This window comes from Carya illinoinensis, chromosome 16 (assembly GCF_018687715.1).
Source record: "Carya illinoinensis cultivar Pawnee chromosome 16, C.illinoinensisPawnee_v1, whole genome shotgun sequence".
Classification (NCBI taxonomy): Eukaryota; Viridiplantae; Streptophyta; class Magnoliopsida; order Fagales; family Juglandaceae; genus Carya; species Carya illinoinensis.
Window position 1 is genome coordinate 27778358 of NC_056767.1, and position 63198 is coordinate 27841555.

At 34.8% G+C, this 63198-nt stretch overlaps 3 protein-coding genes, 1 long non-coding RNA gene, 1 other non-coding gene and 1 pseudogene across 14 annotated transcripts in view; 3 read left to right on the forward strand and 3 right to left on the reverse strand.

Annotated features, from left to right (window-relative positions):
- The window catches only part of LOC122299463 (methyl-CpG-binding domain-containing protein 2-like), an 8929-nt gene extending 53 nt beyond the window's left edge, over positions 1 to 8876 (forward strand). Inside the window, exons 1-7 of one of the 7 annotated variants that reach the window (XM_043109784.1) lie at positions 1 to 141; positions 760 to 881; positions 5712 to 5955; positions 6058 to 6334; positions 7665 to 7718; positions 7878 to 8032; positions 8420 to 8876. The exon at positions 1 to 141 is cut by the window's left edge and continues 52 nt beyond it. In XM_043109784.1, coding sequence (XP_042965718.1) covers positions 5730 to 5955; positions 6058 to 6334; positions 7665 to 7718; positions 7878 to 8032; positions 8420 to 8589 — 882 coding nt within the window. In that variant the 5' untranslated portion in view covers positions 1 to 141; positions 760 to 881; positions 5712 to 5729 and the 3' untranslated portion in view covers positions 8590 to 8876. The other 6 variants (XM_043109783.1, XM_043109781.1, XM_043109778.1 and 3 more) reach the window with 6 other exon arrangements.
- A 10451-nt stretch (positions 8877 to 19327) lies between these two features.
- On the forward strand, positions 19328 to 30247 carry LOC122298691 (auxin response factor 19-like). 4 transcript variants are annotated; one of them, XR_006239514.1, is made up of 15 exons: positions 19328 to 19990; positions 20354 to 20469; positions 21723 to 21821; positions 21908 to 21964; positions 22191 to 22346; positions 22423 to 22507; positions 22780 to 22870; positions 24678 to 24845; positions 25011 to 25133; positions 25545 to 25620; positions 25716 to 25854; positions 26450 to 28272; positions 28375 to 28565; positions 29257 to 29822; positions 29926 to 30247. XR_006239514.1 is itself a non-coding variant. In XM_043108547.1 (14 exons), exons 1-14 carry the CDS (start codon positions 19930 to 19932, stop codon positions 29390 to 29392), a joined length of 3321 nt encoding a protein of 1106 aa, XP_042964481.1. In that variant the 5' UTR covers positions 19328 to 19929; the 3' UTR covers positions 29393 to 30247. The 4 variants fall into 4 exon arrangements, 3 of the variants coding, with proteins under 3 accessions (XP_042964481.1, XP_042964484.1, XP_042964483.1); XM_043108547.1 differs by having other exon boundaries at positions 29257 to 30247; XM_043108549.1 differs by having other exon boundaries at positions 19329 to 19990; positions 24681 to 24845; positions 29257 to 30247.
- A 1005-nt stretch (positions 30248 to 31252) lies between these two features.
- LOC122298692 (cytochrome P450 CYP73A100-like) lies at positions 31253 to 33284 on the reverse strand. Its single transcript, XM_043108551.1, has 2 exons — positions 32335 to 33284; positions 31253 to 32239 (listed from the first exon to the last, which is right to left on the reverse strand). Exons 1-2 carry the CDS (start codon positions 33201 to 33203, stop codon positions 31504 to 31506), a joined length of 1605 nt encoding a protein of 534 aa, XP_042964485.1. The 5' UTR covers positions 33204 to 33284; the 3' UTR covers positions 31253 to 31503.
- Positions 33285 to 36895: 3611 nt separating this feature from the next.
- LOC122298476 lies at positions 36896 to 39156 on the reverse strand. The gene is made up of 3 exons (XR_006239422.1): positions 38799 to 39156; positions 37632 to 37862; positions 36896 to 37513 (listed from the first exon to the last, which is right to left on the reverse strand). It is a non-coding gene; the product is annotated as an uncharacterized LOC122298476 (long non-coding RNA).
- LOC122300003 lies at positions 38418 to 38497 on the reverse strand. Its single transcript, XR_006239852.1, has one exon. It is a non-coding gene; the product is annotated as a small nucleolar RNA R21 (small nucleolar RNA).
- A 12100-nt stretch (positions 39157 to 51256) lies between the features above and the next one.
- LOC122298489 lies at positions 51257 to 59887 on the forward strand (annotated as a pseudogene).
- Positions 59888 to 63198: the final 3311 nt, after the last annotated feature.

Here is a 63198-nt window from a genome sequence, read left to right on the forward strand (position 1 = left end):
GGTGAAGATCCTGCTGAGAAGATTTTTTTTTTTTTGTGTTTTTGTTTTTTGGCCAACTCGCTCGCGACAATCGTCGTATGATCTGCTCATTTCGTCGTCTTCTACAGCCCTACGGCCTGATTCTCTGATCCTGATCTCTCTGTAATACCTCTCTCTGTCTCTCCAGGAGTCTGTTTCCTCGTGCATTTGTTTGTTTTGGGTTTCTGCGTTTGTTTTTTTGAAGTGGTAGATCGGGACTTATTCTTTCTGTTTGGTTTTATGTACTTTGTCTCGTGTCCGTGTTTTATGTATGTGTACGATATCTTTGTTTTTTTGAGGCATTTTGATCTGGAAGAGCGAGCTTTAGTTCTTCTGGGAATTTGGTAGGCTCTGTTTGCTTGTCTGAGATTCGTATTGCAAGTGAAGGAAAATGCTGTTTGATGAGAAAGTTGATGGAGAGCTTGAGTCATTGCATGTTTTTGTTTCTCATGTGATATATATAGATGCTATTTCTGATTCTATTTTGCTACATGTTTCTCTTATTTTTCTTATGGTTCGAAGTAATTTTTTTATTCTCTCTTTATTAAAAATGGTATCTAGTTGTATGGTTGGTGGTTGGAAAATGGATAAAAAAAATATTCAGATTCGGTGTTGTAGTGTGAAGTATCTCTGTTCTAGCTTTGTTTTTCCTCGGAAGATCTTTTCGAAATATTATATTCTATGTAGGTATTTTTATTTTATGATGCTTTAATTCATCTAATTATTCTCTTTTATTTGCAGCACTTACTATGGGATGATACTCGCTTTATCATGTAGTGTATTGCTCAAGAGGTAGTGAGAAAGTCTGAATCTCTGGATTTATGAGAAGATATAAACTTGATTGGTGTAAGCTATTGCAACAGGTTAGTTTTGATTTTGGAGGTGAATCAGTTGTGGTGGCAATTCTTGCTACCCTGCAGCTTATGAGGTTGTAAGAATACAAACAAAGTAGGCTTGTAAGAATACAAACAAAGTAGGTTGTAAGATTATGAAGTTACTTTTATTGTAAAGTAGATGCCGGTAGAATGCAAACATAAATACAAGAGTGCAGAAGTTCGAAATATTACATGATAAGAGTGATAATGACTAAGAATGCTCACTCACAAGGTCATCAAATTACTCAGCTTTTGAAAAATATTTATTCTGATTCATCAATGACACTGGGTTTGGTGTTTCATCAGCTCTCCAACATTATTTGGACAAGCATAGGATCCTTTTTGTCCATATATCTCCTAATTCATCTTCATAATGGGTTACTTCCTTAAAAATTTCTTTGGTACATAATGGACATGCTAGAGATATTTAGTAGACAATGACATACTACACGTTCACACACACATATATGTATATATATAGTGTGTGTGTGTGTGTGTGTGTGTGTTTATCTATAGATCACGATAATTTGTCACTAAGTCGCTGACTTCTCCTGAGATCTATTATATGTGATATATGCATTGTGTCCTGTCTCCCATCTAGTCATGTGGCATATGTAGATGTGATTGTTATGCTCGCATTACATGGTTATCATGTCCTAAGTCCTTGTTTCTGCTTCGGTATGATAGATGGCCTGAATTAGTTGATGGGAGAAAAAAAGCTTTAGTTTTGGCAAATCTCGGTTATGAAGTTGCAAATATTATGTTGTAGGATGGATATATTTTATGTGATTAGATCATCTTGTTTCAACAGTTTATTCATGCGCTAATAGAATTTGATTTTTGAAGAGACTCATCACGGTCTTACACTGCTGAAATTTGTTTGAGGATGAATCCATTGACACTTTTTTTAATCTTTCAATTACTTAATTGCTTACTGAGTATATGTTCTTGTTCTGTTACAACCTGTAATTGTGTTTTGTTCATTTGGAATCTATCTGATTTTTGGGTATACTCTGTTACAAGTTTGGGAACTCTGTTATTGAAAAAAGAAACGTGATTCATGTGTTGTTTGCTTACAAGAGACCAAGATGAAGCTGATTGATAGGCAAATTGTGAGAAGCTTGTGGAGTGGTGTCCATGTAGATTGGGTTTACTTGACCTCTAACGGGGCGTCAGGTGGAGTGGTAGTCATGTGGGATAGGCGGGTGGTGGAAAAAATGAAAGAGTTCATAGGGAGGTACACGGTAGCATGCTCGTTTAAGAGCGTGTCAGACAACTTTTTATGGGCTTTTGCAGGTGTTTACGGGCCTAATTTGGATAATAACAGAGTACTTTTGTGGGAAGAACTAGCCGGTCTGCATAGTTGGTGGAATTTTCCTTGGTGTATCAGGGGCGACTTTAACGTTACTAGATTCCCAAGTGAGTCTTTTGGTAATAGAAGGGAGCGGCCAGCTATGATTGACTTTTCCGAGTGCATCTCTGATTTGAATTTGGTAGACTTGCCCTGAGCTGGGGGACCCGCCACGTGGGCTAACAATCAAACGTGGTCTCGTCTTGATCGTTTCCTCATATCCCCGGAATGGGAAAACCATTTTCCTGATGTCTGGCAAAGGCGCTTGCCTCGCATTAGTTTAGATCACTGGCCTATCTTGCTTGATTGTGTAGGGTTGAGAAGTGGGCGAAGATATTTTAAATTTGAGAACATTTGGTTAAAGTCGGAAGGTTTCGTGGAACGAGTAAGACAGTGGTGGGTGTTGTATCATTTTCAGGGTACTCCTAGTTTTATCCTTGCTAGCAAGTTGAAAGCATTAAAAAGAGATTTGAAGCTTTGGAATACACAGTCTTTCGGTGATCTGAGGGAAAACAAAGAAGGAAAGATGAGGGAGATTAAGGAAATTGAGCAGATCCAAGAGGTTAGACCCCTTACCCAAGTAGAAGTAGAACGGAGGAAATTGTTGGGGGAGGAGCTGGAGAGAATTATCCTGATGGAAAAGATTTCATGGCGGCAAAAATCAAGAGCTTTGTGGCTTAGGGAAGGAGATCGTTGCACCAAATTCTTTCATCGGGTTGCAAACTCTCATAGGAGAAACAATAATATTGAGATGCTGAATATTGAGGGTACAGAGTGCAGGGAAGAAAGTGTTATTAAGGCCCGTTTAGTTGGCTTTTATGAACAACTCCTTACCGAACCGATGAGTTGGCGACCACTTCCTGATGGTTTGGTCTTTGACTCCATTGGGGAGAGTGATGTTTGTCGAATGGAACGGGCTTTTGAGGAAGAGGAAGTGGCGGAGGTTGTGCGAAAATTGGCTAAGGATAAGGCTCCGGGGCCGGATGGGTTCTCTATGGGTTTTTTTTCAAGAATGCTGGGATGTGGTTAAGGAAGACATTATGAAGGTGTTCCAAGAACTCTACGTGGCTGGAAAATTTGAAAAAAGTCTAAATACAACTTTCATAGCTTTAATCCCAAAGAAGGTGGGTGCTAATGAGGTAAATGCATATCGTCCCATTAGCTTAGTCAGTAGTGTTTACAAGATCATCTCTAAAGTGTTAGCAAACTGGCTTAGTGAAGTAGTAGGGAAGCTTATCTCTAAGCCTCAAAATGCCTTTGTTAAAGGTAGACAAATCCTTGATGCGGCACTTATTGCAAATGAGTGTGTGGATAGTAGAATGAAGAATGGTCGTAATGGAATCATTTGCAAGCTGGATATGGAGAAGGCATACGATCATGTAAACTGGAATTTTTTACTATATATTCTTGGGAGATGTGGTTTTGGGGAGAAGTGGAGATCATGGATCCGATGGTGTGTGTCAACGGCTAAGTTCTCTGTATTGTTAAATGGGAGCCTAGCTGGCTTCTTCCATAGCTCACGAGGCTTGAGACAAGGTGATCCATTGTCGCCTTTACTGTTTGTTGTTGTGATGGAGGGACTAGGCAGGATGATGTCGGCTTTAAGTCGGAATGGCATGGTGGGCGGCTTTTCGGTTGGATCCAGGAGAGGGGCATTATTAATATATCTCATATACTTTTTGCAGATGATACCCTTATCCTTTGTGATGCAGATCTGAGTCAGGTGCGGACGTTGAAGGCAATGCTTCTGTGTTTTGAAGCAGTGTCTGGATTAAAAGTGAATTTTGACAAGTCCGAGATAGTACCAATTGGAGGAGTGCCACATTTACGACAACTGGCGTGATCGCTAGGATGTAAGATAGCTTCATTCCCGCTGACATATCTGGGTCTTCCATTGGGGATAGGGGCAAGATCGCCTCTCTTGTGGGAAGCAGTTATTGAACAAATAGAGAGAAGGTTGGCGAGTTGGAAGAGAATGTATTTGTCGAAAGGAGGAAGACTCACTTTGATTAAGAGTACTCTATCTAATTTGCCTACATATTTCCTATCTCTTTTTCCTATTCCAGCAAGAGTAGCAAGCCGTATTGAGAAATTAGAACGAGACTTCTTGTGGGGCGGTTTGGGGGAAGAGTTCAAGTACCATCTGGTTAAGTGGGGAACGGTGTGTAGTCCTTTTTCTAAGGGTGGTCTGGGTATAAAAAATGTGAAGACTTTCAATTAGGCACTTTTGGATAAATGGTTGTGGAGATATAGTCGGGAACCGGATGCTTTATGGCGAGGGGTGATTGGGTGCAAATATGGAGATATATGGGGGGGATGGTGTACTAAAGAAGTTAGAGGAGCTGATGGAGTGGGGTTGTGGAAACATATCAGGAAAGGTTGGATAGTCTTATGTCGGCACGCCCGTTTTCAGATGGGGAATGGTACCAGGATCAAATTCTGGAAAGATATTTGGTGTGGTGATACGACGTTACATGAGTTGTTTCCCTCTCTTTATCAAATTGCCAGCAATAAAGAGGCTTCAGTGGCGGAGGTTATGGGTTTGTCGGGGGGACATTTTCATTGGAACATAAGTTTTAGCAGGGCGGCGCAAGATTGGGAGATGAATAGCTTAGTGGATTTTTATAGTCTCTTGTACTCTATGAGGCCGGGCAATCAACAAGAAGACTGGTTATGGTGGGTCCCACACAAGAAAGGTTGGTTCTCAGTTCGCTCCTTCTATATTGCTCTCGAGCAAAACCCCAACTGTCAGATCCCTTGGAGAAGGATATGGAAACATAAGGCGCCCCCTTAAGGTGGCTTTCTTTGTGTGGACTGCTGCTTTGGGTAAGATCCTCACAACTGATAATTTGAGAAAAAGGAGGATTATTGTGGCAGATTGGTGTTGTATGTGTAAGGGAGGGGGCGAGTCAGTAGATCATCTTTTACTACACCGCAAGATTGCGAGGGTTTTGTGGGACGAGGTGCTAAGTAGAGTGGAGTTGGGCTGGGCTATGCCGGGGACAGTGGCGGCAGCTTTGGCCTGCTGGCCCAACATAGGAGGCCAGCCCCAGATTTCAGCGGTTTGGAGGATGATACCACTTTGTATCATGTGGTCTTTATGGCAGGAGATGAATGCAAGGACTTTCGAAGACATGGAGTGAACAGTAGAGGAGCTGCTGACTTTGTTTTTTAGTACGCTTTGTAATTGGGCCATTGCTGTTGATTTCAATGGAATGGTCCTCCATGATTTTCTTGTCTCTCTTGCCCCCGCCTAAAGGGGTAGTTTCTTGTACATACTGGGCTAGGCCTTTTCTTTAATTAATACAATTTTGATTACTTATCAAAAAAAAAAAAAAGAGCACTGTAGAAACAGGTGCTTCTGTTAGGCAGCATCATATCTTGACAGCTGTAGAAATACTTTGATTTTTTATATGCTTTGCTCTATGGTGCTTCTATGACAGTTTTTTTTATCAATACCATGACAGGTTTTTGGGATTTTTTAGATGTGCTCATCCCCTGAAAAGTTTTCCCTTAATGTTGAAAAGGAAGAGAAAGATATTACTGGTTCAAGTTTCCTAGCTAACTATGATAGCACCCTTAAGGAACTTGAAGACCTCTCTTCTTCATCCTCTTCTTCAGAGGATGAGTCTCTTGAGACAGAGGATGATGATGAACAATCTAATGAGAATGCCTCAAAACAGTTGGTGCTCTATGACCCTTTAACTAATGGTACAGGTGAAATTGAACCTGTTCCTGACTCCATTCAGTCCCAGACTCCTTTTCGGAGATACTCAGCTCTGAATTCATCACCCAGAGTTTTGCCATCTGTAGGGGCTTTCACTGTCCAGTGTGCCAGCTGTTTTAAATGGAGGCTCATCCCAACTAAGGAAAAGTATGAAGCAATACGTGAACATATTCTGGAGCAGCCTTTTTACTGTGAAACAGCTCGTGAGTGGCGGCCTGATATATCGTGTGATGATCCAACAGACATTTCCCAGGATGACAGTAGGCTCTGGGCAATTGATAAGCCTAATATTGCACAGCCCCCTCCTGGGTGGCAAAGGCTGCTGCGGATCAGAGGTGAAGGAAGCAGCAGGTTTGCAGACATGTAGGTGTTAATTTGTATTTGACTACTGTTATATGGAACCATGATATATAGTTAATTTAATTTGTTCACCATTGCCAGCTATTATTTGCTCATCTAGCCTTTTTGGAGTTATATTATTTTGACCAATTCAAGGCATCTTTTCAATAAGTTTTTTAAAACTAAGTTATAGTGATGCAACCCTTCAGACTGCCCAATTCTATTTGAATTACATGAAAATGATTCAATTTCTACCTTACTTTCCCCTTTTTCCCCAGGCTTTCCCTTCAGAATGTCTATAGACCTGATGGGTCAATATCAAGGCTTGAAGAAATTTAGAATTTTTTTGATTAAGAGAAAAACCTTAATAGATTTTCTGCAATTAACTAAATATTTTGTTGATCCATGGAATAATTTTTGGGTTTTATGGAGATTCTCAATTTGGTATTTGTCATATTGCCCCACTCTCATCTTGTTTTATTTTTCATAAGTCACTATACTTGTTTAGCCAACTTATAAGCAAATTTTCCCTGAACGATGTTTCTCACATTCAACTGTACTGTTTTAGGTTTAATAATTGGATAGCCTTTCTCTTTTTATTTTAGCCAAGCTTCATAAGCCCAACCTGTTCTAGAGTGGGGAAACCGTTAAAATCTTTTGCTTCTGCATTAGAATGGTGACAATATTTTATGGAACATGAGATATCCAGTCGTTGTGGGATTGATTCGGCCGTGGCATGTCAAGGGGCGCATTTCTTAACATGTTTGAAATGGCAGTTTGACAGTCATGAGCATGTTCTATTGTGGCAAAAGATTTCAGGTGCATTTTGGATGTTGAGTTGAGTTGTAAATAATAGTATTTTGTGAATCTTAACTTTTTAGGTTGAAATGTATGAAGTAGGTTTAGATGAGTTTTTAACTTTTTTATGGGAAATTGAAAACGTAGCGAGTCCCATCAATGATTGGTTTGAGATGAGTTGAGTTGGGTTTATCTTCCAAACACAGCCACATCTTGTTTGATATGGTGTGTTTGGATTGAGAGGAATGGGTGTAGTTTTGAAGATTGGAATAAATGGTTGTGGATGTCAAAGATCTTGCTAAACATCCTTTACCGTTGGATGTTGGCTCATAATTGATTTCTTTTTTCAATTTTTAATTTCCGGGACTTCCATGATCTTTTTACTTTTTCATTCTAAGTGTATCTATTGTATTCCTAGGTGTATCTCTTGTATACTCTGTGTACTGGACTTTATAAAATATACCTTCTAAAAAAATGAACTATTTAAGTTTTGAGGAAAACTTTTGGGCCATCAATCCTCGACTCCATTTTAACTTGCTATGTTTGGTATTTACAGATATTATCAGGCGCCATCAGGCAAGAAACTACGCTCAATGGTGGAGATCCAAAAGTATGTTAATGCCACCTACTCAACTATTTTCCTGTTGTGGCACTTTGCAAATCTACTTGTAAATGTATAATGAAATCACCTGTGGATGGTTGAAGTCTCACAAGTACAATGTTTTGCCATATTTCCTTTACAGCCTTGTTGTGGCTTTCGATTTTGCAGGTACTTGCTGGAACATCCAGAGTATATGAACGATGATGTATCTCTCTCACAATTTTCATTTCAAATCCCAAAGCCTTTGCAGGAAAATTATGTGAGAAAGCGTCCTCCTCAGCTGAAAGCTTCACATGTCACTAGACCTCTTGAAACTGGTGAAGGTATGCAGAAGAAGCTACAAATCTGAAAAAAGAATTGAAAACTAACCCTTTATAATTGACTCTTCATTGAGCTCCATACAAAAAATTCCTACCTGTTTTAAGTTCTTTCTTATTGCCATCCAATTTGGTGGGGGCAGTCTCTAGGTTTCGGCAAGATACAAATGATACATTAGAGTTGGATTTCCACTTGTTAAAGAAAAAAGAAACTTTAGAGAGCCCGATTTTCAAAATGCAAGCAGAGGAAGAATTGGCTATATGAGGTTTCTCAGAATGGAAAACCATCGATCTTTGTCTGTTGCCTTGATGGCATCTTTTGCTGCAAGGAGCAAAACATACTAATGCGAGTCTAATAACAATTTCCCTTTCTGTGTTTTGTCTCTGCTGCAGCGAGTCCTCTGGCTTTGATGGGTCCAGACGACTGTCCAGACTCCCAGCTTACTCAACCGGGGCTGCCTTCTAACTTCAAGGCCCCAGTTTTTGATCCTGTTGGTCATCCTACGAGGAAACGATCAAGGGCTCCCAGAGAAGATGTCCATGGTAGTAATCAAAAAGTATAATCAGTACATGTAATCAATGTTGAGTGCTTTTTCAATCTTGCAATACTACTTGACGATCCTGAGGGTTGGTCCAGATAGTTTTTGTTTTCCCCCACATAAGTGGATTCTATGTTTCCAGACAACAAAAGGGGGAATTTTTGAGTAAGATGAAGTAGAATAGGTCAGATCGGAGTTTAAGGTATGGTTTTGGAAGCTTGGTGTCTGGACTGTATGCACGTGTATAAAAGTTTAGTTTACTGCATAATATTGGATCGAAGATCAACTGATTAGTGATTTCACATTTCAAAGTACGTGTATTTGCATGCTTCTTGTGCATGAAAATTTTAAAAAAACTGTCTTATTTGTTTTTTTCTTTGAAAAGCAAAAATTGAAACAAAATACTTCCATATGATTCTATTGGAAGAATCTTCATCGTGCTTAATGATGTATGGGATGTGTGCTATGTCAATTTCTTCGTGGGGTCAAAGCCGAGCTCTTCTCCTTTATACTCGGTTCGTTTAGTCTAATTTTAAATTAAATTTAACATCTAAATACTCAATTTTTAAATTATTAAATTCATATCAATTCAAAATTTATTTTTATGTGGGATCTACAATATTTTTCAATTCAAACTTCTTTACATACGGAATCTATAATTTTTTTTAATTTTTTATAAATATATCTAAATTCATTTTAGTTAGGTTCTACCATCTTGACTTATTATCGTTTATAAAAAAATTTAATTTATTTCAACTTAGCTCAACATCTAAACGGTAAAATTTTGCATTCTGATTGAAATTATAGACTTTTTTTCAATTTCTTTTGAAAAATAATTTGTACAACTTTAAGGAATGTAAATTCTTCATACTCTATTTAAAATAATAAATAAATGTGAGATTTATGTAAAAAAATTATTTATTAATTATGAGCTTTATTGATTTTCAAATAGAATGAGTGAAACTTACCTATTATAACACTATATTTATTATTTAGTATATATAGTATGATTGTTTTTTTTTTATGCAAAATGCATTTCATCAAAAAAAATAATGGATAAGATATACTCACTTATTCATTTAAGCTAATCACGCTGCCCCTTAAGCAAAAACGAGTATTATAGAAGACTTCCATGCCTCTCAAGCACATGAGCGTCCTGATTTTCTTGGGCAAAATCCTAATGATATTGCTCTAATCCTTTCATGTGGGGTGGGTAGGGAACATGGTGTTGACAATGGGTCCTACTATACAGAATAAAGAAAGACAGTATGCTGCCTTGTTATCTACTCCCATCATACCCTAGAACAGTTTTTACTAAAATACTGTTACTTCCTCTAAATATTCTTCTTTCAATGTGAGTTTAATGAGCTTCATTTAAGGAAACATACTGGAACATTTTTGCCTTCCTTCCTCAGAATCCAACATAACTCAAATTAACAGGCATTGTTATTTTGGTGATTTTTGGCATACAGTATTAAAGTGTATAAGTTTTTTATATTCTTTTTGAAAAAATAAAAATAAAATTTATTATTAAAAAAATAATTTTTTTTCATGTAAATCTAATGCCTGGTTTGGATAGCAAAATCGTCTTAACTCATCTCATCTCAATATCTAAATATTACAAACACAAACACTTTTTAATTTTAAATTTTAAAATAAAAAATTATATTATAATAAGATTTTAATTTTATAATATTTTTATTCAACGTTTTCTCTCATTTTTCAAAATCTCATAAAATATATTAATTCAAACTATTTTATTATTATTTACAAACTATGTCACTACTATTTATAGATCATTTCATCTCATCTTACTATCCAAATAATGATTTTTTCACATTTTAAAAGGAATTGTGCATTTCTAATTGAATTGTATGGATGTTTTGATTCCTAAAACACCATTTCAATCAGTCAATCCTCCACTTTGCTGGTTTGTCTGGCAGATCATGATCATCTCAAGGTGAATGGTTGTAGACTCATGTTCTCTTTGTGTGGCCAAAGCTTTCAGCAACTCCAAATGGGGAAAAAAGTTCTGTCGCATCGTCTATTTTTCATCTATCTTGATGATTACAATTTAAAGACGGGCAGGCCATTTATCAAGTTTTAATTATTAGATTATAGAATATGTCAAAGTATAAAATGATTGGCCATTACATAATATATACAACACATTATTCCTTATTGTATTTATCAAAAACATATAAACGAAATAATTATCCAAGACCATATTTTTATGTGCGAAGATTAAAGAGTGACAAGGTATAGTTGAAAAGAGAATTCTATAAACCACCTCGTTAGATATTTGTCCTAAAGAGTAACGTTAGATATAATTTTAGAGTGTATAAATTTTATCCAATCTATTTGAAAAATAGATCCATCGTTGATAAACTTTATGATCTGTGGAAGGGGATTTTTCCCTTGAGCCTGAAGCTCAGAGTGCAAGCTCAGATACAGAGAGCCCAAGCCGATCAGACGATCCATCAGCCCATAAAGGGCCCCTGCCACAATCGCATTGGAAGTCCCTAATGACCATAAAGTAAGCCACATCACCCTGGCTTTCTCCTACAGCGCCTAGCCTCAAAGAGTCTATACAACCAGGCAGGCAAACAATAAATACTGAGAGCTCTTGATCTTTTAACAACAAGTAGGGAGGGAATTGAGGGCTTGCAACTAGAGATGGGGTAGGAAGTTACGCTGCATTTATGAGACTTGGCTAAGGAGCAAGCTGAGGTGATACGTACATCTGATATGGTATAGGCAATTGACCCCCATGAACTAGTTATGTAAGGCAATCACTAGGTACAAAGAATTCTCTCTGCATATTCTATTCACTTGTACAAAATTCTAAGACGATATTAACTTTGGCATCGGAGACTCTCTAGCCACTACCACGGCCCTAGTTTCGCGGTGTTTTCTTTGTGTTCACAGACTCAAGATTGAAAATCCAAATTGCTGAGAGCCCAAATCAAAAGTGTGCAAAACGCGACGTTAACTGTCTATTTGGAAAATTGGAAATATAATTGTTCTCAGACTAATTCACAAACTATTTTACTCATATTTACAAATCATCTAAAATACTTTTGGTTGTTAGAATGCACTGAAATCAACTCAGTTCAATCTAATTTTAAACTGAGTCTAATATTCAAACATACAACTTTCTAATTATTAAACTTATTTCAATTCAAAATCTTCTTATAAGTAGGACTCATAATATTTTTCAACTCAACACATCTTTATACATGGGATTAACAACCTTTTTCAATTTTCTATAAATAGTATTAAACTCATCTTAACATCAAAATACATCTAAACTTATTTTAGATAGACTCTATAAAACTCACTTCATTATTTCAACTCATTATTATTTATAAAAAATTGAGTTTAACTCAGCTTAACATCCAAATGAAGACTAAGTATCCTGAGGGAATCTTATAATCTTTAAATATACGCAAGATAGTAGCCCATTAATGAGACATGATTATCTTCTTATTGGATTTGGGGCATGCCCTATGCCCTTAAATTTACATTACGAAGTTATACTCGTTTTGTTATATTTTTCTTCCTCTCCTTGTGTACTACTACTCGTATGAGCTCCTTTATGTCTTTGACAATATTATAAGTGAATGATAACGTATTATTTACTTTGAGATTTTAGTTCTTCCTAAAACAAAAAAAATCAAAATCTCTATTTTTTTTTCTTTCTTTCTAAATTCAAAATAAGTCTTTTTCCATGTCCCAAATCTTAATGCTCATGTCAATGTCCTGCCAGCGATTCACAATTCAATTGACATGGGACACAGGATATGACAAGTTTATATTAAAGGAAAAAAATATGAGAAAAGGAAAATGTTTTTATAGTTTATATTAAAGAGCCTCTTGTGCATTATGGGCAGTTGGGTTGTGACGTTAACGTTGAGATATTATATATCTATATATAGAGAGAGAGAGGATGGCTGAAGATATAAAAGAATTCCACAAAAAAATCTCATATATTGATGTGCACCATGTCTTTTTCTTCTTCTTTTTGTTTCTCTCTCTCTGTGCTCTTCCATGTGCCTCTCATATACTCCTCCTTCCCAATCCCTCATTGACGTCTCTGTCGAATCTTCCTCACTCCTTACCGATGTTGTTGCCGCACCCGTCACCTTTCTCGACCCTTGCCAACGTTGCTCTTTACCGCAATCTAAAGGCGTGGTACTACATCAGTGTATAGGATCTCTTTATAAGATTTCTAAGTGTTTTTCATATATATATATATATATATGAGAGCTTCTAGAGTTGCCAAGAAAATTTATCGAAAATTTATACCGAGTAAAACTTTTTTTCTTTTTTGAAAACATTTTTTCATGTATCTTTTTTAAAATTAAAATTAAAAAAAAAACATAAAACTAAAATATAAACAAACAAAAATCCTAAAAAAATTAAAAATTAAAAAAAGAAAAAGAAAAAGAAAGAAAGAATCTTGCCTAAGCATTTTCCTCTCTCTATATATACTCTTTATATACAAATGATGGTATGTCAACAGTAAATTTTGTTTGATGGAAAAAAATCACTTTATTTATTATTCTTGATAAAAATAAATAAATTATCTTTTTGTTCTTGAAGTTTGTGTTTGATGAAACAAAATTATCTTTTTTGTCTTTGAGTCTTGTATTTGGTGAGCAAAACTACCTCTCTTTATCCTTGAGGTTCTAATGTCTTTGATGGATAAAACTACCTCTTTGTCTTTTGAGGTTTGTGTTTGATGGATTACTTTTTTTGTCTATAAGGTTCTAAAATAATTTTTGTTTGGCAGGCAAAACTACCAAGCTTTTTATTTAAATGATTACCACCTCTCTCTTTTTTCATCTTTTTCTTAGTGTCTATTTTGTCTTAATTAAATTGTATTGTCTCTTAAATAAAATTATATTTTTAATTTTGATATTTATTTTGGGCAAATTTTAGATAAAGTTGATCATCTCATTGTGCTACGGCACGCTTAGGATTAGGATCATCTGCGATTGTTTTTAAGAATAATACTATATGTCATGAGTTATTAATAAGACCATCTAATAATTTTTCTGTCTAATAATATCTACAAAAATGTGGTCATAAGGGTTAGCGTACTAATGAATGTCAAACTAAAGTTCTATTCTTGTTCATTTTTATTTTACATTTTCATTAATTTAGTTTAAAACATTCAACTTTCAATATGATCTTCATATAGACACATAATGTAGACTTAGGCATGAGCTTTGCAATAAAAGAAAATGAGTTTGGAAGATTAATTTTTGTTCATAAAATTCCATTTTTGTAAAACAAATTAACTATCTTTTCGATAGCCTAATCATGTGTGAAACAAATACATGCGCACAACTAAAAAAAATTAAACTTTACAATGGTCGTATATATGCTTCTTGACTTAACTTTTTCAGAAACTGTATCTTGATTCACATATCTATCCTTGGGTTGCTACATTTGCTACTATCGATTTAATAATTATTTTTTGAAAAAACTCTAAAATACTTTCACATTATTTAGTTTATTATCATATTAACAATTATTAATTTTCCTCTATGATTCTCAATCTTAATGATTAGTTCTATTTGATATGAAATTTAAATATTATATTTTTTTCATATAAAAATGCAGCAACATTTTCACCTATATATATATATGTGCCTTGCATAGTCTGATGATAAATTACACAAGAATCTAGCTCTTGTTCAGGATCACTAAGTAAGGCCAATTCCACTAACACATTGTTTGAAAATTTTGAGCATTACAAGAAAATAAACCTTCCTCGAGATCACCAAGCAAATCCAGTTTGATTGACACATTACTTGCTAATTTTGAAAATTGGAAGAAAAAATACATTGCTAAGGATAATTGAACAAGGCTATTCCAATAGACACATTGTTTGGTAGATTTGAGCATCGCAAGAAAACAAACCTTGCTCGAGATCAGTTGTGACGCTCCCAAATTCCGTTTGGGATTGGACGGACATTTGAAGCGTCGAGACATGCAATACAAGGTTACCTGCCCCCGTTCATGACATATAAGATGCAATGTTTCTAACATGTACATAACATTATGCAATATTCGCAGTGGATAAATTATTTTCTTTAGCAATACTATGCACCAAACTGAAAATATCCTAAATGCTTAAAACATACTTCATATATATAGACCCATTAAACAACTAAGATCACAACACTGGTCCAAAATGGTTATGATCCAAAAAGTACTGGAGATGCAACTCCATCGTACAAGTAGTAATTTACATTAACTACTATATTGACATTGACGTCGTACCGTCGCTCAGTCAACTGTGTCTAGTTGGTCAGCTCCTGATTCTCCTTCAGGTCCTGTAACAAGATCTACCATTCGGGAGGATTAGTAGTTGGGACTACCACAGTGAAATTTGATTACAAATCTCAACAAGTTAACAAAAACTTCCACACAGCTTAATGATGCATGGATGACATTAAAAGCATAAATGTATAATCAAATTTATAAGTAATTAAAGCATAACTTGGCGTACAACATAGCATAATTGACATAACTTAAATTGAAATATGAACTGAACTTGACTTGACATGAATTTGATATGAAACTTGACTTAGCATGAACTTGCTCTGAAACTTGACTTAACATGAACATGATATGAAACTTGACTTGTCATGAACTTGTTCTGAAACTTGACTTAACATGAAAAATACATACTCCACAGTTGTTGTGGTCTCATGTATTCTACGTGTAAATACATACTCCACAGTTGTTGTGGCCCCATGTATTCTACGTGTAAATACATACTCCACAGTTGTTGTGGCCCCATATATTCTACACGAACTTGACTTAACATGAAAAATACATACTGCACAGTTATTGTGGCCCTATGTATTTTACGTGTAAATACATACTACACAGTTGTTGTGGCCCCATGTATTCTACGCGAACTCAATATGAAACGTGACTAAAATACGAAAGGACTGAAGTCCTGACGTAACATAACGTGAGTTGAACATAACTTGAAATACATGACCAACTTGAGATAGAAACATTTCGTAACATGACATAACATATAATAGACAACATATTTAACATGACATACTTGCAACAGTGAATATTACATGACTTGACATACATGTAATAGATGACATACTTAGCATGACGTACTTGTAATGTACAACAATACATGACAGAATATATTATGTAACAGATAAAAACTGATGACAGAATAAATTCTGTATAATAGACAATTACATGATAACTTGGCATGGCATGACATATATGATAATACACATACATACACTATAGTTCCTTTACTTAGCACACATACACAGTAGACTGCTAGTAAGTTAAAAGCTAACTTACCTCGATCTCCGCGTTTCTTATTAAAACCTCAAGTGCGATCACGAGGAACTATAATTAGTGATTCTAAAAGTTAGCACTAAATCACTAATAATTTGAAATATAGAAAATACTACTTAAATAGTAAAATTTCCATCTTACTCTCTACATGTAGAAAAATGACCGTTTTGCCCATAACTTAAGGATTTTGCATACTAACTCCAAAAGTCACCAAAATTTACATGTCTCATGTAAATTTTATCCTCAACTCAAATATCAATTTAGAAAAATTTAAAACTAATCACAACTATTAAAACTCCATAGGGCCGAAATTCCCATATGCTATTTCCATTTATTTTTGTTTCTAACTTGTTTTGATTAACCTTTTGATCTATGACTTATAAAGATGTGATCTTCAAACCAAACCATCAAATGGTTTAAAAAGATGTCCTAAAACATATATAAGCTTCTAATTCAAGATCACATGGTTAAAAATTAACCAAAACATAAATTTAGCCAAGAACATCCACACTTTGGCTTATTTGAATATCTCTTTACATAAAATTTCATATATTTAAAACTAACATAAAATATCTTCAAAATAATAATATAACATGTATATAAGATGTTTAGGATCCTCCAATAAAATTATCAAAGTCATTGGAATAGGTTTAGACCACCAAAAAGTTAAACTTTCTCAAAATAGAAACTGTTTTTTCTCTTCCAGTTTCTAAGTTTCTAAATCTAAGCAAATCTTTCATCAAAACCTTTAATCATGCAAAAATCCTCAACCAATAATCATATACACATGTTAACAATACTCTATAAAATTTCAGGACAATATCTATCCATTAGCTTGGTAAAAAACTTCAAACTATAACATATTCTCCAGTTTATCTCCCAGAATGACCTTTTTATAGTTTACATAATATTTGACTGACCAAATGATTTTCAAATGAAACAAATAAGATATCCACGTAAACTAGACTCAAAGAGGAACAACTTATATGAATGAGACTTTATGATAAAATACTTACAAAAACTTCGAAATGGATGTGCAAAAGAACTCCTAAAAGCTGTCTGAGAGAGAGTGTTTGGTATTCTTTCAATGGAAAGTGTAAATGAAGATAATTTCATGTGGAGGGGTGGCTAGAGATACTTATGGATGAGATATGGAAGAGATGAGGCTGGAGTGAGAGTTAAGTGTAGGACTCTCTTACCCGAAGTGAGAGTTAAGTGTAGGACTCTCTTACCTAATAATATCCACGAAATTAGCTTAAAATATTTTTATCCAATAATATCCACAAAATTAGTTTAAAATATTTTTATCCAATAATATCTACAAAAATTAGCTCAAGCTATTTTGAATCCAATAATATCTACAGTTTTGAACAGATGTTTCGTCCGAAAATATGAAAAAATGTTATTGCGCCATAAGACCTTAAATAACCCTCCGAGTCTAATGGCACAAACCATAATACATTTTGACGCTTCTAACTATCTCCAATAATCAAAAACACACTTCGGATACCATAGTAAATAATAACACTAACTATGTAGTTAGACTAAAACTTATACGATTAATGGATTCGTGAAAATTTATGGGGTCTTCACGAGGTTTCTAAAACTAATAGAAATTTCACAATTAAATTTCTAGCGGGCTGTTACATCAGTCTAGTCTAACGAACATATTACTCGGTAATACTGAGCAACGAAAGAATTTAACTTAATCTCTGTTAGGGATTACTGAGTAATGCAAGTTTGACTGACGCATTACTTGAAAATTTTGAAACCACAAGAAAATAACCATTGCCCAGAATCACCAAGCAAATATGGACATGGAGCTAAAAACTTTCGAGCATTACAAGAAAATAACCCTTGATTGGGATCACTGAGCAAGACAATCCGACTGACAAACTGCTCGGTTACGCCATTTTCAATCATATATGTCTTGTACGTAAAATCTTTATTATTATATATAAAATATCACAAAAGTCTCAATTAATTATAAATTTATGGCATGTTTAGACACTAATAAAATTCTTAGAATTCTCAAAACTTATTATAATTGTATTCTCAATTATCATTCAAATATAAAATATTTTTCAATTTCAAATTTTCATCTGATTTTATTTAAAGACAAAAATCAATATAACTTTTACAAGTTTCAAAACAAAAAACAAAAATCACTTTCACAAACTTCTAAATAAAAGACAAAAATCAATTAACATTTTACAAAATTTAAAACAAAAATATTATTAAAAATTTATATTCAAACATTTTAAGTTTATAATATTTTTATTTAACTTTTTCCAATCTAATTTTCCCAACACAATAAAGTATCTTCACTTAAATTACTTAATTACTATTTACAAATCTTTGAGATATTCCAAGTGACAACGTAAACACATAATTTATTGTGACTTGTGAGAAACTAAGAGTGATCAAAATTTAAAATTGATATTATTTTAATGTTAGTTGTTGTAAACTTTTACATTTAACAATATCAAATCGATAATATATTTGGTATACCAATGCTTATAAATATAATTTTTCTTTCCTAAATTTTCATTGTTGACATACTATATTTTTATAATTATAGAATGTATAAATCTCTCTTTTTAAAAAAATAAAAAAAATAAAATTTACATAAAAATTAATTTTTTCATAATAAATCTTAATTTTTTTAAAAGAAATACTCAAACTTACCTCTATGTAACTTTATTCATCATTGCTTAAAACTAAATATAAGATCTTCTACTGACTTATTTACTTATAATTATTTGGTGCAGATGGAGCTTTAAAATGGGACCCATATAATTATAATAATCACAACATCTTATCTAAGCATGTGCAGCTGTAGTTGGGTTGGTGTAGTGTGTAATATTCAGTCAAGCTCCATTATTTTCTTAACCCAGACTTTTATGTGAAAAAAAAAATAATTGTACTTATCATTTTTATATATTATATTTATTTTAATTTTTTTATAATAAATAAAATAAATAATTTATTATTTTAAATTTTAAAATAAAAATAATATTAAAATTATTTTTTATTAATATTTTATTTAACGTTGAATTTTTATCTCAACTCATCATATTTTATATTATATGTAATTGAGAGATATTGGAAAATATTTTTCTTAGAGTAATACTAGTCGTCACTATACATTTTATATATTTTAAAAAGAAAAAATTTAGTTGTAAGTATAACTGTGTACTAATATATATATCAATCTAATGTGATTGATTAAAAAATAAAATTTATTAAAAATAATACTAATTTAAATTTTAAATATAAAAAAATTAATATCAATATATTTTATTTATATATAATAAAATTTTTTTATAATTATTTATTAAAATTAATTAAATTCGAAAGAAAAAATTATTACATTCGGTTTGATCGGGCAAGCGAGAAGGATCCTTAACCTCGGAGAAGGAGAGAAGCTATAGAGAGAGGAGAGAGGCAGACAAGTGCTTAGTATACTGTAGTTGTTACGTCCTTCACCAGGCGAAACAGAGAGACACAAAAAGCCAAAAAGGCTATTTTTTTTTTTGAGAGAGAGAGAGAGAGCATTGGGAAAAGGAGGTGAAGAAGAGAGATGAAAATGTCTGGGTGCTGTAGGGGAATATAGGGGGCAAAGCTTCGACACTTGGTCTGGTGTCTCTGGAGTCTGGACACTCAGCAAACAAAACCCAACTCTTTTTTTCCCTTCCTCATTGCTTACCTTTTCGGTCGGCTGGCCAATCTGCTCAACTTTCCGGTGGCCTCGCCGGAATTTATTCCTTCCTCCTCTTTTTTTATTTTTCCCCTCAAAAAGTCAACTTTTGGTCTTTCCCTGAGCTGATCTGAGCTTCTTAGCTGAGAAAGTCAAAATTCTACTCTGCTTCTGAGCTTCGGTTTGGGCTTTTTTAGTTGATCGGAGGTTAAACGATAGGGTGAGCTACGAAGAGTTTGACTTCACCCCGGAAGGAGATGAACGATTGAAATATTTTTTACCATCTTTCTGTGAACTCGCCGGGGAAGACAATGAAGACGCCGGCGAATGCCGGTGCCGGCTTTGCCACGTCAGCGTCCAATCTTTGCGAAGGTAAAAGTTCTCCGTCTCGGTTTATGTTGACATGTTCTCTCATCTCTGTTTGTCTCTTTCTAATAGTGAGAGGGATCGGACGAATCGGTGGATCATAAAAAATGGATTTATTGCCTTTTGTCTTTATGCTCTTCTTCGGTTGTATTCGTGCCGGTTTTTCAAGGATTTCCAATTTTCGAAAGTCTCCGAGAAAAATGAGCTTGAGAAGATTCCGAATATCTTTTACTGCTTCTGCTCTGTTTTGCAAGAATCCAAATTTTCCTACCCTGTTTTCTGAGGAAACAAACGGGTTATTATTAGTATAAAAGAGCAATGATATGATGGAGTTTTCTCTGACGAATGGGAGGGTGAAACGTGGTGTAGGATTAGAGAAGAAGAGCATAAACCATGAACTATGGCAAGCCTGCGCCGGGCCGCTGGTGAACCTGCCGCCGGCTGGGACACACGTGGTCTACTTCCCACAAGGACACAGTGAACAGGTGTGTGCTCTGCTATTGTGTGCCGTGTTGGTGCCTCTGCTTAATGTTCACTCTCACTCATTTTTCTATCTCTCTGTATTAGCCTCTGGATAATGATACCTTGCACTTCCTTTATCTTTACCTTTTTTTTTTTCCTTTGGCTCTTTGAATCTGGAATGAAAATCTGAAGAACTAACGTTCTTGCATAATCTAACATAAAATAAATTCAATCAAATTAACGAAATCATGTAACTTAATTAAGAATAAATTCAATTTTATAAAAAGTGACATTCTTTTGCTTTTTGAGTCTATTTTTATAAAATTAAATTTATTTATAATTAAATTACATGATTAAGTTGGTTAATTAAATTTATTTTCTTTTAAATTATGCAAGAAGTTCATGATTTGGGATTTTTAATCCATATTCGAATAGTAAAAAGAGAAAAAATAAATAACTGGGTAGTAAAGCATGGTAAAGTAAGGGTATCATCCCTTGGCCTCTATTCTCCAATTTTTTCCTGATTTGTTTTGGGTTTATTCTCGTCTTCCCTTTATACCCAAAATATTAACTGTTCCTTTTCTTGTTTTCTTCTCTTTTTCCCTTCCTAGGGGGAATGCTTACCATACTACCATATTTTTAGGAATCTTTTGGCCTTAGCTTTTGTAGAAGTTACCCTCTCTTATGTCTGCTGGTCTTCGTGTCTACATAAAGAAGTGGTTTGGTGAAAAATCTATGAAGAAACTTTATGTGGAAGGGAAAAAAGAAAAAAGTCTTTTGGGATTTCTCTAAAGGGTTTTGGGAGGCAAATATCTTTTTACCTTTAGGGTGAGATGATAACGTTTTTATTTTGTAATTATGTAAGTCTTTGATTTTAAAATTTAAGCACCAAGATTATGTTGCTTGTGGTGTAAGGATGAGCATAGTGTTTACAGTCATTTTATTTCTCGTGTGAACCGTATAACAAGGTTCAATAAACTTGAAGGTTTGCACTTCAGGTTTATCTAATCTTATTTCATAAGTAAAAAAGGTGGATTTACAGAAAAAAAGATAAGTAAAAGGGATTAACTAAACCTGAAGTATAAGTATTTCTTGGGCTTGAAAATTATTTTTGAACTCCAAGCATGCAGTTTATTATATAATTGTTGTACCTTGAAAAACCTATAAAAAAATAATAATAGTTTTAACTTGAAAAGATTCTGTATTTTATTGAAGGTATCTTCTCCTTTTCAAATGAGTTTGTGTCCTGACTTCAGGGTTACGATCCTGGTTTCAGGTTGCAGCATCTATGAAGAAGGATGTGGATGCACAAATCCCGAACTACCCAAATCTTCCTTCAAAGCTACTATGCCTCCTTCATAATGTCACCCTGCATGTATGGCTGGCATTAACTGGCTTTTAACTTCCAAACAGATTAATTTCATTACTAAGTTTGTCAATTTTTCATGGTTGAATTATTAGGCGGATCCTGAAACAGATGAAGTATATGCTCAGATGACACTCCAACCGGTTCCTTCTGTAAGGACTTCACACCAAAATGAGTAGCAACTTTATCCATTAATAGAATTCTGTAGATGCGATTAAGTCAATGGTAGCTTTTGTTTTGTGGTTTGTTTTCTAAGCCAAAAAAAAAAAAGAGAGAGAGAGAAGAAGACACTAGCCAATCTCTAGGAACTTCTGAAAGTGAACTTAGCATGGTCCAAATTAGAAACTCAAATCTAAATCTATCAACCTTCATCTGCAGTTTGACCAGGATGAGTTATTGAGATCAGATCTTACACTCAAGACAAATAAACCCCAACCAGATTTTTTCTGTAAAACATTGACAGCAAGTGATACAAGCACCCATGGAGGTTTCTCTGTGCCACGCCGTGCAGCAGAGAAAATTTTCCCTCCTCTTGTAAGCAGTTTCCCTTTATTCTGAAGGTTTTCCTGTATTCATTTCAAATTTTCATCTCGTTCTTGCTTCTGTATAGGATTTCTCCATGCAACCACCTGCTCAAGAACTTGTGGCCAGGGATTTGCATGATAATTTATGGAATTTCCGCCATATCTACCGTGGTATGTTCTCATCTGAAAGTTAAACCCAAACTTCGGATTTGGATGCCTAAAACTTCCATATGCAAAATTTCACATGATTCTTGAAGCAACTTCCATGCTAATCCAAATAAAGCAAATTAAAATTTGAAGTTCACAAATTCAAACTTTGGGAAGTTCCACTGAAAAATTCCTCACACTAATGTAGCTGCACATTACCTTTATATATAATTATCACATTTTCTATCATTCCTTTCTAAACATCTGCACCCAATTCTTGCTTTGCTTTGTCCCAGGACAACCAAAACGTCACTTGCTTACGACTGGGTGGAGCCTATTCATTAGTGGAAAGAGGCTTTTGGCTGGCGACTCAGTTTTATTCATTAGGTAATGTCACAAGTTGAGACTATTTGAACTTTTTCATTGTATTAAGCCATGATTATAATGGGTTTGTTGTAATTATATTGGCAGACTCCTTAATACTTCATATATCTGCATGCTGTTTTGATTCATATAAATTATTTAGGAAACATATTGTTTGCTCCCTAAGCCATAAACTTTCAATTATTTCAATCTGGTTATGGAAGACTGAGAAGCATCTCAAATTTTACCTCTATTGTCCTCATTGTCACTCTATGATAACAATAACAGCTGATTTTAGAAACTTTTCTGTACATATCCTTATAATTTGCATGAGTTAAGTCATATCTTCTAGCAAATACAGGGTTTAGGGATCCTTAATATTTTATACTTGCTCTACTTTTCCTATATACTAATTCATTTGTATCTATTTTTTTTTTTATTTGGGTTAAATATAAAATTAGTTTTTGTGATTTGCTTTAAAAGTCAAATTGATCATTGCATTTTTTAATCAAACTTTTTACTCTGTGATTTGTGGAATGATCAAATTAGTTCCTTGGTCAAACCTCCATTTGTCACCTGACAATTCAAACACACATCACCTGATAGACCACAAGTGCGCCACATGTATAATGTATTTTTTTAAATATTAAGATAAAATAAAAAATATTTAAAAAACCAGAAAATTAAAAGAAAAAGAAGCAAAAATAAAAACATAAAATAGAAAAAGGACCTTTTTGCAGAGAAACTGGATATGCAAATTTTCTCCAAATACTGACACTGAGAAAGTCCACTGGAGAACTCACTTCTTTTGGTCGCTACTAATGACTGATAATCTCTTGCTATTTCTAAAAACTTATATTTGTTCTTCATTTCTCATCCTGAGTGTTATCTTTTATAGTTTCTAGAAAAGCATCCCTCTTTCAAGTATGACCAAAACCTCCTTCCCACCGAAACATCCTGGCTTACCGAGCCACCCACCCTTCCCAACCTCTACTTTCAAACCCTGTGGTCATTGCCTTATCCTTGTTCTCCATGAGTCAATATTTTGTTCTGCTGTTTGATACCCTGGTCAAGAAAACGCAAAAAACCCAAATGCCCCAATAGAAACCTTTGACAACAGGTTCAACCCCCCTCCCCACCCCACCCCACGCTCCCCTCCCCCCCGCCCCCCCCAAAAAAAAAAAAAAAAAAAAGTCCCACAAGATTAAGATTTGCCTAAATGATGCCATACCCATCTTGCACTTTCCGAAACATTGCTTCTAAAAGGTTAAGAAATCTGCCCAGTATATCTCATTCTTTTTAATTTTTTTAGGTTTTTTGTGGTTTTGAAGTTATATTTTTCTTGTATTAAGATTTAATTTTTTTTTTTAATGTTTTTCTTGTATTTTAATTTATTTTCTGGTTTGGTTTTTTAAATTTTTTTTTTGACTTTCTAGATATATATTTGCTCTTTATACTATTTTTTAATCATTTCTTGGAAAATTATAGATGTGATGCACATGTGGCTTTCCAATTGATATGTGTCAAATTATTGTCTATTTTGTGAGACTAATTTCATGTAATCATTAGAGGAGACAGATACATATAATGTATTTCTTATATGCATTTTCTGTTTTTATGGTGACCATAAGGGAGAGTTAGATTAACATAAGGGAGAGTTAGATTAACATTTAGACATTTTGAAAATCTTTTAGACTAAATTGAAAAAAACTGATTGTATTATTTTGAAATTGGACACAAATGTGCAGGGTCCAATATCTTATTTTGACCAAAACTTTTCAGAGCAAACAAATACCCTTCAGTTAAATATATAATATTTAATGCTTATTAGCAGGGACGAAAAGCAGCAACTTCTTTTGGGCATTAGGCGGGCTAACAGGCAACCCACCAATCTTTCATCATCGGTATTGTCAAGCGATAGTATGCATATAGGGATTCTTGCCGCTGCTGCCCATGCAGCTGCAAATAATAGCCCCTTCACTGTGTTTTATAATCCCAGGTCAAGATCTTTCAATTTCCATATTCTAGTATTCTCCTTGATAAGTGTTTCTTACATTTTCTTGATTATATTTTGAGTGCATCAACTTGGCTGTATGTCAAATGCATTAATTTCGCCATCCTTATGAATCAAAAAAAACTGAAGCCTTCTTTCTACCACATGCAGGGCAAGTCCATCAGAGTTTGTTATCCCTTTAGCCAAGTACTACAAGGCTGTATATAGCAACCAAATATCACTTGGCATGCGCTTTCGGATGATGTTTGAAACAGAAGAATCAGGAACAAGAAGGTAGTTGTTTTTCAATCTTTATTGGTGCTCTTAATGTTCACAATAGAATGGCATGAGTACTTGGGAAAATTGTCCCCATAGTTCTGACAGTGGAATGCCATTGGGTCCTAGATGTAGGAAGACAAGATCACCTTCTGTTTATTTTGAATTGCAAAAGATATAAGTTTAGCACTTGGATCTTTAGGTTCCATATATCATATTTAGCTCTAGCCATGATTCTTGAATAGTTGATATAGTTTCCTGAGAAATTACCTATCAAAAGAATAAAAATTCTTGAGAAATTAGAAGTGAAATGGCATCCTGGGATTACATCAATGTCGTTTTAGAATATTTAATGCTTAGTTATCAAGAAAAGTATTGAATGAATTTGAAAGATTTTGTTCTGACGAAGAAAATACATTTCTTCTGCAGGTATATGGGTACAATCATGGGTATTGCTGATCTTGACCCTCTCAGATGGAAGAACTCACAGTGGCGTAATTTGCAGGTGGAAATTCTGGAGTTGTCTTCGCTGTTTTAATTGTCATAATTTCACTATCAATAATGTGGATTACCGTGTACTCGTTCCCAATTCCTTAACAGGTTGGTTGGGATGAGTCAACATCTGGGGAAAGGCATAACCGGGTCTCAATCTGGGAAATTGAACCAGTAACTGCTCCATTTTTTATCTGTCCTCCTCCATACTTCAGATCAAAGTGTCCAAGGCAACCAGGAATGCCAGGTACAAATTTGCTGTGGTGGCCTTAATCCTGGCAGAATTTTTGTTGTTTAAATTTTATTATAGATGATTTTGCCATATCATTTTGTTCATAAATAGGTTCCACTGGTGAATCTTAAGGGCTCTGCGGTGGTCCGTGGGGTGTTTCCCCATCATGAAAAAGAAAAAGAAAAAGAATTTTGTCCTTAAATTCAGGAAATAGTTCTTGCTTGAGTTGCACCTAGGTTGTTTGTTGCTCAGGTTACTCCTCAGAATTTGCTAAGATGCAATTAATTGCGTCTAGTAATTGAAAGTATCAGCTGATTCAATTATATAAAAAAAAAAAAGATGAATACCTTGAATGATCTGGGTTTGGGGTTTCATTGGATTCTCTCTCTTTTGTTCTGTCTAGGTTAATGTCTTGTTCTATCTTTTGAATGATTTTTGAACAGCCTTGCTGATAATGGAAATCACAAATAGTCTCCTTATTCTTTTTCTAACTTGGTTTTATATCTTCTTTTAATTAATCAAGCCAAAAAAAGAAAAGAAAAGCGAAGTAAAAGATACCTGCATCTCATTTTATGGAGAGGACATTTGACTTACCTTGGAATTATTGCAGATGATGAATCTGAATTAGACAACTTATTAAGGCGGACAATACCTTGGCTTGGTGATGATATCTGCATGAAGGATCCCCAGGCTCTCTCAGGACAAAGTTTAGTCCAGTGGATGAACATGCAGCAAAACCCTTCCCTCGCTAACTCAATCCAGCCAAATTATGTTCATTCCTTGTCTACACCTACTCTGCAAGGCTTTACTGGAGCAGATCTTTCCCATCAGTTGGGCTTGTCAGGACCACCAATAAATCTGCCAAACAACTTGCAGTTCAAATCTCAGAGGCTACCTCAGCAAGCACAACAGATTGATCAACTCCCAAAGCTACCTTCCACATTGAACCCGTTAGGATCCATTATTCAACCACAGCTGCAGTTGGGTGATATTACTCACCAAATGGGGCCAAATATCGTTAATCAAACTGTTCCATCAAGCCAAGTTCAGGCCCAGATTCTGCAGCCTGAGTCCAATGCTCAAACTAGCAATAACGTTCATCAGCAGCCATCTATTCAAAACAATCAGTCTTGTAGAAATGTTTCCCAGAACCTGCAGCAGCAGCACCAACAACAAAGTATGGGTCAGAACCAAAAGCAAAACCTTAGTCAACCTCAGCCGCCTGATCATGTAAACCAACAGTTACAAATATCTGATAATCAGATTCAGATTCAACTTTTACAGAAGTGTCAACAGCAGCAACAATCTATTCTAGCACAGCAGTCAACTCTGCAACAGCCAGCTCAATTAACGCAAATTCAAGATCCACAGAGGCAGCTGTTTGATTTGTCCCAAAGCTTCTCTAGGTCTATGACATCCAACCAAATGCCAGACCTCCCTCAAGCACCCACAACTTCAATCCCTCAGTCTAACACTATTCCGCATCAGATGACAAAGAATAACAGCAACACAAATATTCGGTTCTCTCTTCCACCCCAGCAGCCAAAACTTCAACAACAGCAATCTGGTGTTCTGCCTGAAATATCTGCGTATGGTGGACTTCCCTCATCATCAAATCAGTTATCTACAGGTGCTAGCAGTACAGTAACTGGAGTTTCTGGAGCAGGGCAGACTGTATTAATTGACGATGTTCCATCTTGGTCTAATTCACCTTCCATGAACAAATGCTCAAATGTGGTTGAACCTGAGATGAATGGCAGGTTCCGGCAAAGCACGGCAATGGGGGAGAACGTGGCTGCTGCCACAGTCATTATTCCAAGTGCACTGGAAACCATGTCATCTGATGCTAACTTGGTTAAAGATTTTCAGCAGAAACCCATAGTTAAGCCTTCATTGCACATCTCTAAGAGTCACAGTCATGGATCTTTTGCTCCACAAACATTCCTAAATGGTGCTGTTGCCCAGACAGATTACTTGGATACATCATCTTCGACAACTTCAGTTTGCCTTTCCCAAAATGATGTCCATTTACTGCAGAATAATTCAGTGTCTTTCAATCCACAATCATTTTTGCTCAGAGACACCAGCCAGGATGGGGAAGTTCAGGCAGATCTCAGGAGTAATGTTTCTTATGGAACCAACATTGATGGCCAAATAGGGATGCCTATGAATCCTGATCCTTTCTTATCAAAGGGAATGGATGGGTTAGGGAAGGATTTCCACAACAATTACTCTTCGGCAGGCATGCTTACAAACTATGAAAACTCAAAAGATGATCAGCAGGAACTTTCATCCTCCATGGTTTCCCAGTCTTTTGGAGTACCACATATGACATTCAACTCAATTGATTCAACAGTAAATGATTGTAGCCTCTTGAATAGAGGTCCTTGGGCTCCACCACCACAGTTCCAGCGAATGCGAACATATACCAAGGTTTTTTTTGCTTTAAAAAGACCTTCCAGCAACTGGCATTAGTTCTATCTGTCATTTTTCATAATACTCTAGGATTTTGAATTGGTTAATGTTATTTTGAAGGTGTACAAACGTGGAGCTGTCGGGAGATCAATTGATATCACCAGTTATTCAGGTTATGGTGAGCTTAAACAAGGTCTGGCTCGAATGTTTGGCATAGAGGGACAGTTGGAGGATAGGCAGAGAATTGGCTGGAAATTTGTCTATGTAGATAACGAGAATGATGTTCTCTTGTTGGGAGATGACCCTTGGGAGTATGTCCTTCATTCCTTTTCTGCTTTTAGGATTACATTTTTCATGCGCATGTATGTGTACGGGTGTGCGCACACACACAAGTTTTCCTGTTACAAAGAAAGCGGTGAGGTCTTCAGTTCAAAATTGGTTTTATCATGTCTTTTGGGCCAGATGTTTGTTGGGTATCTTACATTTTAGTGTTTACCTTGGAGGATGTTTCCTAACAAAGTTTGTTGAGGTCCTGCCCTGGTGCTTCTATTTATTTCCAACAATTCAGATTATAAGCCAATCAGCTTCTTGCCACAATGTATTTTGTGTTGCTTTTTACATGCTTATTCACAATGACCATAGATCCTTCCTTAATAAATCACAGAAGTTATGCTGGTTTTTTCCGATCTTTTTCTCTAGTGTTGTTTCCCTAGTTTCTGATTGATTTACGTCTGGTTTGGATGATTATCCTTTCCTCTGAGGCCGAAAACAACTTTTTGTGAATTGTTTGTTTCTGCTGCCTGTGGAAATGATCTTGGCATATATTTGCTACTTGTTTTGTCCTTACCACTGTTTTCAGACATGAAATAATTTGTTGGTCTAGTTTTAAATAATTGGAAAAGTGTTAGGGGCCATTGATCCAAGGAAACTGTAGGCCCCAAATTTCAGTTAGTTTGTCTTACATTTTTCTTTTTTTTTTTTTAATGTTTTGGTGTATTTCAGGGAGTTTGTTAATTGTGTTCACTGCATCAAGATCCTGTCCCCTCAAGAAGTCCAGCAAATGAGCTTGGATGTAGATATCGGAAGTGGTGTACTTCCGAATCAAGCCTGCAGCAGCTCTAATGGGGGAGTTGCTTAATGTAGTCCTCCCAAATGCTAACCATTCATCTTCTGGGTCAGGAACTTTACTCCACAGTTTCCCATATGGCATGTGAATAATATATGCCACAAATGTATTTTCTAGGCATACTTCCATTGAGAAATGATCCTTGGGTAGTTAAACGTGGCATTTTCCTTGAATGTTGGCTGTTGCTTGAAGCGATCTCTGAGGTGAGAAATAGAGGGAAAAGGTGACAAAGAAGAAGAGAGAAGCTTCGCACCATACTTGAATGGATGGCTATTATTGGTACGAGTTAGATCCCACGAAGTCTTATTTCCAGGCTAGTGAACAACCCAATTTGGAATGTGCCCAAGCTCTTCAACATGATGATGCTGTTATGGGATCAATACTCAATTGTTTTGCCTTCAAACTTAAAATTTTTTAAGTTCTTCCACGTCAGTGTCCTATGGTAAGCTAAAAGGATGATATTGCAAGGCCTAGTTTCAAATGTATAGATTGGTAGATTTCTTTGTAGACCTAACATTTCTTAAAATGGTGGCTGTTATGTGAAGACTGAAGAATAACGAGATTAACGGCTGGAATAAAGAAAGTTGATGAAACGGGGCGTTTAGAAGGATTAATAAACGATGTGTTGAGGTTAAATGAAACGGCGCGTTTCATGGGAGAAGAAGGGAATTGTAATGCGTGTGTTTTATGTGATGTAATCTGTGTTTTACTTGATCAGAACGATGCATTTAGATACTATCATGTAGAGTGGCTCGTGTAGATGAAAGGCAAGTGTTTTCCAGTGTTGTAGATGATTTCATGTGCAGGTTAAGAGTTCCTCAAAACTCTAATCAAGAATTGAAGTGCATAATTCTGGATTTCTTTCAATCTCTTTCTTGAGTACTTTTCCATATCTCCTTCCTTTCTTGGTTCTTTTCTTGGCTGTTTCCTTACAGTGGCCTACAATGTGCACAAAAAAGTTTCACATGAAATCTTGTAAAGCAATTATTTTTATTGTTCTCGTTGTAGATTTACATTTTTCTTTCATCTTTTTGTTGCATTTTATTGACATCTGTAACAGATCTAGAAATTTTAAGCTTTAGCAATGGAAGAATCTCCAACAAATGGAAACGAAAAGAACTTCAAATTGAAAAATATAAGTTCACTGAAACCCATAATCATGGATCTGTCCCAAAATGGCAATGAGAACGTGAGGATTCAGAGGTCACTGAAGCCCAAAATCTGGAGGTTCTTATGAATCGACAGAAAGAACCCGAAGAATCAGAGGTCACTAGAACCACCAATCAAGCATCTCTCCAAGTCGTTAGCAATTTGATGCGCACATGCGTACATGAGGTTGCAGTTCCAAGGGGGTACACTTCAATCAAGGATAAATCTATTCATGGAACCCCCTCAACCCTTTCACGCTCGACCCGTTTCAGCAGCTATCTGTGGCATTCTTAGAACGGATCGAACGAGTCGGTTCTGATGTCGGCAGAGGGTTATATATACTTCGCCATTGAAAACTCTGAGCAATCAGAAATACAGAGAGCTTATTCAAGAGTTCAAAGATGTGGGGTTGGTGACAGTTGATGTTACTCTGTCACCTAATGCTAACTGTTTGGTCATGACAACTGAGATTCTTTGGGGAATGCTTTATAGGGGTTCGGAGATTTCGAAGAAAGTTGCCTGGGTCATATTTGATGAAATCCATTATATGAAGGATCGTGGAAGAGGTTGTTTGGGACGAGAGTACTATATTTTTCTCATCAACTATTCATGTCAAGCCTCAGGATATTGTAAGAAACATAGGTCTTTCATGTCAGACTTCAATAATGGTGTTTGGGTATATGGCTAGCATCTTTTCGTAGTCTCTCGTTAAGTTCTTGAAAATGAGTAGAAAACTCTCTGGTCTTTTATTTCATCAAAATAATCGTACTGTGTGCTTATTTCTCACAAATGGAGATGAATACACTCAAGAGTACAATGTATGCGTGTGTGTGTGTGATTAACCCTTATCCTTTTCTTGTCTAGAGAATTGCCTTTGTTTGAACTGATCGAGAACTGATAGAATGTAAACAATCAAAACGCCAATGTTCTATTTCCATTTGATTCTTCATCTCATCAACGATTGTTTGACCAAATCATGCTGTTGTGGGATGGAAGATGACAGTGGAATGGTTTGCAATGTGCAAGCTGAATTGCCCTCCTTTTTCACTTGTATCAATCTTTTCCATTCCGAGCGGAGCCCTCATCTCAAAATTACATGCTAATTTGGCAATGATAAGGCCTAGGATTGGTAGTGCTAGTATGATCCCCGGGCAACTCCTCCTTCCCATGCCAAATGGTAAGTATCGAAAATCGACTTTTCCACCGGCCACGGCATCTGTGGCACATTCTTCTTCCAAGAATCTCTCTGGCCGGAATTCCTCGGCATTTTTCCACCATGCAGGGTTGTTTGCTAGCCACCAGGCATTGACCACTACCTTAGACTCTTTAGGAATGGTATAACCTCCTAGCTTTGCTTCTTCAAGATTCATATGGGGTACCAACAAAGGAATTGGGGTGTGCAACCTTAGTGTCTCTTTGACCGTGGCTTGAAGATAAGGTAGCTCATGCAGGTTAGATTCTGTGACTGCACGACCCTTAAGGACGGATGAGATTTCATCGCGGATCTTGCGTTGGACGGTCGGATTGTTTACCAACTCAGCTATGGCCCACTCCATAGACCACAATGTTGTTTCTATTGCTGCAACATTGATGTTCTCCACTATGTACAGAACATTTTCTTCACTGATTTCTCCTTTCATCTGAGCATCTATTATGTGGTCAATGGCACAACTTATTTTATGCTTCTCTCCATTGGCAGCCATAATTTTCCTATCAACACACAAAAGCAATGAAAATTTTTAGTATTGAAAATTAAGAGCTTTTAGTATAAAACTTGAAATGAGGGAACAAAATGATATGATTACCTTCTTTTCTCGACATAATAGTTGTTAAAAAATGCCAGCCTTCTACTCTGCAAGTCTTTGCACCTGTTCAGGTATCCCCTTAAAAATGGTCTAAGCAAAGGAATGAAATCTCCATAATTATACTCAAAACTCTGAGCCAACCGACTCCTTTCAGAGTTAAATCTTGTTGCCTCAATGAACAAAGGGTCCTCTTGTGACTCAAACTTTGCATCAAACATCATCCGGTACATGACATTATATAGCATCAACTGCAAGCGTTTTCTGATAACTATTCCCTTTGTTCTAACTCCTTCATCTTTCTTCAGGTCATCCACCACTAGGTCCATCTCTTCCTCCCACATATCACTATACTGGTGCACAACTTTGTTGGTGAAAAATGGAAGTGTCATGATGCGGCGCATCTTACGCCAGTGATCACCATATATTGTAAACACCATATCTTGTCCATTGCCGGTGAAGATGTCGAAGACAACGTTGCGTGGCCGGGACCCAAATTCGATGCCCTGTGTGTGGAGGACTTGGTTGGCAAGCTCAGGATTGGACACCACGACTAAATTCTTGGCACCTAGTTTGAGTAGGAATATGTGGCCATAGGTTTGAGCCATGGTAGCCAGCAGACGGTGGTTTAGGTCATTGCCAACTTGGAGCCAGTTTCCAAAGATAGGGATAGAGAGAGGGCCTGGAGGAAGGGTGGTGGAGGCGTTGGAGATTGAGTTGAAGTAGTAGAGAATGACTGGAACTAAAGGGAGGATGACTAACAGAATTGGAGACAAAGATACAGAGAGGTGGGAAAATGTAAACTTGGTTATTGAAATAAGTGTTACTGTGATAAGGGTGTAAAAGATGGGTTTTGCAAGGAGATGAGCCATTACTCTCTTTTTGTGTGTGTGTGTGTGTGAGAGAGAGAGAGAGAGAGAGGAGTTTGATGTGGGAGTTGGAAGGAGAGGGAAATGGCCATATATAGATGAGAAGTAAAGGGGGGATACGCAGGAGGGTTGGTGTCCAATGGTTTTGAGAGAATCCAGGGGCTAAGTTGAAACCAAGGTAGGAGGATGCGTAGCATGTTTATGACGAGGTAAAGAGTTTCAGTTGGTAGGTGTAACGCTTCCTAGTCATAATCATCTCTCTCTCTCCCTCCCCTACCCACTAAGAATTTCTTTTAATAATTTACTTTAAACTGAATTTCTTACTTTATTATTTATTTAAGACAAGTGTTATATTTATGAGACAATTACCAAGAGAGAGCTTCTAGTCAATTTGTAAAGTAGTAATTTATATTTTTGTAAAACAAGTTATTTTCTTTATTTGATAAATGATTGGTCTATTGAGAATATCCTGGAAAAACGTGCATAGATCTTAATGTTTAAACCTATTCGATCAACCTGTATTTCATGTAATTAGAACTTATGATATATACAATATACTTCTTTTAATTCATGACAAAATAAGGTTAATAAACGAGACAGAGTCAAACAGCAGACCCAGTCAACATGAGGGGTTGGTTTTTGTCCTTTCAGAAAATTGGTGAGTTGAAAAACCATGCACAAGAATCCAAGAATGTGGGGTCCCATTTTTTTTTCAAACGGATGACAACATTTTTTTCATTTAAAAATACACTCAATTCTTAGCAATCTTCATGCCCAAGAAATACGTCTGTAGTCAATCTGAACGTGGTTGATCCGCTCCAACCAACAATATTTGCCACAAATACTTTTATTTGAACATAATTTAATTTAAAAAATATTATAAATTAAATTATATCATATAGATAGTTTGTAGTGTAAATGTTTATTTGGTTTTTCATTGAAAATCAGTATTAGTAGTTTGCTACCTTTGAATAAGATAATAATTATGGCACAAAATATAATATCATCTAAAAAAGTCCCACATATAGTTCGAGTAGAATCTTTCTTTCTTTCTAATATCTTTTGTAATTCTTGATCGTAGGAAAAAAAATACAATGACTCGTTGCATATATATATATATATATATGTTGAGAAATGATATTTGCGGTCGCTAAGAGTGTAAGTGTTACGCAATTTTTTTTTTAACGTAAATAAAGGATCTATATTAAAAAATTTATTTATTTTAATAATGAATCTTACCTTTTTTTTTTAAAATAATTACATGACACTTACATACTTTACGACTATACTTAATATTACTCATATATGTTTGCGTTCCAAATGCATGCAACCCAGAATGATTACAGTTTGGTTACTGTTTACAAGGTCATGATAAACATGGATCGATGGATGGCTTCACTGTTCTTTTACCAATTATTTATATAAGCCGGCATTGGACACTTTATTACATTGTTTATTCACTTTATAGAGGTTAGTCATCCTCTGTTTGGTGATTGATTTTTGGTTTTGGACGTTCATATGATTGAAAGAAGATGATGTGTGGCTTTGTTGATTGCTTTTAAGTTGATTCTGTCTCCTCCCCCTCTCATCAGTTCTCTTGTGTGATTTGCAGGAAGTTGGCATGCCTGCTGCCTGCAGTCACTTGATCAGTGCATTAGTTGATCATTAAGATGCCATATCATGGTTTGGTATTCTTTCTCCATGTAGCTCTTGTGACTTGCATTTTCTTATTTACCAGTGTTGTGTTTTTCTACTGGGTTTCATGCATGAGAAATGCTTTGGTCCCGAGTATTTCTATCTAGACTTTTTCTTTTTACTTGGTGATTAAGTAAATATTTTTTAATAACGTTATAGATTTTTAAAAAATGTATTAGGATATAAAAAAATGCATGAAAAAAAAGACATTTAGTCTAATCGGGACCCCTCAGGCTACACACTCGGTGGGTATAGCACGACTCTTCATGCATTTGCTGTATGACTGTTTAATTGTGCAATCCATGTAAGTTCACAAATCTTCAGAGTATACCCAATCCAATCCAAGATATGAGAAGAAGTTACAAAAACTGAAGAAAAAGAAATTTTACCAACATCATTAAACAGAAATTCATGGCTCCATCACATTTTTTTTTGGGTGTGTTTTTTCTATGCCAAAAGGCATTTAGAAAGAGCAAAACCAAGATAAGATGTAAATCAAACTAATTTAATATTATGTGATATTAATCATGCTAAAAAAATTCATTCCACCCATGCATTGCATTGCATAGCAAGACTACTTCCACAAAAAGTAGAATCCTCCATGAAACTAGAGATTGATTCAAATCCGTAGTATTCAAATGTATTCTCATCTTGAAGCTTTTGGGCACAAAAACAAAGCTGATTCTGCATACTCACTACTCATCATTTAGAAGGATGATCTCTACAATTGCCATTATCCTCCTTGATAAGGGAAAACTCATTGGGTTAGGTTTGGTAAGTGAGATAAAAATTTTTATTTTAGATGACAGTTTAAATTATTATTTTTTAATATTATTATTATTTTGAGATTGAAAAAATTTGAATTGTTTATTATATTTTATGTGAAAATTTGAAAAAATTATAACAATGAGATGAGATGAGAATTTTGTATTTTGAAAAAATTAATTTACAGATTTACATTGCACCTCACACCGATTGATTACTAAAAAGACTTCATATACGATTCATCAAGAAAAAGCATCAAACATTCATCTCCAAAGATTGAGCTTTTGTGAGAAACATTCAAGTTTTATATCTAATATATGTAATAAAAATTATTTCAATACCACGTGTGAGTGTGAGACAAATTTGGACTCTAAACAAGCTATCCTCTTCTTGTAACAGAACCCATAAACCCTAATTTTACTCAAAATTTCTAATACGAAATCTCAACCATCTGTAAAATCAAACTCCAAATCTCAACCCACCACAAGAAATTTAAGTTTTGAAGCATTGAAGGCAAAATCAAGAGAGGGTGAGGAAGAGCGAGAGAAACGGACGGGGAGTGAGGGAGAAAGCTTACTAAAAAGGAGGCTAGGCGGAGGAGGTGTTGGAATACCTTGGCCTTTGGCAGAGCGACGGTGGGGTAGAGACTCATCAGCTAGACGGAGAGAGCGGGACGAGTGCAAGGTGGCGACGAAACAAAGAGAGTGAGCATGACGAGTGTGAGAGAGAGACACAGACACATACGACGATATAGAAAGAGAGAGACGAAGGATTGAGAGACACTAGTCGGTTAGGCGAGGCAGTGATGGCACGACAGCTAGCAAGGATTGAGAAGAGGCGACATAAAACTCCTAGAGAAGACAGAGTCGGGCTAACAAAATTACTAAAGTCTTAGAGCATTGGCAATGGCTAGCTATTGCCAAGTCTAAATTTTGACTAAAATTTGACCTTTTAGCTAAGGTCTAAACTAATGGAGATAGTGACTCACATTAGACTAGCTATTCTAAAGTCCAAATAATAACATAATATTATATATTTAAATAATAATTTTTTATTTTTTTAATATTTTACAAATACACTCCATATATTAATTAATAATTTAATTTTTACTTAAAATTATTATTTCCCAACTATAGAATCAATTTTAAAATTTTTGTGCTATTGACGTGGAAGTTTCCTTTTGCAAATACACTCCATAGCTTCCTGGAATAATTTACTTTTGGAGAAATAACAAATGAAAGAAAGATCAATAATAACATTTCATAACATCAACCTATAATACAAAGGCCTCACATTTCAGAATATGAGAATTTTCATGAAAAAGTAAATAAAATACAGACACCAAGAGATCATTTATTACATTCTTCTCCCCAACAATGGCTTCATTAAGTGCTTGTCTTTCAACCAAAAGCATTGGAATTTGTTGATCTAATTTCATGTTCAGTCCTTCATAATAATCTCTTATGGCATGGTAAAGGGGTTGACAATCACCAGCATCCATGATAGCAGATTCCATGCACTCTAAGCATAAATGTCGCCCATCTTCCAGAGAGTAGTATCTTGTGACTTCAAGGAGACAAAAATAGGGGGGAAAAGGTATGCATATTAATTTGAATTAATCTGCATCTTGGATGATTACCTCTAGACGTTCACAACTACAGCAATGAGTTGTGTTATCATGCTCATGTGATGGACAATATTTTTTAGACCAAAATAACAAGAAACATAGAAGCACTCTCAAAACTCATAAAAAGCTTCGAATGTAGCAGGTCTAAGATCAGTCACTTGTTGATGATGCAATTCCTGAAAGACTTCCACAAGTCAGACTTACAAGGACAGTAGAATCACCGGGCCTGATATAAAGACAGCAAATTTATGTTTTAGAACAAAAAAAAGGACACTAGCAATAGCAATTGTAAGAAGCCACGTCAAAACAATAAAATTACATAAACAACTTATGATGTGATTTACCTATGCAATTTCCAGAAAGATCTCAAGGTCTCATATATTGAAAAACTGATTGCTATACTTGGCCCAACACCCTGCATTAGCAACCAAACAGTAATCAACCATACGATGAGCAATTGTAACTAGATTCCCCTTCCAAAAAGCTCTGAATCCTTCTTCACCAACAATCTGCGAAGCCTCTTGCCATATGCTAGCCTTTGGCAAAGTCACAACATCAGAGTGCATACCTTGCACCTAAAAGGATGGAGAGAAAAAGATATCAGGGAGGCAGCTAATCAATCTTGAGGACACTGAAACGCAATGGTTGATCAAGCCATTCATAACAGACCATAACATTTCATAACAATCTTGAGCAAATGAGAAAATGGTCATTAACATCTATATTAAATTTTCAGAATAATTGAAGAAAAAAAATGTCACTAAATCAAAGTATAAGTCTGTTGATATCTTCTACCCAACAATATTGCTCAGAAATATAGTACATAACTCATATACTCATGCAAAACCCAGCTTGTAATTTCCTTTGGCAAATACATAGCCATCACATACATAATATCTCGATAAGACAAGTTTGGAAACTGGAATGCCCAACGATTGAGATCTTCCCATCACACGCAAAGTTACTTTTAAAGATTTGCCATATGCAAATAAATTAATGAGCTTCCCTCAGAATACAAGTCGAGTTCAAAAGCAAAAGTCTTCTTTTTTCTTTTTAGCAGATATGAACAAAACATACACAAACCTAAGTAGACCACTATTTTTAATTAGAACCTCTACAATTCCAGTACACATCCCTCAGAATCCATTGCTCATCAAATAGAAATTCAGTCCACTACTTTTAATTTTTCATATGATTCTTCATAGGGATTCAAAGTGAAGTTCTTAATCGAAGAACAAGTTTAGCAATAACAGAACATCCATTTAAAAAAAAAAAAAAATCCAACGGGAAAAAACCAATCAAGGGTTTTGACTGAGCCTGATCGGGAGATCAAATCCGTATCAAACCTTGTGAAATTCGTTTCTTTCTTTGTGAAAGAGAAAACCCACCCTTTCTCTGATCGAGCTCCATTGCCGACAGAAACGAGCTCCATTTCCGGCAGAACACAAACGTACGTTGCAAATAAAATTACAAATAAAAAAAAAAAAACAAGAGAAGGGGGAGTTGATTACCTCTATGAAGCACAATAGAACCCTAATAGAGGCATTGCCAGTTGATTAAAATCGATTCTCTCTTGCAAATCGACTGCTCCTTCTTAGGAGAATCATATTCCCAACTTCGACAGCCCTGGGGTAACGAAAAAAGGAAGAGAACTAGAAGAAAAATGAAAAAAATGGAGAGAAGGGGAGAGAGGGAGTGTCGGGCCAAAGAGACGACCAGACGACCGACGAGAAAGAGCAGGGAAGACAGAAACGGGGAGAAAAAAAATGAAGGGGGTGTTCGGTGAGGGAGAAAGGGAGAGAGAGTGAAGTTTTGGGGAGAACTGATTCACGAGGGAAATACAACAATTCGGTTGAAGAGATGTACGTAATTTTACAATAAAATAATAATTGGACGATGACTAGTAATAGCATTGGCAATAAATTCTTTATGTTTATATATAAAATTACATATTTTGAATATTGTTTTAAATATGAACAAAAATTTTTATATTAGATTATGTATTTTTTGATCAAATAATAATAAAATAATAAAAAGAAAAAAAAGAAAAGAGAGAAAAGATAGAGTTGGGAGGAGAGAGAAAAAATAATAAAATAATATTTAAAGAAAGAAAAAAATATCTTTAAAGATGAATAATTACTGTTTATAGTTATTTAAAATTATAAAAATAGATAAGTCAATATAAGTGATTTTAAGGCAAATTTATTCAAATTTAAGAATAAAAATAAAGATAAATAAATTATTACTAATGCTCTATTCGCTATATATGGAGAAAGGGATAGACTTACTGTTACTGAAAGCTTCAAATCCTTTATTTTACCCAGTCTAATGCAGCGGGTTGAAGACAACGAAGTCTATATTTTGGCTTCAGAAGCGTTGCTAAGCGATCCATCCGCTTTTCTTTAAAAAGCAGCCCTCTACTTAGAAGCTGCCACCTCAGCTTTTTGCACTAAACTGTTCTACACTCGTGCGCATGGGAAAATAATCTTTCAGATAGCTCTGTTTCAATTTCAGACCAAAGTTGCCTCGCACTCAAGCAGTGCATTTCGACCCCAGAGACTTCTTCGCGTCCAGACCACTCCCTGTACTACCGAAACCACCGCCGAACACGACAGTTTCATTATGAATATTTTCCACTTTATGAAATTTTTTTCTTCTCAAAACTTTTACCGAACACGTTCTATGCATTAATATTTCTGTGCCTTCCATAGTGTGATTTCTTTCTTCTTCTTCACCAATTTACATTCAATGTCTCTAACACAACACATCAACAACCATAATACCATAATACCATAATCATATGATTTTTAGTTTCTGTATTAATAAATAGTGAAAGGGCAAACCAGATAAGCGAAGGTTACTGAGTTGTCGAAAATAACACTGCTTGAAATTTTTCAACGGTGGCTTCGTCTTCTTCAACAGTGGCTTCGTCTTCTTCAGAGGTGGCTACGTTTTCTTGTGCGGTGGCTGGTACAAATCTGGTGGGTCGCTGGTGGGTGCGAAGGGGATGTGCGGCGACAGGGAATGGATATTGTTTTCGCGACGGGGAAGGGGCTGCGGACGGCGACAGATCACTGACTCTAGATCTGCGACGGCGCCGTGGCTGGGCAACGAACAACGGGGTAATATTTCAAGCCAGGGAGGGGGTGTCGGAGGGGGAGAAAGTTCCGTGTAGTTCGGTTTGGGGATGAGAACAGAGGGAGGGAAGGGAATTGAATTACAAACCGGTGCGGTGCCGGTTTACAATAATTGTCTTGGAGGGTCTACGTGTCATGTTTTAACGTGTGGGCTGTTTTTTGAGGATCCTCGGATGGACCGGCCCGTAGGAATTCTCTTTTGGCTTTTCAAAAGTATTAGCGACTGGTGCCAATGCTCTTAAAAATTTAAAATCACCGTATAAATCATTAAAATTGAACATTTACGGTGACTCTTTTCACGGTGACATAAAGAACCGGGAAATTATTTTAACAAAAGTGGTCGCAAAAAACTCTTTTTATTGTAGAATTAAAGTCAAGAACATCAATATTTTTTATTTTTTTTATTTTGTGTTAATTGATTTGATAAAGTTCTATAAAAAATAGAATTCGGGTACTAAATTATCAAGTTCATCGAGCTGAAGGAGAAATTTTGCAGTTGAATACATTATTTTTTTAGGGAGTCTGCTCATCATGATTTTTTTTTTAGTCAGGTTGTTTAACCTTTCATACCACACGTTTGATCTATTTTAATATTATTTTTTATGTTATTTTATTCTTATAAAATTAATTAAATTATTCTACTTATCATCCATACATACATATTTATTATAAGAAAAATGAATAAAAAATTAAAATAAATATAGTATGATTATTCTGTTTTTAGACTCTTATATGTTAGAGTTAGCATGTGTCCTTATCCTTAATTGCGCATGCATGTGAAAAATGTACTTGCTTGAAAAAGTATCAATTTTTTTCATTTATGATACATATTATGTCGGAGCAACGTGTAAAATATATTTGTTTAATTAGGTGAAATAAGATTTTTAATAAAAAAAATATGATTTTATATTTAAAAAATTAATTTATGCTTAATTTAATGCATAAAAAAAGTAAATTTTAAGAAATATCTTTAGATAATGATAAGTTACTGAAATATAATATCTTTCAATTGATACATTCTGGTCGGATGTCACAATGGTTAATCTACGTATGTAATTAAATTATATTGTAGTTTAAAATCAAATATATAATATTATATATACCTGCAAATACTACGTACACTCGGATTATTTTTTTTCCTCTCATCTTCTTTATCTAGCTTGTTTGTTTGGTTTTTTCTTTTTCTTTTTACAAATGTAAATGGATATTATATAGAGATGATAGGTTACAAAGTAGGAAAATTGTTTACTAACGTGTAAGTAGCTTCTTCTTTTTTCCTTCTTTTCTTTTTTTAATTTTCTTTTGGGATATGAGAACTATTTTAGTAATATCATTAGCTAGCAAAAATTTTTCTCGTATTCAAAAGTTGTTGTACTCTCTTAGACCAGCTCCATAAAAAGGTTGTGCAACGCAATAGCCCAAAAGAAATAGAGAGAAGGTTGCCAGTTAATGGAGAGAGAGAGAAATTAGAGAAATAATATAGCACAATTTTTCATTAGTTTAAAAGCAAAACAACTTAAGGGCAAAAACATAGCTACACAATAAGAACAAGAAAATTACTGTTCATGTGGGATAGACACTTATTATAATAAAATCTTTAAATAATTAATTGTAATGTATTTAAATGCATATAACACGAATTTTTCTATTTTCTTCTTGCTAAAATAAGGAACCTGCTACAACCATATATAAAAGTTACAAATGATGGCAAATGAATAGGCTATTCATTTTTTTTCTTTTTTTTTTCTACATTTTTTTATATTTTTAAATATTTTTAAAATAAGTTTATAACATTATTTAAAAATACTTCTTTAATCACTAAGTTAAAAAAAATCAATAGCCACCCCAAGTGGGAGTAGCATTATCCTTAAAATAAGATACTCTATTGGCTAAAGTTGGATCATCCTTCTCTCTCTCTCTCTCTCTAATTAGGAGGGATTATGAATAAAATTTGTCTTCAATTATTGATCTTAAATGATTGATTAAAACTAACTTAAATATTGCCTAATAGCATCAATATACATTGCAATTTTTTTTTCAATATATTCAAAATCAGAATAGATAGGGTTGGTACTAAATTATCTCATCTCATATAATCATTACAATTTTTTCAAATTTTTATATAAAATATAATAAAAAATTTAACTTTTTTAAATTCTAAAATAAAATTAATATTAAAAATAATTATATTATAATAATATTTTATTTTATTTTTAACAAAATATCTCATCTCATCTCATCTGAACTGCGTAATCGAAGAAGGCTAAAATTTTTTTCGTTTAGTCATGATGATATCACTTATACGGTAGTTCACTCTATCGCTGGGCCCTGGCATACGTGAAAGTGAGGGAGAAATAAAGAATCTCAAAATTTGAGGATAGGAGAGGTGGAGATGATAAGATAAGAATTTTTAATTTTAGATAAAAGTTTAAATTTAAATAAAATATTATTTTTTAATATTATTATTATTTTAAAATTTAAAAAATTTGAATTGAGATTTGAAAAAGTTAAATTATTTATTATATTTTATGTAAAAATTTAAAAAATTATAATAATGAGATGAGAATTTTGTATCTCATCTTAAATGTCAAACCTACCATACTTAACTATAAAAGTCAAATGGAATAATGCTAGTGATACCGCTCCCGCTGGGAGCTACTACTGTATTGTCTTTTTTATTATTTATTATTATTTTTTATTTCATGATTAAAAAAGTATTTTTTAATGATATTGTAAATTTTTTATAAAAAAATATTTAAAAGAGTTAAAAATATATATATATAATTTAAAAAAAAAACACATGAAATAACTAGCAACTCCCAGCATGGCTGTAGCATTTTCCAAATCAAGCACACAAATCAACTCGCAGTGCATGTTTGGGATTGTGGTGAGAAATATAACTTATAACTTATAATTTAAGTCATAAGTTTTACTATTAAAAAGTTATTTACTGTTTGGTAACCATATGTTTAAAACACTTTCAAATATGTTATGTTTGTTTGGAAACAAATTAAAAAAATACTTTCTGAGGTAGAAATGACGATTATTTGAATTTTTAAAAATTATGATTATATTCTTAAAAGTTTAGAAGTTGTAATTATCTTAAAGTTGTATGGATATTTTCGTCCATTGACAATCTTTTTAAAATTCAAATTACATTTTGCATTATCTGGAAAAATTCTTTTAAAAGCATCATTTTGATGTTTTTCTTTAAAAGTATTTTTTAGCTTATTTCGGACTAAAAGTGCTTTAATATGTAACACTCAAATGACCTAGTTTTCATTAAAAAACTTTTAAGAATATTTAAGTACTTTTTAAGACTCCTAATACAATCCCAAACAGGCCCGCAAACATTTTTAGCGGAGCTTTTATAAGTGATCATGCACAAAAATCAGATTTTTGTTTGATTGGATAGAACCAAGTGAATTTTTTGAAATGATCAATGAATATAACGTAGAAACGATAACCATTGATTGAAGTAATTGAATATAGATCCCATACATATGAATAAAGTAATTCAAATGGCTTAGAACTAGTCATGGACAAGATGGAAAAAGGTTGTTGGTGGCTTTTATTACATTGACAAGAAACACAAAGACTTTTCTGGGAAGCCGAAGATTTTTGTATAGGTAAATCAAATGAACGAACAACTTGAGTGACAATTTTTGTGGAGGGATGACCCAATCGTGAATGCCAACCATCAGGAGATGTGCGGACACCAACAAATGCCATAGATGGTTTGTGTAGGATGTGAGTTGATTGAGGCATATAGTAGATTCCATCCTCACATTTACCTTGAAGTAGAGGAACCCTATGCTAAGATCCTTTACAAAGAAAGAAAAAGGATTAAATTCAACAGAACAATTGTTAGAAGAGGTGAATTTGTGAACAGAGATAAGATTGCGATGAATGGAAGGAACACAAAGAAGATCTGTGAGAGCAAATGTTTTGGAAGGTGTGGTGAGATTGGTTGAACCAACGTGTGTGACATTCAACCCTGTGCCATCTCCAATGACAACCTCGTCGGGTCCTTCATACTCAGAGTGCATAGACATGTTTTGGAGTTCATATGTGATATTATGAGCTGCGCCTGAGTCAAGCATCCAACGGTTGGGTTTAGGTTGAGGCATTATTGTGCAATTTGCTTGTGCCAAGACGCGACGAAGCTTGCGGCATTCTGTTACAGTGTGGCCATGGAATCCACAAAAGTGACAAGTCTTTCCTGATTGGTGGCCTCTTTGAGCAGAATCAGCAGAGAAGCTGTTGTTGGGCTTGGACTGAGAAGGACCACCAGAATTCCCAGGTCTAGAGTTTGTTTGTTTCTTGTCATTCTTTTGAGAGGAGCGATTATTGTACCTACGTTGAGAGACGTTAGCTGTAATAACAGTAGAATTGGAAGCATGTTCTAGGTGTTGTAGGTAGCGCTCAAGGACAAGGAGCAGGTCATGGAGTTCTTCAAATGTAAGAGAGGTTGCACGGGTGCGAATTGGTGCAATAATCTCACGGTACTCCAAGCCAAGACCATTAAGAATGTATAGCATAAGGTCGTCATTTGTCACAGGTGTATCGATGAGTGCTAACTCATCTACGATGCTCTTTACAGAGTGAAGATATTCTGTGATAGACCGAGACCCAAGTTGAAGGAGAGTGAGGTCCTCCTTGAGTTGCATAACTCGAGTGCAAGAACGACTAGCATAGAGTCATGTGAGGGTCTTCCATGCATCCATGGACGTCTCAACAGTAGCAATATGAGAGACAACACCCTTAGAAACACCAGCAAGAATGGCGTTGAGTAGGAGCTTGTCCTATCGGATCCAATGTGAGTATGCAGCTTTGACAACAGCCTGTTCAGCAGTGGAGACACCATTGAGAGAAGGGCATGGTAGGGTACCATCAAGATACCCCATAGGGCCATAAGGTCATAACCAATGAGGGGAGATTCAAACTGACACCGCTAAGTAGGAAAATTGGTACGTGTCAGCTTGTGAGGAAGTTGGGCAGCAGCACTGATAGCAACAAGAGGCATAGAGCTTTGAAGATTAGAGGAAAGAGAGAGATTATTTTCAGCCATAGTAGTGAGGAGGATCGGCTCGTTGGAGCTTTGCAAGCTTTGATACCATAAACAAGATTTATTTCGAAAGTTATATTTTCCTTGTATTCGATATTTGTATATACATACAATTGTGGCTATACATTATAACGAAAAATACAAGATTTTAGGAATTGTGAAGCTATACAACAGTTACAAGAAATCAAGCATTTAATCACTGCAACTGGAGATCACGTAATTGAAGGTGTCAACCTTTCCAAATCTGATTTTTGTGCATGATCACTTATAGCTTTCAACCTGCCAACTTCTTAGTTTTCGTCAACTATCTCATCAAAACTCTCTTCAAACTTCAACATCTATCTTTCCCAACTAAACATTTTTCTAACCTCTCTCTCTCTCTCTCTCTCTCTCTCTCTCTCTCTCTCTCTCTCTCTCTCTCTCTCTCTCTCTCTCTCTATGAAACACTCGCTTTAGGGTTAAAATCCTTTGTTACTATCGTCTTTTGGAGGTAGTTTTCACATTTAACGGTTGCATTATGATGCTAAGATTGATATCGATTCTTGCAATTGGTTCTAATGGGTTTGTTTTGTTTTAGGCATTCGTGTTTCACTTTGTTCTGAAAATGGATGCCACATTCCCCATTTGCAAATCTGTCACCTCGCCTCCTGTAAGTTGCTCTCCGACTCATTTTGGTTTTTCTATTTTTGATGTAGTTTATGGTTCAAAAGTGTTCCTTTGTGCTCAAAATTTTTGGTCCATATCTAAATTGATATGATATCTCAGTTATTTTCCTCAAAATCATTCAAATAATATTAGATAGTTTCTTTCAAACCAAATATTTAATAACAAGGACTGACATTGGACAAAATAGAGATTAATTTTGACAGATAGTTTCAATAGATAATTAACAGGGAAGGAAAACAAGAGATTTGCCCAAAACAATGAGAAAACTCTGACTAATATTGATTAATAATAAAATTTAAAATGATTTTATGAAGCCCACAAACCGGACTTAAATAGCTGTAGAATTTCAAATTATGAAAAATGAAAAAAATCTAAATTATTGTATCAGAAATTAATACATAAACAAACATGAATTCTACCAAAAATTTGGTCAAAATCAAACTCAAATCACTTCCAAACTTGAAACCAAATATTTACTAACAATACAAGAATGAACATAAATATATGATTTAAAAGAAAATAATTGATATTAGTCTGAATGATTTTGGAGAATTTGAAAAAAAATTCCTCAACTCCAAGAAAATCAACTTAATTAATTGTCTTAAAAGTTTTTTCATGATCTTCAAACTTCAAAACTTCACCAATAGTTTATTTTTTCAAATTTTCTTTGTTTTCAATAAAAATAGTTACATTAGCAACTAGGTTATCTTCATTAGGATAAGTATCGTAGATTGGTATGAAATTCCACCCTATGGAAGAATGTCTATCCTCAAACTCTTTTTCCTCAGAGTAGTAAATCCACTCAATCTCGTGTAATAAATCAACGAAACTTTCAGCCTGAAGAATACCAAGAAATTTTGGTAAATCAACTCTGAAATAAAGATCCCTATGACTCTCTTCCCTACCACAATACTTCCAAAATAGAGCATGTGTGTGATAGGGGTTCTCAAAACTAGAATCAGAATCGTGATCTTCTATCTCACGATCATCGATATCTTGCGTCGTTAGATGCCGGGTTAGCTCTATAACCTGTCTCTGCAAATCCTTAATCATCACATCCTAAATGCTATGATCACGGCGTGAAACTTCCTCGTTTGGAACCTACCCACGTCAACCACGACTACTAACTATGGAAATTGATGAGATATAACCCCAAGAAATATGCTTAAGCTCTAATGCCAACTGACACCGGACAAAATAAAGATTATTCTGCAGGCTAGTTTTAACAGATAATTCACTGGGAGGACACACAAGAGAATATCCAAAAAATACCGAGAAACACTTCTGATGTTCAATTCAAAATTATCAAATAAAAAAATGTCGAAAATCATTTAGAATAATATCAGTTACATTCTTTCGAATCATATATTTGTACTCATTCTTGTCTTGTTAGTAAATATTTAGTTTCGAGTTTGAAAGTGATTCTGAGTTTGATTTGGACCAAATTTTTTGTAAGATTCTTGTTTATTTATGTATTAATTTCTTATACAATAATTTAGATTTTTTCATTTTTCATAGTTTGGGATTTTGCAGCTATTTAAGTTCGGCTTGTAAGTTTCATAAAATAATTTCTAATTTTATTATTAATCAATATTATTTACAGTTGTTTTTTGTGTGTGTGTGTGTGTGTGTTTTGAGCGAATTCTCGCGTCTTCTTCATGTGAATTATCTGTTGAAACTAGCCTACAGAATAATCACTATTTTGTCCTACGTCAGTTGGCATCAGAGTTTCAGCATCTTTCGTGATATCTCATTAGTTTCCATGGCTAGTGGGTCATGGTTGTCGTGGGCATATTTTGATCGAGAAAGTCCTACACCGTGATTGTAGGATTCAGGATGTGATAATTGAAGATTTGCATAAGCAAGTTGAAGAATTAACCAAGCGTCTAACGGCACAGGATATCGGTAATTATGAGATGGAAGATCATGATTCTAATTCCAATTTTAAAAACCCGTATCGGAAGCATGCTCTATTTTGGAAGTATTGTGATCAAGAGGAGTGTCATTGTGATGCTCCCAAATTCCACATATGGACACGTGTAGATCGAGACGTCGGGATGATGACAACACGGGTCACCACCCTATCGCCAAGTGCCAAGTGTGTGTACATGCAACAAGTGTGCAAATAAAAACACGCAGCGGATAATAAAAGTCTTATAACTAAGTACCAGAATTTTTGTTTAATACAAACCTGATTAAAACATACATAATAAAATATTACAAGCCTCAAATATCGTTTCAAAACCAAACTACAAGACATAAAACTCCAAATCAGAACTCTGGCGGAGCCGCCTCCTCGGGCTCAGCCTCCTCCTCCTCCTCGACATCTGCATCAAAATCTACGGTACCAAAATGGTGCCGTAAGTAAGTAAAGATCCAAACGTCACAAGTTAAAAACATATTATACTCAACAATATGCATGAAAGAATGCCAAATGCATATATCCCATAAAACCTCAGTTTTCCATGCACGCCAAACTTCCATTTTGGCCCAAAAGATATCATTTAAACAAATCTTTGCCAATATCTCAGATAATGACCCAAATAAAAAACACCATCATTTTCCCAGAAAATGGATTACAAAAACCTCAAACATAATCTCGCAATTTTTCCAGAAAATGGCCCGTATCCAAAATCCAAAACTCGTTCCAATTATTGCATGCACCATGATCTCCCCTAGGGATCATTCGCACACTCTGGTTCCTGTGCCACACCGCAGGTAACGACTACGCGTGTGAAACCTAAACGAGCGATGCCCAGTTCTCGCGCTCAGCGCGTACCTGGATCAGACCATCCTCTAGTCCCCTCCACTCTAGAGACCACGGAGTTGATACGACAGTGTTACCATATCGTGCGATCCAGTCGTCGCTTAGCGACAACTCAAGGGATATCACTCAGTATTATCTACTCCCAAGTGACTAGAAGAGCTCCACCGAAATAATACCTCATCCCGGCTTGGGGTTGTGATACACATGCACCTGAAAATCCATTTACACAAATAAAATCATTTTTTCTCAATTTAATAAATGCACATGAATGCACCATGCAATGTACATCTCAAGACACAATCCATCCAATAAATAACAAGATCAACAAACGTAACAGTGCAAAATACACTGTAGCCGTGGGTTGTAAAATACCCATTTTCGAACGGGGACAAACCAAGACTTGAAATTGATAGGGAATGACTTAGAGGGGTTTATGAAGCTATTGAAAATTAGAGTTGGCCGTGGGTGGTGGCGCACGGTGGAGATCGATCAACTTTGAGGAAAAGAGGTCGAGGGAGAGTGAGAGCTATACACAAATCTGTTGGCCATGAAATTTCTTGGGGAAGGTCATGGTAATGAGAGAAACAAGATGGTGGTGGTGAAACACCATGGGTGGCCGTGTACGGCGGCGTACGGTGGTGCAACCGAAACTCTAGCTATGGAGACCCATCGGAGAAAAAGAGAGAGTTAGGGGAAAAGAAAGACATAGGGAGGAAGCCCTTAATGTGGTAAATCCATTAGTGGTACTTGGTGGCTGATTTGGTCGTGTATGGTGGCTCCAAGAGGAGAAAAAGGCTTGAAAACCCATTTGTTTGGAGGAGAAAAGAGAGAAATTGGGTGGCCGGTGTAGCACACCATCGGTGCAGTAGAGCTCGCCGGTGTTGGAGGGACATGCCAGAGGTGGAGGTGGGTCATGGCGGCTGGAGGTGGCGCCGGCTGGGAGCTTGGACCGAACGGTTGGAGAGAACACGGCATGGCTGGACGTGCACGAGGGAGAGAGAAGAGAGAGAGAGAAAAAAAAAAGAAAAAAAAAAGAGGAGAAAAGAAAAAGGAAAGAAAGAAAGTGAGATCCAGTTCTCACATCTTGAGTCAAGAAACTGATCCAACGAAAACAATTTTAAAAGCTATAAAATGATTAAAATAATTTAAACACCACATCAAGCTAAAATATAATAAATAACTAATAAAAACAACAACATAATTTTAAATCCAAAAATAAACTAAAATAAATTATACAGTAATTTAAAATCAAAACAATAATTAATATTAAGAAAGCTCCACAAAACAAATATTACAACTAAATAAATGCAATTAAAATACAATAATTTAAAATAAAAGAACTAATATTTTAATTAAATTAAAATACTCATTCAGTGAAAATACACGTAAAAACGGAATGTCACAATCATGAAGACATCAGTTTTAAAGTTGATTATTAGAATTTCATAGTACTCTTCAAGCTAAAGGTATTGTTGAATTATTGCACGAGGTTGAGTGAATTTATTACTCTGAGGAAGAAGAGTTTGAGAATAGACATCATTCTATAGTGTGGAACTTCATATTAATTTACGATACTTATCCTGATAAAGATAACGTAGTCGATGTAGTAACTATTTTTATTGAAAACATAGAAAATTTGGAAAAAGAAAATGGTGGTGAAGTTTTGAAGTTTGAAGATTATGAAATAAATTTTGAGACAATTAACTGTGTTGATTTTCTTGGAGTTAAAGATTTTTTTTTTTTTCAAATTCACCTATGTAAAATATCTTTTGTGGATTTAAGATGCAGTTAAAAAACTTAATTTTGGAGTAAAAAATGCTTAATATTATTTTATTTCGAGCTAATAAAATCAATTGTAGTTTTTTCATAATTATCGGAGTGATACAACAAAAGGAAAGATAGATTGGTCTAATTGGACATCTAAAAAATCGAGGTGAGAAAATTTAGAATTCGAGGATGAATTCTCTCCAACCCGATGAGAATGATGCAAATTCAAATTAATATGGGATATTAGTTATTTTCTCTAAAATCATTCAGAATAATATCAATTATTTTTTTTCAAATCATATATTTATACTCGTTCATGATTTGTTAGTAAATATTTAGTTTCAACTTTAGAAATGATTTTAAATCTAATTTTAACCAAATTTTTTATAGGATTCTTATGTATTTATGTATTAATTTTTCATTCCAAAATTAATTTTTTTCATTTTTCATAATTTTGAATTTTGCTACTATTTAAATTTGGCTCATGAGGTTCATAAAATAATTTTAAATTTTATTATTAGTCAATATTATTCAAAATTTTCTATAATTTAGACAAATTTCTTGTCTTCCTTCTTTGTTAATAATCTGGTGAACCACGCTCAAAATTAATCTCAATTATGTATGGCGTCAATCTTGTACTGGGTCACCGGTGAATCCTTCTATCATCTGAAAAATCTTCCTTTCCTTTTGTGGGTTTTCTTAATCCAATGCAAGGGTTTATTCTTGGGGAGAAGTGGAGGAATCAGGAACTCTCAATGTAGCTTTATGGTGGGGAATAGAGCGAACTTTCCCAGGCAAAGAGTTCAGGGTGCCCGAGTTATTAGTTACAAATCTAAGAAGCGTGGAGGAGCTCTCTATGCTACATGTCGTGCTGACAAAGTTCTAGTGGCAAATCGAGGAGAGATTGCCGTCCGAGTTATTAGAACTGAGCATGAGTTGGGTATACCTTGTGTGGCTGTTTACTCAACCATAGACAAAGACGCACTTCATGTGAAATTGGCTGATGAATCCGTTTGCATAGGCGAAGCACCGAGCAACCAGTCGTGAGTGCTTATGATTTCTTTTTCATGTTCTTCTTGGTTATCCATTTGTTACCATCGTCAGCATTTGATATGTCAGCAACTTCTCTTTTTGATAATTAAGATATCTTTATTTATTTATTTTTATCAGTGGTAAGTAAGAAATCTTTATTGATGAGCGAAACGTGCAACCCAAATACACAGTGAGTATAAAAGAGTGAGACCTGTATGTCAGCAACTTCTTGTTCTTTAGGCTCTTAAACTTTTGACCTTTCATACTACCTCTGTATTATTTAGCCGGCCTGTTTTTTGGGCTCGGCAGATCATCTCAATTCAGTTTAATTTGAAATTGATTCTAACGTCTAAACACCTAACTCTCAAATTACTAAACTCATCTCAATTCAAAACCTCCTTACAAGTGGGACTTATAATATTTTTTAACTCAACACATTTTTTATACATGAGATCCATAACATTTTTTAATTTTTCATAAATAATACTAAACTTATTTTAACATCTAAACACATCTAAATTCATTTTAGACGGGTTTCATATAACTCGCTTCATTTACTCAACTCACTATTATTCATAAAGAACTCAACTCAACTCAACATTCAAACGCAGCCTTAAACTTCCATATTTTTTTTTCTTTTTAATAAGAGGACCCTCGTTTGGACGTGGAGTATCATATTTGAAGGATAAAGCATAAAGTTCCCGTTCTGCAGAATACTTGAAGACATTGTAAATATTTTATCTCACAATTTCTGCCTTCCAAACTTTTGTAGTCTGAAAGTAGATTTTACCTCAGCATTGTCTTCAAAATCTCTTTTGGATGGGTAATGGTTTTTAACAATACACATTGTGCCAGAAAGTAATTCCACTGCAATGAAGTTTGAAGTTGCTTCTTTTTAGGTAGATGCATACTGTCTATCAATATCCAACAGAACATCTGTGTTTTCCTCCTTGTTTGCTCTTGGAATGGTTGATAGTGGTGTAAGGTACATGTTGATCTGTCTTGCAGGTACCTATTAATTCCAAATGTTTTGTCTGCTGTTATCAGCCGTAAATGTACAGTGCTAAATCCTGGCTATGAATTCCTTGCGGAGAATGCAGTATTTGTTGAAATGTGCAGAGAACACGGAATCAATTTTATTGGGCCTAATGTAAGTACCTCAAGCACATTTTTTTTCCTCATAGAAAGGATGCGAAGTTCACACTGTAATGCCTAAGAAGCTTTCTTCCCATGGGTTCGACAATGTTACTTATTGTGGATTTCCTGTTGAAAATCCATGTATAACTTGGCTCTGGTCTTCTAAAACCAATACACGAGGGGGCATAGGGTTTATATCATAATTTGCAAAGTAAACGCTTTCATGGATACGAATGCATTTCAATGATACATTTAACTGACAAGAAATTTAACAGCTGCATGCAATCCACCATTAAACTGTATCAGGGTTTTATATTGTAACTAGATTGACACAAAGTGATTCTGGTTACCATCAATTAGAGGGACCTCAAAGAAGAATTCTTTTAGCATATACGAACACTGAGCATTTTACAAGATGAGGCAGAATGGGAAGTTGGGAACCAGTCCCAAGACTTAAGTCATTTTGTTTATGATCTTTATCTATTTAAAACAAACGGTAAAGTTGTGGTGTATACCCAGGATATCAGCAGGAGTACAAGGCTGAAGTCCTTTTCTGTTCAAAAATTTTGGGCAAGAAATTTGAATTCCTGGTTACATTTTGCAGCCTGACAGTATCTGTGTTATGGGTGACAAGTCAACTGCTAGAGAGACAATGAAGAAAGCAGGTGTGCCCACTGTACCAGGAAGTGACTGATTGTTGCAGGTATTACATGTGAATTGCAGGGTTGTAATATTTGACAACTTGGTAAAAAGTTGTGAGATCACTTTTACTATTCCTTAATAAAAAAAATTTAGACAATGATTTTCATTACAGAGCACAGAATAAGCTATAAAGCTCTCCCATGAGATTGGATTCCCCATTATGAACAAGGTAAATAATCTTGTATCAGCTAGTTGTTTTATGATGGTTATTATATACAATATATTTTGTACCTGCTAGAATTGCAGTGGACATCCATTTCTACATTTATAGACTAACTTAAGAGTAGGAATTCAACCTGCTACTGACTAGAATACTTCTGATTTTCTTTTCCTGGGGCTTATAATGAGTAAACAAAATGGCAATTACCAAGTTCACTCAAATCATGTTATAGCGTTATCTATAATCAATGGAGTATAAATATAAATTAGAAAGAGTTATTTACCGGTTTACTCACCTATAACTTAGTAAAGCTACTCATGGTATGGGATTTTTAATCTTTTCTGCATAATAAAAGGAAAAATAATTTTATAAAATGGTGCAATTTATTTTGATGTTAACTGAAACTGTAATTCACTGGAGTGTGCTTGTCCTGTATTTTTGACATTTGTTTTTTCAAACCCTTTGTGTTCATGGTTTGTCTTCCTTCTATTCAAGTGCAGAGGTTTGAGAAACACTTCAGTGGGCATGTAAAGAGTGCTTTAGTAATTCAACTTTTGCCTTTTTGGTAATCTGGTGTCCCTCCCTCCCATGACTCCTACAACTCTGAAACTAAAAATAACGTGCAAATATTTGCTTTGTTCTTGCTGAATTTTTCTTGAACTGACAAGCATTTTATACTTTCAAGGCAACAGCAAGTGGTGGAGGCCCCTGATGAATTCGTAAAGTCACTGCAGGTATTAGCAGCAATACATTTTCCTTCTATGTTACCTCACTATGCCTGCCATATATACTGTCTGACGCTGAACTTAAAGTTTAGTGTGAACAAAACCTATTATGTTGATCTGAAAGTTTGTATTACTAAACTATCCAAAATTTTACAATTTAAACGCAATCTACCATGGTGTTTTTTTTTTTTTTTCCTGTTAGTTATTGGACTTATAGAGCATCATATTTGGTTCCAATTGTTTACTTACAACAAAACTGCACAATTCAATCTATTGGCTATAAAAAAATTGTTTGAATATTTTCTGTGAGATTCATATTAATTGTGTCTGGTTTGGATTTGCAGCAAGCCAAAAGTGAGGCTGCAGCAGCTTTTGGAAATGATGGAGTTTATTTGGAGAAGTACATTCAAAATCCAAGGCACATTGAGTTCCAGGTAATGGCTGGGTGTTTTGATGTCTTTTCAAAGTTATGATTGCTTAAAATTACCAAGGGATTTATTAAGTCAAAAAAGGGAACTCATGAATTATGCTTGGCATTTCTGGATCTTTACTTTGATGAATTATCCTGTTGATTTATGGATCATTAGGAAAAGCCTGAGTACTCTAGATCTATCCACTAATAGTCTACATGATTAATGCATGTTTGGAAGCAAGAAAATTTTGAAAATTTCCCAAAATTGTTTACTTCAATCCAAACATCATCAAAACAAACTAAAAAAAAAATAACAACTTCCATAACAAACCAAAACCAAAACAAGTCAAAAAACTGTCCCGCAAAAATCTTCTTCAGAAACATATTTTCAATGGCCCCACTACTTTTTAAACCCCAATAAAAACGTCTCAAAACTTTCTCAATCCAAATATATTTATTATCGAGTCCCACAACTTCCACAAAACTCCCAAAAAAACCAATTTGTAATTTTTCTTGAAAATCTTACATCTAAACATGCCCTAAGACTCTACAGGAACTTTAGACTGTGCTACCTCAAAATCAGTTTAGCCGTAGGTTTCAATTTGTCTAATGTTCAATACTTGTAGAATCTTAGTGGGGGAAAGTAGGGAAATCCATCAACCCGCTTAATGTGATTTGGGGTACCGTTGGCTGGGAAAACAAAGACTAAATGGGTAAGGTGTTTTTTTTTTTTTTTTTTTTTTTTTCCAGTTTCTTTTCCTTTTAGTTTTCCAATCTGACCTATGCATGTGTTTTTTGGTTCACCCCTTGTGTTAAATGGTTTTACAGGTTCTTGCTGATAAATATGGTAATGTTGTCCACTTTGGAGAGCGTGATTGCAGCATTCAGGTATCCTGAATGAACTTATTCCTCCTAATTTTGACAGTTGGTCAAACTGATTTCTGAGTGGTTGTTCAATTAAGTGATGAAAATAGAGCTTGCTTCATTTTCCAAATTGGATCACCAAGTTAAAAGTTCTCTAGGCAAAGCTTTTGATAGCCTCATGTCTAGAAGACAGAGAACTTAATCCCAACTCTATCCACATTTTGGCTTTTGTTTTGTTGCCTTTGCAGCATTAAATTTGTGGTGGTTTTGGAATGGTTTTGGTTAATAAATTCTCTGTTAGATCTTATGTGAATAAGGCGAATAAAAAAAGGGAAAGAAGATTTTAATGTGCATTGGCATTGAGCCGGCCTCTACAAGATCAAGCAGCAGAGTTTTTCAGTACTATTAGGGTTTCAACATCTCTATATCCAAACCCTAACCTGCTATGTTGAAATATTTTTTGGTAAGTAAGAATGAATGAAAAGAGAAAAGGAAAAGGTCAATGTTATGTTGAAAATTCCCAATACAGCCTTATTGTACTGCTGGGGAATTCTCCCCTGCACCCCCAACCTATTGTTCAACCCCTCAACCCCCCAACACAAGGTTAATTTCACGCCCAATGGCCTACACAGGCTCTGTTTTTCTCCATTGTGCTCTGCTACACTCTGCACTGCTTTGTTCCACCAATGTGGCCTCTCTCAGCTTCCAGAAGAATATAAGCCATGCCTCAAGCACTCACTTACAACTAATTTTGAAATGCTAATAAAAAGATAAGTTACTAGCTCTCTTGATTGTTGTATTTGTTCAGAGATGGAATCAAAAACTGCTGGAAGAAGCACCTTCTCCTGCATTGACCCCTGAGTTGCGTAAAGCTATGGGTGACGCAGCAGTTGCTGCAGCAGCCTCTATAGGTTACATTGCTCTTGGAACAGTTGAGTTTCTATTGGATGAAAGAGGTTCCTTCTACTTTATGGAAATGAACACTCGGATCCAGGTAGATATAATTTCTTGAGAATGTGGTTTTCAATTATCTTTAAAACCATATTTGTTTTAGGATACTAATCTCAGGTTATGCTAAATAACGTTTTTCCACCTTTTTATTGGGTTGGCTGTGGGGATTCAGGTTGAGCATCCCGTGACAGAGATGATTTCCTCTTTGGACTTGATTGAGGAACAAATTTGTGTAGCTATGGGAGAAAAACTTCGGTACAAGCAGGTATTAGAAAAGGGATACGTGAGTTCTTTTAACCATATAATAAGTTTTCCAAAAAAGTGAAGTTATTAGCATAAAATTCAGTAAGTTTGGGAATCAATCTACAGGAGATATTTTGCTCAGAGGACATTCAATTGAATGCCGTATCAATGCAGAAGATGCCTTTAAGGGATTTTGACCTGGACCAGGTATGCTCAGATAGTGTGCCTTTGGTCTGTTTCTGGCACGCATATGCAAATAAACTGATGCACCCATATCCTTTCTGTCACTGTTCTTTCACGTTTGTTAGATTTTCAAAATCGGCTATCTGTCTCCTTGTTAGGGTCTTCCAAAGATCTCTGCATTAATCTCTGGAATATTATTTAACAATCTCCCCCCCACATGCATACAGCTGGACTTGCAGTTATTTTTCTAAATTTCTCTTTATATTTCTGCATTAGAATGTAGTCAAGCTCTAATGATTAAGAGGTTTATAGACATCAAGTTACTAGGTTTTCCCTCTTTGTTACGTGCATATTTGCATACTAGCCATATTCAATATAGCAGATGAAACAAAATAGCATGGTACTAAAGCTGTTTTAACTAATAACTGTTATCAATCTTTTCTAAGTACTCATTGCATTCATCTTTTGGACAACAGGGAGAATTACTGCATATTTGCCATCTGGTGGCCCATTTGTTAGAATGGATAGCCATGTTTATCCTAACTATGTGGTTCCGCCTGGCTATGACTCCCTTCTTGGAAAGGTCTGTCACAATATTCATTTAATAATTTATCTTTGGTCAGATCCAGTGGTGTATGGATGAGCAGTTCATGTCATCGAGTATTAATGTTCTTTTGTGCTGATTGGTGAAGTATAAAAAATTCTTGGTGAGACACATTTCTCTAGCCTGGGAACTGGCTTGTGAACAGAGAAGTTTCTAAGTTATAATTAGCAGTAAGTTTGTTATTATTTATCATCATTGACAAGTTGGACTTCGACAGTTTGTTTCATTTGGACTTGCTAGTGAACAATGAAATTGAACAAGTAAAAACAGATTGCCCATGGAATGAAATAATGCACACAGTCTGGCTTATGCATTTGAGTGAAATAGGTTTGGCTTTATTGCAAACGTTAAGTTTAATTCTTTAGATCTCTTCCATAAGCTGCAAAAACTGGTGCCTTATGTGTGGGCATTTATTAAATATATACTTGAAGTCCATTATCATGTAGAGATGTTTCCCTCCCATCTTACTATTGTGTAGGTGATTGATGGACAGCTTATTCTTATGTTAAAAATGATGGTGTAAAGCTAAATTGAAAACTTATCCTACATATTATTGTTTTAATAAGTTTTGAAACTTTGGCACCATGCTGCAGCTTATTGTATGGGCTCCAACAAGAGAGAAGGCAATTGAGCGCATGATAAGGGCTCTTGATGACACTATTATTACAGGTAATTTTATAAGTTCTTGATTAAGATTATCCCTCTTTTTTATACTTATAAAAAAAGAAAGAATATACCTCTATTTTTTATCTTCCCGTCATTTTACACTTCAATTTCTGAGTGTCACGGTTGCTAGCAATTCAGTATATGGAGTGTGGAAGGATATTTTGGGCTCTGAAGCCCAGGATTATCCTTAAACAGCTTATATTGCCAATCTCATGTTTCAGTATAAGGACTAGGGGTTAAATCTTCAAATTTTCTATTTACTAGTTTAATTTATTGGGTACATTTCTCAAAAGGGGCTTTCCTGGTGTTTGACTTTATTTAGTATGAGCCATTGGCACTTTAGTGGGATGCTGTAGGTACAAGTTGTCTGCACTTTTCTTGATCTTGGGGGTATGCCCCCTAGGACTAAGGTTTGAATCCTTGGTTGTAAATCATTTCTAGAGACAACATTTCATTAGCCAAAAGCCGTTCATTTGCTTGATTCGTGTGATGTGGGCACATTAAATGAGTCCGGGGTTTAACCGAGTAAAAGACACATTGCATTTGCACGGTCCTCACATTTTCATGTCATCCAAAAAAGTTGTCTGCACTTATCTCTGTTGTCTTTTCATTCAGAAGCTCATCCATTCTGATTGTTTTGTGCTTGAAGTTTTTCCTAATTTCTGTACTATTCCTCTTTTGGGTTCTTTAATCAACTATTTTAACGTTGAATACTTTCTTCCACAGGGGTTCCCATGACCATTGAATACCCTAAACTTATCCTCGATACAGAGGTGGGCAAGCTCTGACGTATCTTTTCTTCTTATATTTTAACTAAGTTGTCTACATTTAGGCAGAACTGCAGAAATTGTGGAACTATCTAATGTGCAAATTTTCCACTTACATCACAGGATTTTAGAAACGGCAAAGTTGATACCGCTTTTATCCCAAAGCACGAGCAAGAATTAGCAGAGGTAAGAAGCTTATCAATGTGTGTGCGCGCCACTCAGTTAGATGTCAAACCGCTACCTTCCCCTCCATAAAATTAACTTCACTTTTGGAGAAACTACAACTGCTGTTGGATTGCTAAATTTCTGAGTATGTGTTAAACCTACTAGAGATGAACAAGGTATATATTCTACATTTGAAATCATTTATATACATTGACATTGGCTGCTATTTGCCTACAGTCCCAAAAACTGGTGCCTGGCAAAGAACTAGCTGGTGCAGCTGCCTGGCAAAGAATCTCTCACTTCGATATTGGAAGTATGCTCATGAGTTCCAGCGAAGCCTGTTTACTTTACGCAATCTGCATGGTTACCATTTGTTGGGTTGGAAGGAGGTGGACAGAGTACTGTCTCAATGATGCAGAAGGAGGCCTCCTTCCTGTATGCAAAAACATCCTTAGATTATTATTATTATTTATTTATTTGGGTCTAATCCAACGCTTTATCCTAGTAACAATTTAATTAACTCATTAAAGGTTTAACCTTCATTTATCATGAAAAAGAGAGAAGGTAAACGTTCTTACTTGTCAGATATTGCTGAAACGCATTAAACGTTGTTACTAAAACAAGGAAGAAAATTCTGTTCGTAAATGAAAAATGCTAGAGTCACGGAGATTTGGGTCCCGATAATTTTTTTTTTCCTCTTTTAACTTGGTAATTAAGAAAGTATTTATTTTAGGGATATTGTGAAGTTTGTTAAAAAATATTTAAGAATATAAAAAAATGAATAAAAAAAAATTGTTCTTTTTGGTACCGGTCTCGTGCCGGACTCTTTGTAAATTGGTGTGGCGGTAAGTAAGGGTGGGCAGAATTTTTGATATTCCGATTCTGTCCGAGCTCCTACAACCCTCCGACTCTGATTCAGTCGGAGGTTTCGGAACTCAAAGTCGGGAGTCAGAGTTACTCTAACTACCATAGTCGAAGTCCGAAGGCCTTGTTGACTCCAGATTTCGATTATTTATACCTTATATATTATATCCTGTATAATAAATATTAGATAGCCAAGTTGCTTAATGGTAAAGGCTCAGTTGTGGTTCTCAGAGAACCTGTGTTTGAGTCCCTTCATGCTCCATTTTACATTTTGCAATTTTTTTTTTAGAAAATCTTAAACGACGTCGTTTTTAATAGGGTATAAATTCATCTATTTCCTTAACCGGCTAACCCTACACATTTTTGCTCTTCTCTCTTCCCCCTCCAACGCCTCCACCCATTTCCTCTCTTCTTCGCACCACGGTGAAAATTGAAGATACTCCAGCCAACGGCACAACAAGCAGCACCGATGCAATTCTTGAGATGCGACTTCCATGGAAGAAACAAAGAGGTGGGGCTTTTGTTTTGTGGAGATGCTCACAGAGAGCCCCACAAGCTGAGGTTCATCATCTCATCTTGGTTTTCAACTCTTCACAATATCTGATTAACGGCACAAGGTGGACGTGGTAGAGTTGGGATTGGGAGAATAGCTCGATTTCTTGATTTTTTTTTTTTTTCCGTGTATCTTGCTTTTTTTTGCTTCTGGTGATTTGGTTTGATCTTTATTTTACTTCGAGGACTTCGTAGTTTGTAGGATCTAATCTCCATTTCAGTGACTTCACCGTTGGTCTTTCTTTTTTTTTTTTTTTTTTTGGCAATTACCTATGACATCTCGACTCTGACTTCGAGAACTCTGATTGAAGTTGGAGTCGAAGGTGGTTTTGACATCCGACTCAAGTCGGAGTCGGAGTTAGAAGTCAGAAGTGGGCATTCCAACTCCATCGGAGTTGAAGCTAGGGGTGAGTTTGGTCCGGTCCGGGGAGGTTTTGTGGACCGGACCTATTCGGTCCAGGGTTTTCCCACCCTGGACCGGACCGAACTCCCTCAGGACCGGTTCGGTCCGGTCCGGTCGGTCAATTCGGTCCACGGTTGACTTTTTTTTTTTAATAACATTTTATTTAATATTTATGTAATTATATTGTGATATATTTAATATATATACATATAGTATACTATTATATATATATATTAGTAATACGCTAATACTATTAGTCTATTAGTAATAATACTATAACTAATAACTATATGTAATAATAGTAATAGTGATAACTATATATGTAACTATATGTAATACTAATAACTAATACTATTAGTCTATTAGTACTAATAATTATACTAGTACTAATACTATAACTAATAACTATATGTAATGATAGTAATACTATATGTAATACTATATTAAATAATAGTAATACTCTTATTACTAATACTCTATGTAGTTATAGTGATTTAATACTAACATATTACATATTAAGCTAACTATACTAATACTATTATAAATTTACAAATATATGATATATTATAATTTATACTATAACTTTTATAATATGTTAATACATTAATATATATACTAGTAATATATATATTTTTTTGATCAGTTATACTAGTACTATATATTATAGTTAATAGTTATACATTAAAGACTATAGTAATACATTGATACTAAATATATATAGTTATAGACTTATAATGATTTAGTTATTATGAATTTATGATTGGTATAACTATATAATTGTATTAGTATTAGACTATTAGTAATTCAATTTGGCTATATTATATTAGTAATATTAGTTATGTTGAATCAGTTGGTTAGTATAACTATATTCTACATTATTAGTATTAATATAAATATTAGTATTAGTTATAGCTATATAGCATATATTAGAAATTTAGAATTGAGTCTTAGACTATATAATAGACTAATAGTATTAGTACAACTATATAAATATATTGTATAGCTATATATTAGTTTTAATTATAGTGATTAGTATAACTATATAATAGTAGACTATTAGTATAACTATATATTAGTATTAGTTATACTGTTATGGTAATTTAGTATATTATAATTTATATATTATATTTATACTATAACTCTTATAATATATTAATATATACTAGTACTATATATTATAGTTATATATTAAATAATATAATAATACATTCATACTAAATATATATAGTTATATTTATAGTGATTTAGTTATTAACTTATTATGATTAGTATAACTATATAAATTATATAATAGTATATTAGTATTAATAGTAGACTATTAGTATAGGTCACTATAGCTATTGTTGAAGTATTAGTTATAGTGATTTAGTATAACTATATTAGTATTAGTATAACTATATTAGTATAAGTATAACTATAGTCTACTATTAATATTTTTTTATACCATATATAATTATATAATTAATTATATACAATTATTATATAAATAATATATATAAATAATTTTTTTATTTTTAATTTTCTATTTGGTCCGGTTCGAGGTGAAAAATCCCTGAATCGGGACCAGACCGAACCCTTTCGGTCCCTTAGAAATTGGACCGGACCGAACTGGTTCCAATTCGGTCCGGTTCGGTCCAGTCGGTTTATCCAGTCCGGACCGTCCGATTCTCAGCCCTAGTTAAAGCTCACCCCTAGCGGTGAGGATGACACACCAATCACATCGCAAACATGTTAGCTAGGCTGAAAAAGAATTGAAAATTTAAATTTTTAAGCTTATCTTGCAAGCCGGCATCAAACCAGCCATTGCTATGTGCTATGCAGGCTTGCAAGAACTCAAACAAGGCTGACATCTTTTTAGATATATGGGGATAAAGAAATGATCATTATAGTCATGAGTGTATAAATATTATAAAATTATTTTGAAAAAAGTAATAAATATGAAATTCACATAAAAAATAATTAATTTTTTATTAATAAATCTCTCTCTTTCAAAGGAACTACACGGAATTTACACATTTCACCACTGTATTTATCATTACTCATAAATACCCTTACTACTAAATTAATTAAGCCTTT

What these genes read in the sequence shown, in the direction of transcription:
- LOC122298692 (XM_043108551.1), bottom strand. Translation starts at nt 33,203, where the DNA reads ATGGCTCATCTCCTTGCAAAACCCATCTTTTACACCCTTATCACAGTA. An exon ending in TATTATGTCGAGAAAAGAAG is followed by an intron (nt 32,240 to 32,334) that starts GTAATCATATCA and finishes GTGTGTTGATAG; the next exon opens with GAAAATTATGGCTGCCAATG.
- LOC122298691 (XM_043108547.1), top strand. Translation starts at nt 19,930, where the DNA reads ATGAAGACGCCGGCGAATGCCGGTGCCGGCTTTGCCACGTCAGCGTCC. An exon ending in AAGGCAACCAGGAATGCCAG is followed by an intron (nt 25,855 to 26,449) that starts GTACAAATTTGC and finishes GAATTATTGCAG; the next exon opens with ATGATGAATCTGAATTAGAC. An exon ending in GAATGCGAACATATACCAAG is followed by an intron (nt 28,273 to 28,374) that starts GTTTTTTTTGCT and finishes GTTATTTTGAAG; the next exon opens with GTGTACAAACGTGGAGCTGT.